This window comes from Lolium perenne, chromosome 2, assembly GCF_019359855.2.
Source record: "Lolium perenne isolate Kyuss_39 chromosome 2, Kyuss_2.0, whole genome shotgun sequence".
NCBI lineage: Eukaryota > Viridiplantae > Streptophyta > Magnoliopsida > Poales > Poaceae > Lolium > Lolium perenne.
Window position 1 is genome coordinate 39030568 of NC_067245.2, and position 72089 is coordinate 39102656.

The following is a 72089-nucleotide window of genomic DNA, read 5'->3' on the forward strand; positions in this document are numbered from 1 at the left end:
TAATGGGTGCAAAGTATATGATGCAAGAGCTTAAACATGAGCACAACAATTGCCAAGTATCACATTATCCAAGACATTATAGCAGTTACTACATGTATCATTTTCCAATTCCAACCATATAACAATTTAACGAAGAAGAAACTTCACCATGAATATTATGAGTAGAGCCTAAGGACATACTTGTCCATATGCTACAGCGGAGCGTGTCTCTCTCCCACACAAAGAATGCTAGGATCCATTTTATTCAAACAAGACAAAAACGAAAACAAACCGACGCTCCAAGAAAAGCACATAAGCTGTGATGGAATAAAAATATAGTTTCAGGGGAGGAACCTGATAATGTTGTCGATGAAGAAGGGGATGCCTTGGGCATACCCAAGCTTAGACACTTGAGTCTTCTTGATATATGCAGGGGTGAACCACCGGGGCATCCCCAAGCTTAGAGCTTTCACTCTCCTTGATCATGTTGTATCATCTCCCTCTCTTGATCCTTGAAAACTTCCTCCACACCAAACTTAGAACAACTCATTAGAGGGTTAGTGCACAATCAATATATACATGTTAAGAGGTGACATAATCATTCTTAACACTTCTGGACATTGCACAAAGCTACTGAAAGTCAATAGAATCGAAATATCCATCGAGCATAACAAAACAGGCAATGCGAAATAAAAGGCAGAATCTGTCAAAACAGAACAGTTCGTATTGACGAATTTTATTGAGGCACCAGACTTGCTCAAATGAAAATGCTCAAATTTAATGAAAGTTGCGTACATATCTGAGGATCACTCACGTAAATTGGCATAATTTTCTGAGTTACCTACAGAGAATTTTGCCCAGATTCGTGATAGCAAAGAAATCTGTTTCTGCGCAGTAATCCAAATCTAGTATGAACTTTACTATCAACGACTTTACTTGGCACAACAAAATACTAAACTAAGATAAGGAGAGGTTGCTACAGTAGTAAACAACTTCCAAGACACAAAATAAAAACAAAGTACTGTAGTAAAAAACAAGGGTTGTCTCCCATAAGCGCTTTTCTTTAACGCCTTTCAGCTAGGCGCAGAAAGTGTGTATCAAGTATTATCAAGAAATGATGCGTTGGCATTCTTACCAGGGGTGTTGCTCTTACCTTTCTTACTCTTATTCCTACTCTTTGGTCTAGGGAATACATGACCGCATCCGGGTGTAGAGGTAAAATTTAGAGTGCCTTTCCCAACATCTATGACTGCTCCCATGAGTTTCAGCAGGGATCTTCCAAGCGTGATTTGTCCTGTCCCTACACATTCAATAACGAGATAATCAGTGGATACCGTCCTTCCAAGAAAGGTTGTGAAAACACCTTCAGCTATACCCTTAGGAATTACAACAGAGTTATCCGTAAGAGTTATTTCTTCTCCCCCTTCAGTAAGTTCCCAAAGTGTCAAAGATTTATAAATATTTTCAGGCATAAGGCAAAACTCAGACATAATATCACAACGAGCAGGAAAAGTTTCACCACCAATAGTAGCTTTAATGGTAGGCACCCACATTGAAGGTTCGAAGCTTAATGGAACATAATCATAGTATTCGTGAATTCGGTTATACACTTCTTTTAAACAAGATATATTTGTTTCAATAGTGTTTAATCTATTATGCATGCTAGCATGAGATGGATCAAAATTATTATCGGAGCTAAATGATGTAATCAATTTCCTTATAGCATTAAAATCTTGATCCCCATCACAATGAAGGAAATCTCCTCCCACTACAGCATCTAAGGCATATCTATAGCGAAGAATAAGCCCAAAAAAGAAATTACTAAGAAGCAAACTTAAGGTCATTTTAGGTTCAGTTTTACTATAAGAATCAAAAATTCTAGACCATGCTTCTTTAAAATTCTCTTCACCTCCTTGTTTAAAAGTGAAGATTGATTCCTCGGGTGATAGAGTAACAACTACGGGACTAGACATGATAATAAAGTAAATGCGAGTAACTAATTTTTTTTGGTTTTTGATATAGCAAACAAGATAGCAAATAAAGTAAAACTAGCAACTAATTTTTTTGTATTTTGATTTAGTGCAGCAAACAAAGTAGTAAATAAAACTAAGCAAGACAAAAACAAAGTAAAGAGATTGGGATGTGGAGACTCCCCTTGCAGCGTGTCTTGATCTCCCCGGCAACGGCGCCAGAAAAAGAGCTTGATACGCGTACAGCACGCGTCCGTTGGGAACCCCAAGAGGAAGGTGTGATGCGTACAGCGGCAAGTTTTCCCTCAGTATGAAACCAAGGTTTATCGAACCAGTAGGAGCCAAGAAGCACGTTGAAGGTTGATGGCGGCGAAATGTAGTGCGGTGCAACACCAGGGATTCCGGCGCCAACGTGGAACCTGCACAACACAAACCAAGTACTTTGCCCCAACGAAACAGCGAGGTTGTCAATCTCACCGGCTTGCTGTAACAAAGGATTAGATGTATAGTGTGGATGATGATTGTTTGCAGAAAACAGTAGAACAGTATTGCAGTAGATTGTATTTCAGTAAAGAGAATTGGACCGGGGTCCACAGTTCACTAGAGGTGTCTCTCCCATAAGATAAACATCATGTTGGGTGAACAAATTACAGTTGGGCAATTGACAAATAAAGAGGGCATGACCATGCACATACATATTATGATGAGTATTGTGAGATTTAATTGGGCATTACGACAAAGTACATAGACCGCTATCCAGCATGCATCTATGCCTAAAAAGTCCACCTTCAGGTTATCATCCGAACCCCCTCCAGTATTAAGTTGCTAACAACAGACAATTGCATTAAGTATTGCGCGTAATGTAATCAGTAACTACATCCTCGAACATAGCACCAATGTTTTATCCCTAGTGGCAACAGCACATCCATAATCTTAGAGATTTCTGTCACTTCCCCAGATTCACGGAGACATGAACCCACTATCGAGCATAAATACTCCCTCTTGGAGTTACAAGCATCTACTTGGCCAGAGCATCTACTAGTAACGGAGAGCATGCAAGATCATAAACAACACATAGATATAAATTGATAATCAACATAACATGGTATTATCTATTCATCGGATCCCAACAAACACAACATATAGAATTACAGATAGATGATCTTGATCATGTTCGGCAGCTCACAAGACCCGACAATTAAGCACAATGGGGAGAAGACAACCATCTAGCTACTGCTATGGACCCATAGTCCAGGGGTAGACTACTCACACATCACTCCGGAGGCGACCATGGCGGTGTAGAGTCCTCCGGGAGATGATTCCCCTCTCCGGCAGGGTGCCGGAGGTGATCTCTGAATCCCCGAGATGGGATTGGCGGCAGCGCGTCTACGGAAGGTTTTCCGTATCGTGGCTCTCGGTACTGGGGGTTTCGCGACGAAGGCTATTTGTAGGCGGAAGGGCAGGTCAAGGGGCGTCACGAGGGGCCCACACCCTAGGTCGGCGCGGCCAGGGCTTGGGCCGCGCCACCCTATGGTGTCGCCACCTCGTGGCCCCACTTCGTCTCCTCTTCGGTCTTCTGGAAGCTTCGTGGCAAAATAGGACCCTGGGAGTTGATTTCGTCCAATTCCGAGAATATTTCCTTACTAGGATTTCTGAAACCAAAAACAGCAGAAAACAAAGAATCGGCACTTCGGCATCTTGTTAATAGGTTAGTTCCAGAAAATGCACGAATATGACATAAAGTGTGCATAAAACATGTAGATATCATCAATAATGTGGCATGGAACATAAGAAATTATCGATACATCGGAGACGTATCAATGTGCAGAGGTGGAGACGGCGGTGATGATGATGGAGATGATGATGATGGTGATGGAGATGATGTCCAGCTTGATGACGGTGACGATGGCGTCGATTTCCCCCTCCGGGAGGGAATTTCCCCGGCGGATCTCAGCCTGCCGGAGAGCTCTTTTCTCTCTGGTGTTCTCCGCCTCGCAGAGGCGGCTGTGACTCTTCACGACCTATCCCTTGGAGCTTAGGTTTTCGGGACAAAGACGTTCGCGAAGAAAAGGAGGCGAGAGGGGGCTGTGGGCCCCCTCCTCACTGGGCGGCACGGCCAGGCCTTGGGCCGCGCCAGCCTATGAGGTGGGCCCACCTCGGGTCCCCTCGGCTCCCCCTTCTGGCTCCCTTCGTCATCTGGAAAAATAGGATTTTTCATATAATTTCCGTCAACTGTTGATCTTCCGAAATATTGCATTCTGACGGCGCTTTTTCCAGCAGAATCCTGACTCCGGTGCGCGATCCTCCAATAATCATGAATCATGCAAAATAGATGAAATAACATAAGTATCATCTCCAAATATGAAATATATCAATGAATAACAGCAAATTATGATATAAAATAGTGATGCAAATTGGACGTATCACATACTAGGGACTCTTTGTTGTTTACATATCACACATGTATCAATGTTTCAGTTAATACAATTATAGCATGGTATATAAACATTTTTCATAAACATAAAGATATATAATAACCACTTTTATTATTGCCTCTTGGGCATATCTCCTTCAGTCTCCCACTTGCACTAGAGTCAATAATCTAGATTACATTGCAAGGTACCTAACACCCATGGCATTCTGGTGTTGGTCATGCTTTGCCCTAGGGAGAGCTTTAGTCAACGGATCTGCTACATTCAGATCAGTGTGTACTTTGCAAATCTTTACTTCTCCATCTTCGATGTACTCGCGAATCGAGTGGTAACGCAGCTTGATATGCTTCAGCCTCTTGTGTGACCTTGGTTCTTGTGCATTGGCGATGGCACCCATGTTGTCACAGTAGATGAGTAGTGGGTCCAATGCACTAGGAACCACACCAAGCTCTACAATGAACCTCTTCATCCATACCGCTTCTGATGAAGCCTCTGAAGCCGCTATGTACTCTGATTATGTTGAAGACTTCGCCACCGTGCACTGCTTCGAGCTTGCCCAGCTTACTGCAGCACCATTCAATATAAACACGTACCCAGACTGTGACTTAGAGTCATCAGGATCAGTGTTCCAACTTGCATCGGTGTAACCGCTTACAACGAGCTCTTGGTCACCTCCATAACAAAGAAACATATCCTTAGTTCTTTTCAAGTACTTCAGGATATTCTTGACCGCTGTCCAGTGTTCCATTCCTGGATCACTTTGATATCTGCTAGTCAAACTAACAGCATGTGCTATATCCGGTCTAGTACATAGCATGGCATACATGATAGATCCTACTGCCAAGGCATAGGGAATATTACTCATCCTTCCTCTTTCTTCTGCCGTAGCCGGTCCTTGAGTCTTACTCAAGACCTTGCCTGGTAACATAGGTAAGAACCCTTTCTTACTTTCGTCCATTCTAAACTTCTTTAGAATCTTATCCAGGTATGTACTCTGTGATAGCCCTATTAGGCTTCTTGATCTATCTCTATAAATCTTGATGCCTAATATATACAATGCTTCACCAAGGTCTTTCATTGAAAAACTATTATTCAAATAAACTTTTACACTGCTTAATAGTTCTATATCATTCTCGATCAATAATATGTCATCTACATATAATATCAGGAATGCTACAGAGCTCCCACTCACTTTCTTGTAAATACAGGCCTCTCCATGACACTGTATAAACCCGAAGTCTTTGATCACCTTATCAAAGCGTCGGTTCCAACTTCTTGATGCTCGCTTCAGTCCATAGATTGAACGCTGAAGTTTGCATACTTTGTCAGCATTTTTAGGAACGACAAAACCTTTGGGTTGTACCATATACAACTCTTCCTCAATGTCTCCATTAAGGAATGCCGTTTTGACATCCATCTGCCAAATCTCATAATCGAAAAATGCAGCTATTGCTAACAAAATCCTCACAGATTTTAGCTTCGCTACAGGTGAGAAAGTCTCATCGTAGTCAACTCCTTGAATTTGTCGGAAACCCTTTGCGACAAGTCGAGCTTTATAGACAGTAATATTACCATCAGCATCTGTTTTTCTCTTGAAGATCCATTTATTCTCGACATCCTTGCGGCTATCAGGTAAGTCTACCAAAGTCCATACTTTGTTATCATACATGGATCCCATTTCGGATTTCATGGCTTCTTGCCATTTGTTGGAATCTGGGCTCATCATCGCTTCTTCATACGTCGCAGGGTCCTCATCATTGTTGTCCACAATCATGACATTTAGACAAGGATCATACCAATCAGGAGTGGCACGTTCCCTTGTCGATCTGCGAGGTTCAGTAGTTTCCTCGTTCGAAGTTTCATGATCATTATCATTAGCTTCCTCTGTTGCCGGTGTAGGCGGTACAGGAACAGCTTCCGGTACTACGCTACTCTGATCAACAAGTAAAGATTCATCAATCTCATCGAGTTCTACTTTTCTTCCAGTCACTTCTTTAGTGAGAAATTCTTTCTCAAGAAAGGTTCCGTTCTTAGCAACAAAGATTTTGCCTTCGGATCTGTGATAGAAAGTATACCCAATAGTTTCCTTAGGGTATCCTATGAAGACGCATTTCTCCGCTTTGGATTCTAGCTTGTCCGGTTGTAACTTTTTTACATAGGCTTCGCAACCCCAAACTTTAAGGAACGACAGCTTAGGTTTCTTATTACACCATAATTCATACGGTGTCGTTTCTACCGATTTTGATGGTGCTTGATACGTCTTCGACGTATCGATAATTTCTTATGTTCCATGCCACATTATTGATGATACCTACATGTTTTATGCACACTTTATGTCATTATTATGCATTTTCTGGAACTAACCTATTGACGAGATGCCGAAGGGCCAGTTGCTGTTTTCTGCTGTTTTTGGTTTCAGAAATCCTAGTAAAGAAATATTCTCGGAATTGGACGAAATCAACGCCCAGCATCTTAGAATCCCCGGAAGCATCCAGAACACCCGAGAGTCGCCAGAGGGGGGCCACAGGGGCCCCAGATGATAGGCCGGCGCGGCCCAGGCCCTAGCCGCGCCGCCTTATGGTGTCATCGCCTCGTTGACCTTCTGACGCCGCCTCTTCGCCTATTTAAGCCCCCTCGACCTAAAACCTCGATACGAAAAAGCCACGGTACGAGAAACCTTCCAGAGCCGCCGCCATCGCGAAGCCAAGATCTGGGGGACAGGAGTCTCTGTTCCGGCACGCCGCCGGGACGGGGAAGTGCCCCCGGAAGGCTTCTCCATCGACACCACCGCCATCTTCATCACCGCTGCTGTCTCCCATGAGGAGGGAGTAGTTCTCCATCGAGGCTCGGGGCTATACCGGTAGCTATGTGGTTCATCTCTCTCCTATGTACTTCAATACAATAATCTCATGAGCTGCCTTACATGATTGAGATTCATATGATGATGCTTGTAATCTAGATGTCGTTATGCTAGTCAAGTGAATTTTACTTATGTGATCTCCGGGGACTCCTTGTCCCACGTGTGTAAAGGTGACAGTGTGTGCACCGTGTGGGTCTCTTAGGCTATATTTCACAGAATACTTATTCACTGTTATGAATGGCATAGTGAAGTGCTTATTTATATCTCTTTATGATTGCAATGTGTTTTGTATCACAATTTATCTATGTGCTACTCTAGTGATGTTATTAAAGTAGTTTTATTCCTCCTGCACGGTGTAATGGTGACAGTGTGTGCATCCGTGTTAGTACTTGGCGTAGGCTATGATTATGATCTCTTGTAGATTATGAAGTTAACTATTGCTATGATGGTATTGATGTGATCTATTCCTCCTACATAGTGTGAAGGTGACAGTGTGCATGCTATGTTAGTACTTGGTTTAGTCGTGTTGATCTTTCATGCACTCTAAGGTTATTTAAATATGAACATTGAATTGTGGAGCTTGTTAACTCCGGCATTGAGGGTTCGTGTAATCCTACGCAATGGTGTTCATCATCCAACAAAAGAGTGTAGAGTATGCATTTATCTATTCTGTTATGTGATCAATGTTGAGAGTGTCCACTAGTGAAAGTATGATCCCTAGGCCTTGTTCCTAAATACTGCTATCGCTGCTTGTTTACTATTTTACTGCGTTACTACTGCTTGTTTACTGTCCTGGGCAAAGCACTTTTCTGGTGCTGTTGCTACTGCTCATATATATTTATACCACCTGTATTTCACTATCTCTTCGCCAAACTAGTGCACCTATTAGGTGTGTTGGGGACACAAGAGACTTCTTGCTTTGTGGTTGCAGGGTTGCATGAGAGGGATATCTTTGACCTCTTCCTCCCTGAGTTCGATAAACCTTGGGTGATCCACTTAAGGGAAACTTGCTTTGCTGTTCTACAAACCTCTGCTCTTGGAGGCCCAACACTGTCTCTGAGAAAAGGAGGGGGCGTAGACATCAAGCTATTTTCTCGGCGCCGTTGCCGGGGAGGAAAGGTAAAAGGCACTCATACTCCGGTTCCAGGTAATGATACTTTTACGGCGCCATTGTGTTTGTGCTCGAAGCTATTTCCTTTAGATCCTGCAATTGCAACTTTTTGTTTCTTGTTTACACTAGTTAGGCATAATGGAAAACAACAAAAATATGAGAGATCTTTATGAACTTTATCTTGAATTAGGACATGATGTGTTTGAAGAGAGAATTAAAAAACCCATGGAACTTTATATGCATGTTAATGGGAATGTTATTAATATGAATGCTTTGAACACTATTGTTGCTAATGCTATGGAAAATTCTAAGCTTGGGGAAGCTGGCTTTGATGAGCATGATATTTTTAGTCCCCCAAGCATTGAGGAGAAAATTTACTTTGATGATACTTTGCCTCCTATTTATGATGATTATAATGTTAGTAGTCTTTTAGTACCGCCTGTTATGGAGGATAAATTTGATTATGATTACAATATGCCTCCTATATTTGATGATAGCAACTTTGTTGAATTTCCTCCCACTACAATTAATAAAATTGAGTATGCTTATGTGGAGAGTAATAATTTTATGCATGAGACTCATGATAAGAATGCTTTATGTGATAGTTATATTGTTGAGTTTGCTCATGATGCTACTGAAAGTTATTATGAGAGAGGAAAATATGGTCGTAGAAATTTTCATGTTACTAAAATGCCTCTCTATGTGCTGAAATTTTTGAAGCTACACTTGTTTTATCTTCCTGATCTTGTCACTTTGCTCTTCATGAATTTATTTGTGTACAAGATTCCTTTTCATAGGAAGCATGTTAGACTTAAATGTGTTTTGAATTTGCCTGTTGATGCTCTCTTTTTGCTTCAAATACTATTTCTTGCGAGTGCATCATTAAAACTGCTGAGCCCATCTTAATGGCTATAAAGAAAGAACTTCTTGGGAGATAACCCATGTGTTTATTTTGCTACAGTACCTTTATTTTATTTTGTGTCTTGGAAGTTGTTTACTACTGTAGCAACCTCTCCTTTTCTTAGTTTTGTGTTTTGTTGTGCCAAGTAAAGTCGTTGATAGTAAGGTTCATACTAGATTTGGATTACTGCGCAGAAACAGATTTCTTTGCTGTCACGAATCTGGGCAAAATTCTCTGTAGGTAACTCAGAAAATTATGCCAATTTACGTGAGTGATCCTCAGATATGTACGCAACCTTCATTCAATTTGAGAATTTTCATTTGAGCAAGTATGGTGCCTCAATAAAATTCGTCTTTACGGACTGTTCTGTTTTGACAGATTCTGCCTTTTATTTCGTATTGCTTCTTTTGCTATGTGGGATGGATTTCTTTGTTCCATTGACTTCCAGTAGCTTTAGGCAATGTCCAGAAGTGTTAAGAATGATTGTGTCACCTCTGAACATGTGAGTTTTTGATTATGCACTAACCCTCTAATGAGTTTGTTTCGAGTTTGGTGTGGAGGAAGTTTTCAAGGGTCAAGAGAGGAGGATGATATACTATGATCAAGAAGAGTGAAAAGTCTAAGCTTGGGGATGCCCCGGTGGTTCATCCCTGCATATTTCAAGAAGACTCAAGCATCTAAGCTTGGGGATGCCCAAGGCATCCCCTTCTTCATCGACAAATTATCAGGTTCCTTCTCTTGAAACTATATTTTTATTCGGTCACATCTTATGTACTTTACTTGGAGCGTCTGTTTGTTTTTGTTTTTGTTTGAATAAATGCTTGTATGTGAGAGAGACACGCTCCGCTGGTTCGTATGAACACATGTGTTCTTAGCTTTTAATGTTCATGGCGAAGGTTGAAACTGCTTCGTTAATTGTTATATGGTTGGAAACGGAAAATGCTACATGTAGTAATTGGTATGATGTCTTGGATAATGTGATACTTGGCAATTGTTGTGCTCATGTTTAAGCTCTTGCATCATATACTTTGCACCCATTAGTGAAGAAATACATAGAGCTTGTTAAAATTTGGTTTGCATGAGTGGTTTCTCTAGAGTCTAGATATTTTCTAGTGAGGTGTTTGAACAACAAGGAAGACGATGTATAGTCTTATAATGCTTGTAATATGTCTTTTATGTAAGTTTTGATGTACTAGTTCGTGCTTGTGTTTGCTTCAAACAACCTTGCTAGCCTAAAACCTTGTATCGAGAGGGAATACTTCTCATGCATCCAAATCCTTGAGCCAAACAACACTATGCCATTTGTGTCCACCATACCTACCTACTACATGGTATTTCCTGCCATTCCAAAGTAAATTGCTTGAGTGCTACCTTTAAACAATTCAAAATTTATCACCTCTGATTTGTGTCAATGTTTTATAGCTCATGAGGAAGTATGTGGTGTTTATCTTTCAATCTTGTTGGGCAACTTTCACCAATGAACTAGTGGCTTCATCCGCTTATCCAATAATCTTGCAAAAAGAGCTGGCAATGGGATTCCCAGTCCCAAATTAATTAACAAAAATAGACACTCCTCCATGGTATGTGATTGTTGGACGGCACCCGAAGGATTCGGTTAGCCATGGCTTGTGTAAGCAAAGGTTGGGAGGAGTGTCATCATAATAAAACTAAAATAAAAAGGCACTCCTTCATGGTATGAGATTGTTGGCAGGCACCCGAGGATTCGGTTAGCCATGGTTTGTGAAAGAAAGTGTTATCACCAGAATTTGACCGAGTTAGAGGTGGGCCGCGATCAAGATGGGCTTGAAGAATATACATGGAAGAATATACGTGAATCGGCCTTATATGCAAAGTTTGGGCTAGTTTGCCCGTGTATCTGTAATATAGTAGGATACGCGTCGGTTAGTTAGAGTTTGGCTCGTGCACGGTTGGGATTATTCCCACGTTAGAAAGTCTACGGACTATAAATATGTATCTAGGGTTTATGAAATAAACAACAATCACGTTCACCACAAACCAATCTAGGCGCATCGCCAACTCCCTTGTCTCGAGGGTTTCTTCCGGGTAAGCATCATGCTGCCTAGATCGCATCTTGCGATCTAGGCAGTACAAGTTTATTCGCTATTCATGCGTTGCTCGTACTGAAGCCTTTTTGATGGCGAGCAACGTAGTTATCTTAGATGTGTTAGGGTTAGCATTGTTCATCGTATTATATGCTGTCGTCGTGCAACCCTGAGACATCTAGCCGCCCTTACACCTATCTTAGGTGTAGGGGCGGCACCCCGCTTGATCATTATTTAGTAGATCCGATCCGTTATGATTGCTCCTTGTTCTTCAAGGATTAGTTTAATATCTGCATAGTTAGGCCTCACAAACGGATTGAAGGATCCAGTGGCGCGTAGGGTGTAGTTTGCTAGCCCTAGACAGGATGTTCCAGGGATCAACCTCGTGTTGGTTTTTAGGCCTTGTCTAGGGACGGTTTACGATCACCGTGCGTGGCCGCCAGGCTCAATCACGAGTAGGACGTTCCGATTATGTGGTGAAAACCCTAAATCGTAGTAGATCGTTTTAGCTTTATATTGATCAAGCAGGACCACCATATATTCGTGCACCTCGTGCGAATCATGGGTGGATCGGCTCTTTGAGCCGATTCACAGGACAACCTGAGAGCCGATCGAGGCTCGTATTTAATGTTTACGTGTATGCCATGCAGGAAACTAAGCGAGGCATCTCCATCACCTTCCTGACCAGGTATAGGTCAGGTGGCACGCCCTTGCACCAGCATCGGACGTGCGTGCCGAGTCTTTGCGGGCCGTCGCTCGGAGGGACCAGGGCCAGCCGCAGTCCTGGGAGCCTCCCGGCTCTACTGTGTTGCCCGTCGCTGCTCGCCGGTGGGTTTCTGACCGCAACACATTCTGGCACGCCCGGTGGGACAGTCTTCGACATCAACCGCATCGCCATCTACATCTGAGATGGCGGACGGTACCCCAGTCACGTACGAGGATCTGACCGAGGAGCTCAAGAAGAAGTATGATGAGGTCAAAGCGATCCTCGAAGCCGACCTCATCGGCTCTTTTCACAGAACCCGCTCACACGGCATCCGGTGGAAAGGGTTCTCACCTGAAGGCGCGCTCGATGGGGTGGACCTGTCCGCCCCGTCAGAAGAATGCACCAGGTCCCTGCGTCAGGAGGTTAACTTCATGGTAGCTCATTCGCTACACCGCCATTCTGAGAGCCTGGTGAACACTTTGGAGCGTGTCGCTCTGCGGGTGATCCAGGAAATCATGAGGCATCAGTACTCTCCGTCAGGACCAGCTCTCGGGACTTACCAAGGAGAGATGCCACTCCAGTCCCGTCCACCGCTGCCATTCGTGTTGGCAGCACCAGAAGTGCCGAATTCATCGGCATACACCGTTGACATGGTGGAATGCACATACCCTGGGAGGTGCCAGCCAAGATTCTCGTTCAACATCAACGTGGTAGGACTTGGGCGCCACCCTGGTAAGGACAGAGACGAGGGCAGCTGCTCTCATAGCGAGGACAAGGAGGAAGCCGTTCCACGCGATCGGCCCCGACAATTCCAAAAAGTCCCGATTACAATCAAGATGAAGGCCGATTCCAGCAATCGGCCCGTATTATCCTTACCACACGTTCTCCCTATATTTAGTGTCGATCTAACAGGTGACGGAAAGCTAGGGTATGGGTTTACATCGGCTTGTGAGCTCGGGGAAACCGGCATTGGTCATGTCTGCAGAGCCGATGTTCAGGTATAGTTCTGTGGATAACTGCAGAGCCGATATCTGCAGTAACCTGACAGATTCGGCTCGGGGGGCACATGAGCAGATAGACAGATGCTATGAACATGTGCGATACATGGGCAATAAAATATTAGGGGCCGATAGGAAAATCGGCCAGTAAAAAAAAATGTAACAAGCACAGCCGATGATGGGGATATGCCCATAGGGGGTGGGTCGCCAGTCCCACTCGCCACGAGGACGAAGGCCCAGGAAGGACCGCCAGTCGCCCAACCGACTGGGCCCGAAGGCGACTGGGCCGAAGTCTTAAGGAGATGATCTGCTCGGTTCGAGATAGAGATTACTTGAGGAAGGGTGCGGTATCCCGGATTTGTAGTAACTGATATGATTCGGAGTTATCCCTTTGTAACCCTAGGCCGGGGGTGGAAATATAAACCCCCGGGCTAAACCCTAGAAGGACACCATCTAAGATCCAATCTCCTCATTGTAAGCTCTCGGCTTCTCGCCGGCTGAGCCCCCCCATTGTAATTCTCCACTGAGCAATAAAGATCTAGCAGGACGTAGGCCTTTTACTCTCCGGAGGGGCTGAACCTGGGTAAAACCCTTGCGTCTCTTGCACCTCGACCCGTAGATGGCGATGTTCCCTTACCCTCGCATCAATGAAGTGCTACCCCCTGTAGCATCTACCGTGGTCACATCCACGACAGTGGCACCCACCGTGGGGCATGGGACATCAAGCCTCCGAGCTACGGCGAGGCCCTACTCGCCAGTGCAGCGGCCGGTCGCTTCCGGCAGGATGATCGCCACCGGCAGTTTCTTCCACATCCAGCCAAGCACCTACCGGCCCGCCTCGTCACCTCTCAAGCACGCCTGGATGGTGCCGATCGGCTCCATCAACCTCTTCGTTGGGCTCGCCGGTGTCAGCGACCCCGCCGAGCCTCGCCCCGGTCGGTCGCACGACCCCTTCGCGCCGGGACAGCTCCTCACCGCTACTCGCCCGGTCACCGGCGAGGTATACGCAGAGGCCGAGCCGACCCTGGAAGATGATGCCGATTCGGCGGCCGTGGCGCCGACCGCTAACTCCATCGTTACCTCGTCAACCGCCGACTCCATCGACACCGTCCCAGCCATCGACTCCGTTATCGCCACGATCGATGCCGACTTCACCGACATCATCGCTATAACATCGGTCGCCGGGTCCACCGCTGCGTCCCCGACTGCCCACTCTGTCGCCACGGCGTCGGCCAAGGACTCTATCTCCTTGGTCTCTCACCCAAGCGACTTCGAAGATGGCTTCGAGGACGACTCCATCCTCTCCCTCTTCGGCAGCGACTCCGACCCGGACTCCGTCGAGGCCCCACGCTACCGCTACCCGACCGCAGTCTTCATGGCAGGGGGCGAGGAAGAGCTTCCAATCGACTCCTTCACCACCCCCTCCCCGCAAGCGCCACCGCGACCGAGATCGAGGTGCACCGGGCGGCCCTCGAAGAGCAGAGGAAAAAGGAGCTCGCCGAAAGGCAGAAATTTCGTCTCGAGCAAGATGAAGTGAGAGCCGTATCTCATTATCGTCAGCAGCGAAACCGTCGGCGCATGGAGCGCGCCCGCGCAAATGACTTCCCCAGCGCGCGCCTTAACTTCGACGACCCAGATGGAGAAATCCGGGTCGCCCGAATCCAGAACCCCGACATCCCGGAAGGAAGTCGGGCTGCTGCCGACAGAGCGGCGCACGGAGCACCTTCGCCACCACCACCGCCACCACCCGAAGTTCCTCGGGCAGAAGTTGACGCCAATGGCCTACGTTGCACTCATCTCCAGCCGACAACGTTGCGGCTGCACAAGCCGTCCTCGCAAGAATCCCCGAAACGGGAGACGGCGCGATCCTTGTCCAGCACGCCAAGGCCTTGGTTGCCAAGGCATTGGAGCAACAGCACGCCGCAGCCGACTCGCAAGGGCGACTCTATTCGCGCACATCCGCCAGTCGCGCGGCGTCATCGGACGCGGCAAACCGCGCAGTTGTCAACGCCAACAACGGCCCGCCGCCAGCACCGCGCGCGGCCCACTCGTCTAACAACCGAATCGAGCCGCGCCCCACGCGGGTGATGGTCGCCGCCAACGGACAGCCAGTCGACGCACGAACCCACATCGTCAATGACCAAGAATGGCGGGCGCGAAACCGGCTGAACGACCGCCACGCCGATGAAGCCCCGCGCCAGAGCGCGTTCACTCGAATCGGCCCCGCTTGCTTCGGACCAATGATCAGAGGCGAGCCGTACCCCGTTAGGTTCAAAGGACCCCGTGACATCGAGAAGTACGACACGCATATCGACCCTACAGTCTGGATCGATTCATACGCCATGGCAATGGGGATCCAAGGCCACTCCGAGTTACTCGCAGCACGTTACCTGCCTCTCATGATGGACGGCGTCAATCGCCACTGGTTCAACACCCTCACCGTCAACAGCATTGAATCCTGGGAAGAAGCCCGCGCCGCATTTATCCAGCACTTCGCTAGCGCATACACTCGTGCTACAACCATAGAAGACCTGGATCGCTGCGTCCAAGGCCCGCGCGAGTCGACCCGCCGGTGGGTGCAGCGCTGGCAGGACATGTGGACGACCTCCAGCGGCATCAACACGGACACGGCAATCTATTGCTTCCGACGGTGCTGCCGGTACGAACCGCTAAGCGCCAAGCTCCGTCGCGTCAGCAGGGATAACATCTCAATCTCCGAGCTCTTTGACATCGCCACCGGCTACGCCGACGAAGACCCTACAGTCGACTCGGACAACGAATACGGCCAGCGACGCAATCGCCGCCCCGCGCACACGGAGCCCCGGCGTGGCGACTACCGATTCGCCGGCCGGTCTAACAACGGCAAGCGCCGCGGAGAGGGAGGACACAACGAGCTGGTCGCCACCACCGACTACGAGCAGCGCGAGCCAAAATCGTTCCGGCGCGACACTCACGCACCACGGGAGGATCAGCCTCAGCCCAAGCGCTTCGACGCCCGAAGCCTCCTAGATGCACCATGCATCTATCACAGCAAGGAGGGCAAACCCGCCAATCACACGACGGGAAATTGCTACTCCCTGAAGCAGATAGAAAAGGCCCGCCGCGCCAAGGAAAACGACGGCGGTAATCAGCACAAAGACCGCGCCAAAGACCAAGACCAGCACAAGGGAGAAGGCTTCGGTCGCAGCGCCGGCTCGCTCCACACCTTCACTGGGGTCGGCGACCGGCGGGACAGGAAGGTCCTCGCAAGGGCAGTGGCGGTACACGCAGTCATCCTTTCTGACGTGCCCCGGTGGCTTAACTGGTCCGAGCAAAGCATTACCTGGAGCCGCGAAGATCACGCTCCCCGCATCGAGTACCCCGGCCGAGTGGCACTAGTCGTCAGGCCCAAGGTCGCCGACTACTGGCTACCAAAAACCCTGATGGACGGGGGAAGCTCCATCAACATTATGTACTACGAAACCTTCCAGCGACTCGGTTTACCAGACTCACGCCTCGAGAACACCAAGGTTACGTTCCATGGCATCGTCCCTGGGCGGAAGGCCTTCCCGATCGGCAAGGTCACATTGCCAGTCACCTTCGGTACGCCCGTGAACTACCGTACCGAGCGGATAACGTTCGAGGTGGTGAACTTCCGCAGCTCCTACCACTGTGTGCTCGGCCGATAGGCGTTCGCCCGCTTCATGGCGACACCCCACTATGCATACAACATGATGAAGATGCCAGGGCCTCGAGGCGTCATCACCGTCCACGGTGATCCGGAGATGGCACTGGAATGCGAGGACGTCAGCGCCAAGCTCGCCGACGCCGTCATCGCCGACGAACAAGACAACTCCGCCGAGCTCGCCAAATACCCAGTAGATCGCAACGACCCCGCCATCCTGGAGAAGCCAACCGAGCTCGACTCGTCCGCAGCAACCTTCAAGCCTGCAACAGGCACTCGCCAAGTAGATCTTGTAGAAAACGATCCAAGTAGGCAAGTTACCATTGGGACGGGCCTGTCCGCCCAATAGGAAAGCGCGCTCATCAAGTTCCTCCGTGAGAATCGAGATATCTTTGCATGGAAACCGTCTGACATGCTAGGTGTCCCGAGAGAACTTGCTGAGCACAAATTACACGTCGATCCCTCCGCGCGACCCGTTAGGCAGGCAATGCGCCCTGTAGGAGAAGAGCGGCGACGCGCAATCGCCGAAGAAGTAAACTGGCTACTCGCCACCGGCTTCATCATCGAAATCAAACACCCCAAATGGCTGGCAAACCCAGTCCTGGTGCTAAAGAAGAACAAGACGTGGCGAATGTGTATCGATTACACAAGCCACAACAGCGCATGCCCCAAGGACCCATTCGTCCTGCCGCGAATCGACCAGATTATCGATGCGGTCGCCGGGTCCGAGTCGCTATGCTTCCTTGATGCGTACTCCGGGTACAATCAAATAAAGATGGCCAAGGAAGACCAAGAGAAGACAGCATTCATCACGCCCCTGGGTGCCTACTGCTACACGTCCATGACCTTCGGCCTCAAGAACACCGGAGCAACATACCAACGGTGCATGAACAGCTGCCTGGAAAGCCAAATCGGCCGCAACGTGCACGTCTACATCGACGACGTGGTAGTCAAGTCGACTCACCAGGCCGACCTCATCAATGACCTCGCCGAAACATTCGCCAACTTACGGCGATACAAGATCAAGCTCAATCCTCTAAAGTGCACCTTCGGGGTCCCTTCTGGACAGCTGCTAGGCTACGTCGTCTCCAAACGAGGCATCGAGCCCAACCCGGAGAAGACACTGGCGGTCATGCGCACCAAGCAGCCGACCTGCCTAGTCGACGCGCAGAAACTCGCCGGCCGAGTCGCCGCCCTCAGTCACTTCATACCCCGGCTCGGCGACAAGGCCATGCCACTCTACCGCTTGCTCAAGAAGTCGGAGTCGTTCAGGTGGATAGATGAGGCGCAGCGGGCCCTGGAAGAACTCCAACACGCCCTTTCGAATGCCCCTATCCTCGCGGCCCCGCTGCCAAAAGAGACTATGCTCCTATACGTCGCCGCGTCGAACCGCGCTATAAGCGCGGTCATGGTCGTCGAACGGAAGGAAGAGGGAAGGGAGCAACTGGTACAGCGCCCGGTCTACTACATCACCGAAGCTCTAATCGAATCCAAGCAGCGGTACCCGCATTACCAAAAGCTGGTGTACGCAGTCCTCAGGGCCCAGAGGCGACTGGCCCCTTACTTCCACGAGCACCCCATCAAGGTAGTCGCCTCAACACCACTCGCCGACATCATCCGTAACCGCGACACAACTGGCCGGATCGCCAAGTGGGCAGTCGAACTCGGCGTCCACAACATCACCTACGAGTCGCGCCACGCCATTAAATCCCAGGCACTCGCCGACTTCCTCGCCGACTGGGAAGAGGCCCAGCAGCCAAGCTCCCCCGCGGACCTCAAACACTGGACACTGCACTTCGACGGTTCTAAGAACCTCGAGGGGGCAGGCGCGGGAGTCGTCCTCACATCACCAAAGGGCGACACCGTGAAGTACGTCCTGCAACTCAGATTCGAGCCCTGCACCAACAACATGGCCGAGTACGAGGCGCTTCTACACGGTATGCGAGTAGCAAAAGAGATGGGCGCAACACAGCTGCGCTGCCTCGGCGATTCCGACCTGGTCGCCAGCCAGACTTCCGGCACCTGTGACGCCACCGACGCCAACATGATTGCATACAAGCGCGCCGTCGACCAAGCCGGCGCTAGCTTCACCGGCCACGTCGTCGAATGGGTCGACAGGCGCAAGAATGAGGAAGCCGATGCACTAGCCAGAATCGGGTCCAAGCGACTCCAACCCCCTCCGGGCGTCGTCTTGGATATCCTCAGCCACCCCTCGGTGCGCGCACCCCGCGAGCTGGACATTGCTGAGCCTCCTGCTCCCGACTCCACCCTAGTCGCACTCGCCGCCGACAGCATCGATTGGACCGAGCCGTACATAAGCTACCTCGAGCGCCAGATACTGCCAATGGATGAAGCCAAAGCACGGGCCATCGTACGCAGGTGCAAGTCTTTCACCATCATCAACAACGAACTATACAAGCGCAGTGTCTCGGGAGTGTTCCAACGATGCGTCGACACAACGGAAGGGCGCAACATCCTGCGCGACATCCACGCAGGGGACTGCGGCCACCACGCGGGCGCGCGTTCAATCGTTGCCAAAGCCTTCCGTCACGGCTTCTATTGGCCAACAGCCCACGAAGACGCAGTCGCGCTCGTCCGTTCGTGCGCCGGGTGCCAAAAGTACGCAAGCCAGTCGCACATGCCGGGGTCAGTGATACGTCTCCAACGTATCGATAATTTCTTATGTTCCATGCCACATTATTGATGTTATCTACATGTTTTATGCACACTTTATGTCATATTCGTGCATTTTCTGGAACTAACCTATTAACAAGATGCCGAAGTGCCGATTCTTTGTTTCTGCTGTTTTTGGTTTCAGAAATCCTAGTAACGAAATATTCTCGGAATTGGACGAAATCAACGCCCAGGGGCATATTTTGCCACGAAGCTTCCAGAAGTCCGAAGAGGAGACGAAGAGGGGCCACGAGGGGGCCACACCCTAGGGCGGCGTGGCCCCCCCCCTTGGCCGCGCGGCCCTGTGGTGTGGGGCCCCCGTGCCGCCTCTTGACATGCCCTTTCGCCTACAAATAGCCTCCGTTGCGAAAACCCCAGTACCGAGAGCCACGATACGGAAAACCTTCCAGAGACGCCGCCGCCCCCGATCCCATCTCGGGGGATCCAGGAGATCGCCTCCGGCACCCTGCCGGAGAGGGGAATCATCTCCCGGAGGACTCTACGCCGCCATGGTCGCCTCCGGAGTGATGTGTGAGTAGTCTACCCCTGGACTATGGGTCCATAGCAGTAGCTAGATGGTTGTCTTCTCCCCATTGTGCTATCATTGTCGGATCTTGTGAGCTGCCTAACATGATCAAGATCATCTATCTGTAATTCTATATGTTGCGTTTGTTGGGATCCGATGAATAGAGAATACTTGTTATTTTGATTATCAAAGTTATATCTATGTGTTGTTTATGATCTTGCATGCTCTCCGTTACTAGTAGATGCTCTGGCCAAGTAGATGCTTGTAACTCCAAGAGGGAGTATTTATGCTCGATAGTGGGTTCATGCCTGCATTGACACCTGGGACAGTGACAGAAAGTTCTAAGGTTGTGTTGTGTTGTTGCCACTAGGGATAAAACATTGATGCTATGTCTAAGGATGTAGTTGTTGATTACATTACGCACCATACTTAATGCAATTGTCTGTTGCTTTGCAACTTAATACTGGAGGGGGTTCGGATGATAACCTGAAGGTGGACTTTTTAGGCATAGATGCAGTTGGATGGCGGTCTATGTACTTTGTCGTAATGCCCAATTAAATCTCACTATACTCATCATGATATGTATGTGCATGGTCATGCCCTCTTTATTTGTCAATTTCCCAACTGTAATTTGTTCACCCAACATGCTGTTTATCTTATGGGAGAGACACCTCTAGTGAACTGTGGACCCCGGTCCAATTCTCTTTACTGAAATACAATCTACTGCAATACTTGTTCTACTGTTTTTTGCAAACAATCATCTTCCACACAATACGGTTAATCCTTTGTTACAGCAAGCCGGTGAGATTGACAACCTCACTGTTTCGTTGGGGCAAAGTACTTTGGTTGTGTTGTGCAGGTTCCACGTTGGTGCCGGAATCTCTGGTGTTGCGCCGCACTACATCCCGCCGCCATCAACCTTCAACGTGCTTCTTGGCTCCTACTGGTTCGATAACCTTGGTTTCATACTGAGGGAAACTTGCCGATGTACGCATCACACCTTCCTCTTGGGGTTCCCAACGAACGCGTGTTGAACGCGTATCAAGCAGCTTTTTCTGGCGCCGTTGCCGGGGAGATCAAGACACGCTGCAAGGGGAGTCTCCACTTCTCAATCTCTTTACTTTGTTTTTGTCTTGCTTAGTTTTATTTACTACTTTGTTTGCTGCACTAAATCAAAATACAAAAAAATTAGTTGCTAGTTTTACTTTACTTGCTATCTTGTTTGCTATATCAAAAACACAAAAAAATTAGTTTACTTGCATTTACTTTATCTAGTTTGCTTTATTTACTGTTGCTAAAATGGCTACCGCTGAAAATACTAAGTTGTGTGACTTCACAACCACAAATAATAATGATTTCTTATGCACACCTATTGCTCCACCTGCTACTACAGCAGAATTCTTTGAAATTAAACCTGCTTTACTGAATCTTGTTATGCGAGAGCAATTTTCTGGTGTTAGTTCTGATGATGCTGCTGCCCATCTCAATAATTTTGTTGAACTATGTGAAATGCAAAAGTATAAAGATGTAGATGGTGATATTATAAAATTAAAATTGTTCCCTTTCTCATTAAGAGGAAGAGCTAAAGATTGGTTGCTATCTCTGCCTAAGAATAGTATTGATTCATGGACTAAATGCAAGGATGCTTTTATTGGTAGATATTATCCCCCTGCTAAAATTATATCTTTGAGGAGTAGCATAATGAATTTTAAACAATTAGATACTGAACATGTTGCTCAAGCTTGGGAAAGAATGAAATCTCTGGTTAAAAATTGCCCAACCCATGGACTGACTACTTGGATGATCATCCAAACCTTCTATGCAGGACTAAATTTTTCTTCACGGAATTTATTGGATTCAGCTACTGGAGGTACCTTTATGTCTATCACTCTTGGTGAAGCAACAAAGCTTCTTGATAATATGATGATCAACTACTCTGAATGGCACACGGAAAGAGCTCCACAAGAACTTTTCTTCGAACTGTTGGTGCTATTATTGATATGAAGGAAGGTAATATAAAATATCAATTTCCTCTCAAGAAAGGTATGGAACACTTCCCTAGAAAGAGAATGAAGGTACCTTTTGACTCTATTATGAGAACAAATTATGATGTTGACACTTCGTCTCTTGATAATACTTGATACACACTTTCTGCGCCTAGCTGAAAGGCGTTAAAGAAAAGCGCTTATGGGAGACAACCCATGTTTTTACCTACAGTACTTTGTTTTTATTTTGTGTCTTGGAAGTTGTTTACTACTGTAGCAACCTCTCCTTATCTTAGTTTTGTGTTTTGTTGTGCCAAGTTAAGCCGTTGATAGAAAAGTAAGTACTAGATTTGGATTACTGCACAGTTCCAGATTTCTTTGCTGTCACGAATCTGGGTCCACCTCCCTGTAGGTAACTCAGAAAATTAAGCCAATTTACGTGCATGATCCTCAGATATGTACGCAACTTTCATTCAATTTGAGCATTTTCATTTGAGCAAGTCTGGTGCCATTTGATCCTAATAATGTTCCGTTAGCTTCATTGGTTGCACAAGAAGAACATGTTGATGTAAACTTCATTAAAAATAATAATTTCAACAACAATGCTTACCGGAACAATTCTAGTAACAACTATAGGCCATATCCTTATAATAATGGCAACGGCTATGCTAATTCTTATGGGAATTCTTACAACAATAATAGGAATTCACCCCCTGGACTTGAAGCCATGGTTAAAGAATTTATTAGTACACAAACTGCTTTTAACAAATCTGTTGAAGAAAAGCTTGGGAAATTGATATACTTGCTTCTAAAGTCGATAGTCTTGCTGCTGATGTGGATCTTTTGAAATCGAAAGTTATGCCTAATGAAAATCATCATAACAAAATTGTTACTACAGCAAATGCCATCCAAGTTAGAATTAATGAGAATATAAGATTAATGGCTGAACTGCGTGCTAGGTGGGATAGAGAAGAAAATGAAAAACTAGCTAAAGAGAAGAATATAGCTAAAGTTTAGACTATTACCACCACTAGTAATGCTAATGCTACACATGTTGCTGCACCTCCTACTATTAATAATAAAAGAATTGGTGTTAGCAATGTTTCCACTTCTAATACAAAGCGCGAGAAACTGCCTGAAAGCTAAAAGCTACTGAAACACTGTGATAAAGCTGCTGAAATTTTTTCCAACATTGGGGATGATGATCCCATTGCCTTAGATTATAATGGTTTGAATTTTTATGATTGCCACATCTCTGAAGTTATAAAGTTCTTGCAAAAACTTGCTAAAAGTCCTAATGCTAGTGCTATAAATTTGGCTTTCACACATCATATTACAAATGCTCTCATAAAAGCTAGAGAAGAGAAACTAGAGCGCGAAGCCTCTATTCCTAGAAAGCTAGAGGATGGTTGGGAGCCCATCATTAAGATGAAGGTTAAAGATTTTGATTGTAATGCTTTATGTGATCTTGGTGCAAGTATTTCTGTTATGCCTAAGAAAATTTATAATATGCTTGACTTGCCACCGCTGAAAAATTGTTATTTGGATGTTAATCTTGCTGATCATTCTACAAAGAAACCTTTGGGGAAAGTTGATAATGTTCGCATTACCGTTAACAATAACCTTGTCCCCGTTGATTTGTTGTCTTGGATATTGAATGCAATGCATCTTGTCCCATTATATTGGGAAGACCTTTTCTTCGAACTGTTGGTGCTACCATTGATATGAAGGAAGGTAATATAAAATATCAATTTCCTCTCAAGAAAGGTATGGAACACTTCCCTAGAAAGAGAATGAAGTTACCTTTTGATTCTATTATGAGAACAAATTATGATGTTGACACTTCGTCTCTCGATAATACTTGATACACACTTTCTGCGCCTAGCTGAAAGGCGTTAAAGAAAAGCGCTTATGGGAGACAACCCATGTTTTTACCTGCAGTACTTTGTTTTTATTTTGTGTCTTGGAAGTTGTTTACTACTGTAGCAACCTCTCCTTATCTTAGTTTTGTGTTTTGTTGTGCCAAGTAAAGCCGTTGATAGAAAAGTTCATACTAGATTTGGATTACTGCACAGAAACAGATTTCTTTGCTGTCACGAATCTGGGCTGTTTTCCCCTGTAGGTAACTCAGAAAATTATGCCAATTTACGTGAGTGATCCGCAGATATGTACGCAACTTTCATTCAATTTGGGCATTTTCATTTGAGCAAGTCTGGTGCCATTTTAAAATTCATCAATACGAACTGTTCTGTTTTGACAGATTCTGCCTTTTATTTCGCATTGCCTCTTTTGCTATGTTGGATGAATTTCTTTGATCCATTAATGTCCAGTAGCTTTATGCAATGTCCATAAGTGTTAAGAATGATTGTGTCACCTCTGAATATGTTAATTTTTATTGTGCACTAACCCTCTAATGAGTTGTTTCGAGTTTGGTGTGGAGGAAGTTTTCAAGGATCAAGAGAGGAGTATGATGCAACATGATCAAGGAGAGTGAAAGCTCTAAGCTTGGGGATGCCCCGGTGGTTCACCCCTGCATATATCAAGAAGACTCAAGCGTCTAAGCTTGGGGATGCCCAAGGCATCCCCTTCTTCATCGACAACATTATCAGGTTCCTCCCCTGAAACTATATTTTTATTCCATCACATCTTATGTGCTTTTCTTGTAGCGTCGGTTTGTTTTTGTTTTTTGTTTTGTTTGAATAAAATGGATCCTAGCATTCACTTTATGGGAGAGAGACACGCTCCGCTGTAGCATATGGACAAGTATGTCCTTAGTTTCTACTCATAGTATTCATGGCGAAGTTTCTCCTTCGTTAAATTGTTATATGGTTGGAATTGGAAAATGATACATGTAGTAATTGCTATAATGTCTTGGGTAATGTGATACTTGGCAATTGTTGTGCTCATGTTTAAGCTCTTGCATCATATGCTTTGCACCCATTAATGAAGAAATACATAGAGCATGCTAAAATTTGGTTTGCATATTTGATTTCTCTAAGGTCTAGATAATTTCTAGTATTGAGTTTGAACAACAAGGAAGACGGTGTAGAGTCTTATAATGTTTACAATATGTCTTTTATGTGAGTTTTGCTACACCAGTTCATCCTTGTGTTTGTTTCAAATAAGCCTTGCTAGCCTAAACCTTGTATCGAGAGGGAATACTTCTCATGCATCCAAAATACTTGAGCCAACCACTATGCCATTTGTGTCCACCATACCTACCTACTACATGGTATTTTCCGCCATTCCAAAGTAAATTGCTTGAGTGCTACCTTTAAAATTCCATCATTCACCTTTGCAATATATAGCTCATGGGACAAATAGCTTAAAAACTATTGTGGTATTGAATATGTAATTATGCACTTTATCTCTTATTAAGTTGCTTGTTGTGCGATAACCATGTTCACTGGGGACGCCATCAACTATTCGTTGTTGAATTTCATGTGAGTTGCTATGCATGTCCGTCTTGTCTGAAGTAAGAGAGATCTACCACCTTATGGTTAAGCATGCATATTGTTAGAGAAGAACATTGGGCCGCTAACTAAAGCCATGATCCATGGTGGAAGTTTCAGTTTTGGACATATATCCTCAATCTCAAATGAGAAAATTATTAATTGTTGTTACATGCTTATGCATAAAAGAGGAGTCCATTATCTGTTGTCTATGTTGTCCCGGTATGGATGTCTAAGTTGAAGAATAATCAATAGCGAGAAATCCAATGCGAGCTTTCTCCTTAGACCTTTGTACAGGCGGCATAGAGGTACCCCTTTGTGACACTTGGTTAAAACATGTGCATTGTGATGATCCGGTAGTCCAAGCTAATTAGGACAAGGTGCGGGCACTATTAGTATACTATGCATGAGGCTTGCAACTTATAAGATATAATTTACAAGATACATATGCTTTATTACTACCGTTGACAAAATTGTTTCATGTTTTCAAAATCAAAGCTCTAGCACAAATATAGCAATCGATGCTTTTCCTCTATGGAGGACCATTCTTTTACTTTCATTGTTGAGTCAGTTCACCTATTTCTCTCCACCTCAAGAAGCAAACACTTGTGTGAACTGTGCATTGATTCCTACATACTTGCTTATTGCACTTATTATATTACTCTATGTTGACAATATCCATGAGATATACATGTTATGAGTTGAAAGCAACCGCTGAAACTTAATCTTCTTTTGTGTTGCTTCAATGCCTTTGCTTTGAATTATTGCTTTATGAGTTAACTTTTATGCAAGACTTATTGATGCTTGTCTTGAAGTGCTATTCATGAAAAGTCTTTGCTTTATGATTCACTTGTTTACTCATGTCATATACATTGTTTTGATCGCTGCATTCACTACATATGCTTTACAAGTAGTATGATCAAGGTTATGATGGCATGTCACTCCAGAAATTATCTGTGTTATCGTTTTACCTGCTCGGGACGAGCAGAACTAAGCTTGGGGATGCTGATACGTCTCCAACGTATCGATAATTTCTTATGTTCCATGCCACATTATTGATGTTATCTACATGTTTTATGCACACTTTATGTCATATTCGTGCATTTTGGGAACTAACCTATTAACAAGATGCCGAAGTGCCGATTCTTGCTGTTTTCTGCTGTTTTTGGTTTCAGAAATCCTAGTAACGAAATATTCTCGGAATTGGACGAAATCAACGCCCAGGGGCCTATTTTGCCACGAAGCTTCCAGAAGTCCGAAGAGGAGACGAAGAGGGGCCACGAGGGGGCCACACCCTAGGGCGGCGCGGCCCCCCTTGGCCGCGCGGCCCTGTGGTGTGGGGCCCCCGTGCCGCCTCTTGACCTGCCCTTCCGCCTACAAATAGCCTCCGTTGCGAAAACCCCAGTACCGAGAGCCACGATACGGAAAACCTTCCAGAGACGCCGCCGCCACCGATCCCATCTCGAGGGATCCAGGAGATCGCCTCCGGCACCCTGCCGGAGAGGGGAATCATCTCCCGGAGGACTCTACGCCGCATGGTCGCCTCCGGAGTGATGTGTGAGTAGTCTACCCCTGGACTATGGGTCCATAGCAGTAGCTAGATGGTTGTCTTCTCCCCATTGTGCTATCATTGTCGGATCTTGTGAGCTGCCTAACATGATCAAGATCATCTATCTGTAATTCTATATGTTGCATTTGTTGGGATCCGATGAATAGAGAATAATTGTTATGTTGATTATCAAAGTTATATCTATGTGTTGTTTATGATCTTGCATGCTCTCCGTTACTAGTAGATGCTCTGGCCAAGTAGATGCTTGTAACTCCAAGAGGGAGTATTTATGCTTGATAGTGGGTTCATGCCTGCATTGACACACAGGACGATGTGAGAAAGTTCTAAGGTTGTGTTGTGCTGTTGCCACTAGGGATAAAACATTGATGCTATGTCTAAGGATGTAGTTGTTGATTACATTACGCACCATACTTAATGCAATTGTCTGTTGCTTTGCAACTTAATACTGGAGGGGGTTCGGATGATAACCTGAAGGTGGACTTTTTAGGCATAGATGCAGTTGGATGGCGGTCTATGTACTTTGTCGTAATGCCCAATTAAATCTCACTATACTCATCATGATATGTATGTGCATGGTCATGCCCTCTTTATTTGTCAATTGCCCAACTGTAATTTGTTCACCCAACATGCTATTTATCTTATGGGAGAGACACCTCTAGTGAACTGTGGACCCCGGTCCAATTCTCTTTACTGAAATACAATCTACTGCAATACTTGTTCTACTGTTTTCTGCAAACAATCATCTTCCACACAATACGGTTAATCCTTTGTTACAGCAAGCCGGTGAGATTGAAAACCTCACTGTTTCGTTGGGGCAAAGTACTTTCGTTGTGTTGTGCAGGTTCCACGTTGGCGCCGAAATCTCTGGTGTTGCGCCGCACTACATCCCGCCGCCATCAACCTTCAACGTGCTTCTTGGCTCCTACTGGTTCGATAACCTTGGTTTCATACTGAGGGAAACTTGCCGCTGTACGCATCACACCTTCCTCTTGGGGTTCCCAACGGACGCGTGTTGAACGCGTATCAGTCAGCATTGAAGACCATTCCCCTTACCTGGCCCTTCGCCGTCTGGGGCATGGACATGGTAGGGAAATTCAAAACGGCCCCCGGCGGATATACTCACCTCCTGGTTGCGGTGGACAAGTTCACCAAATGGGTAGAGGCAAAGCCCATAAAGAAGTGCGACAGGAAGACAGCCACAAAGTTCCTACGCGAGCTTATCTACCGATACGGATACCCTCACAGCATCATAACCGACAATGGCACCAACTTCGCCAAAGGGGAGATGGCCGACTTCTGCGAAGAGAAGGGCATCCGACTCGACCTCGCGTCAGTCGCACACCCCGAGTCGAACGGCCAAGCAGAAAGAGCAAACCAGAGCATCCTTCACGGACTCAAGCCGCGCCTGGTTGTGCCCCTGGAACGCGCAGCCGGTTGCTGGGCAGAAGAGCTCCCTTCAGTATTGTGGGGCATCCGCACAACACCAAACAGGTCAACTGGCTTCACGCCTTTCTTCCTGGTGTATGGCGCCGATGCCGTTATGCCCACAGACATCGCCTACGACTCACCTCGGGTCGCCAACTACGCCGAAGAAGACAACGAGCGAGCTCGCCAAGAAGACATCGACCTCCTTGATGAGGCCAGAGACCTCGCACTCTCCAGGACCGCCATCTACCAGCAGGATCTCCATCGCTACCACAGTCGTCGCGTTCGGAGTCGCTCCTTCCAAGTCGGAGACCTCGTGCTCCGGCTAATCCAAGACAAGAAAGGCATGCACAAGCTATCCCCGCCCTGGGAAGGACCGTTCGCCGTCAGCCGCGTACTCGGCAACGACTCCTACTACCTCACAGACGTCCGCAAGGACGACAAAGGCGAACCGCTCACCAGAGAGGTGGAGCGCCCCTGGAACGTGAACCTCCTCCGACGGTTTTACACCTAAGGACAAAATGTAGCCCGCAAATTCAGAGGTTAATAAAAATCGCCGACCGCATTGATCTCCAACTCCGATTGCCTCTCCTTCACCCGCTAACTATCTCCATCTCTCATCCCGGTACATACTGGCCTAGTCGCCGCGACAAGCGACTCGGAACTGAGAGACCTTCGGTCACCGCTGCTGGAAGAGTGAAGTCCACGATCGGCCAAGTAGCCGGGCTAACAAGGGCATGGCGGTGTGACTGGACGCAACACCAGGTCCGGTCGCCCACCACCCCTTACGCCGTCGGGCGAAAACGGCGACTGGAACCCACAGCAGGGCCGCATGCTCGGCCAGCCCCACGGGCCACGGCGACCGTCTCGTGCTACGCCATACAGCACACCACTGCCCTCCTCTACCTTAGGCTGGCGAATTGCGTGGCCAAGTACTTCGACCAGGGACCCCGCAAAACGGACCCGCGGCTCGCCAAGGAAAAACGCCCGCAAAGACCCCCTTTGGAGTCGCCTAGCGACTGGCTCACCGAGCCACGACGAGTGGCGCGCTACATACAAACAGCGCAACTACAAACTCACCGCTACTCCACCCATGAGGCTGCTATTCACACTATAACGACTACGTACTGCGATTGGGGACGCCCAGCTCGACAAGGAAAACAGTCAAGTCGATAGCCTTCATCGGGGTCGCAAGGCGACTGGCCTGAAGGCCATGGAGAGTCGGACCCAACTACAAAGCATCGCCACCACAATAACATAAATTCAAAAGCAACCATCGAATTATAGTTAAGCAAAAGCTGACACTGTATTTACAACTGACACCCGCTCGCGGGAATTCAAGTTACTTCTTACACAGGGACTCAGTAACCCACTAGGACGGCCCCGGAGCCCCTTCTACAACAGGCTCGGCGCCACCATCGCCATGACGAAATTTTGGGGTGTAAAGGACGACCGGGTACGTGGACAAGGAGCCGGTGGCCGCGGCGTGGAAAAGGCGCTCCGCGGGGTAGTCCACCGGGCCTGGCTCCTTCTCCGTGTCCCCAGGCGCCGCTTGGCTGGAGATGTGAGTCTCCAAGTCAGCAGTCGCCAGCACCCGGTCGGCAAAGGGGCGCACCGCATCCATCAAGCGCAGCACTTCGGCAACGTCGAACTCACCAGTCTCCGAGGGGAAGCCAGCGGTGACCTCCTCCACATCGAACCCCTCGGAGTAGTGCGCCAGCACCATGCTCAGAGCCATGGTAATGCCAACACGGCAGGAGGAGCGGCGAAGCCAGTCAACGACGGCCGGGATGTTGGACACGGCCCTGAAGACGGACGGCGTGTCCCGCGGAATCACCTCCCGCGGACTCAGGTACTGGAGCGCAGCCAGTATCTCCCCCGCGCAGGCAATGATGCGCGCGGTCGCAGTCGACAGGCATTCCCGCGGAGTCGCCGTCTCCGTGAAGTCGCTCGTACCTACAGCCAACAACACAAGGAAGAGAAATAAGAACTCGCCCTCGACGTCGCCTCGCCATGCTCGGGGACTCGCCCCTGAAGTCGACTCGCCAGGCTTGGGGACTGGCCCCTAATGCCGACTCGCCATACTCGGGGACTGACCCCCGAAGCCGCCTCGCCATGCTCGGGGACTGGCCCCCGAAGTCGACTCGCCAGGCTTGGGGACTAGCCCCTAACGCCGACTCGCCACGCCCGGGGACTCGAAGCCTCGGCAATCAAATAGCAAGGGAGAGGCAAGAACTTACCGAGAAGCTGCCGCGACATCTCACGGACGAAAGCCTCGAAGTTGGCCTTCTTGGCCTGCACCGCCAGGACGATGCCTTCGGACGCCTCCTTTTCCGCAGCCAACTCATTGGCGTGCTGCTGCTTCAAGGCCGCGACCTCTTCCCGCAGAGCCGCGGCGGCCCCACGCGTGGCATCCCGCGCATCAGTTGCGGCCTCCAGCTTCACCTTGTACTCGGCGATGACATCTTCCAGTTCCCGGCCCTTCTGCTCCAAGACCTTCGTCAATTCCGCCACCTCCGCTTTCGCCCTTTTCCGGGCCTCTTCGGCCTGCTGCGCCCGGAACTCGGCTTCGCGGTAGAAGGATTCCTTGACAAACCCTTCCCGCGCCTCGGCAAGAGCCTTCGCCTGCGCCTCTACTACAAAAAAAGAGGGCGGTAAGAACAGACGTACAATCAAGGCCAGCGCGACTGAGAGAGGAAGGCGAGCGGGCATGACTTACTGCCCAGAGCAATAAGCTTCCAGTTCTTCTGCGCCGCCTCCTCCACGAGCGCGGTCAATCGCTTAACCTCCGCCTGCACAAAATCAAAAACAATGCCAAGGTCGATAAAAGCAGTCCAGATAGGCAAAAGGAGACTCGACTCGCCCTTTCAGGCCAAGTCGACCCTCGGGGACTGGGGGAGACTGGACTGCGAGTACAGAAATACTCACCACGTGTGCTTCACCAAGCGCCATGTGGAGCTCAGTGAAGGTCAAGGTAGAAGGCGGTGGATGGCGCGACTCGGCCGCCTCCCCCGCCTGCATCACCGCTTCAGTCGACGGCGCCCCGCCTGTCCGCATATCGGCGTCGCTAGGTGGGGCTCGGTCCCTAGCAGCCTTGGACCATCGCTCCTTCAGCGGCTCCGAGAGGCCGCCCTCCTCGACGATGTTTTCTTCGGCCTCAGGCGCCTTCAGGCCCTCGGTCGACCCGACGCCCGCCGACTCCTCCTCCACCACGGGTGGAACGGCGCCCGGTCCCATCGCTGCGCTTGCCGTGCCCCCGCGAACCATGCTGGGCAGGGGGAAGACTTCGGCGGTGGGCTCGGCATGGCTAGCGCCCACCTTCTCAGCCTGGCTCGCGGTGACAGGCTCCTCCGGAGCCGACCCCGCGCCCCCGAGGTCGTAGGGTGCCGCTTTCTTCTCTGCGGCCTTCTTCTTCGCCTCGGCCGCCCTCGTGGCCGCCGCCCCAATTGTGGCCGGCTTCGCCAAGATCTTCTTCTTGGACCTACAGGGGAGCAAGGTGACTCGACATCCAATCCCGCCATAAAGAGAACAGGTTTGACGGGGAGCACTTACTTCACCATGGGGATTGCTTTTACGCCCGGACCGGCCCGAGCTCCCGCGTCGATCGCGTCCTTCAGGGGGCGCTGAAGCCTTATGGAACCTTCCAGGATAGTTGGGCGCAGTCGCTTCGACGGCGGCTCGGCCCCTTCCTTGGAAGGCTCCGCCTCGCCCTTCGGGCGAGAGGTCGCCTCCTCATCAACCGCGCCCTGAGACGAGGACCCGGCGCCCCTCTTTGACCCGCGCGGGAGTCGGATGAAGTCCCGCGCCTCGGAGTCCGACTCGGTGCGCTCCTCCTTGTCGTCGACCTCTTCTTCTTCGCCTTCGGTCATTTCCGGAGGCTCCTTCCCGGCGAGGGGGGGGAGGTGGTCAGCAATTTTCTGCCAGCGCTACATTCGAATCAAGGAAACAATTCAGAAAAGAGCGACGTTGCCAAGGCATTCGGAGTCACTGCACAAGGCGTTACCTGAGGCGCCGGGGTATCTTCGGAGTAGGGCTGTAGGCCGTCCTCGAAGGAGGTAAAGGTGGCCGTGGTGATCTTGGCGAGTGCCTTCCGATACTCGCTCTCGTCCCACTCGGTCGCCGTCGACCGGGTGCAGTCGTTTTGCCCCCGGTACTCCCACATGGGGTGAGCTCGGCACCGCAGGGGGATCAGCCGCCGGCCAAGCCAGCAGTTGTACATATTGGCCGCCGTCAGGCCGTTATCCTTCAGCGCCTGGATCGCCTGGCGCATCTCCTTCACCACTTCCTCCTGCTCGCGCGGCAGCGACCGGACATTGAGACGTCGCGGGACGCTGGGCTCGGGGCTGAACTGGGGAATGCAGACCTCGCCGGGGGGAGTGTACTCCTTGGCGTAGATCCAGAACGGGCGCCACTGCGATTTCGCCTTCTTGGGGAGCGCCATGTCGATGAAGCTTTCCCTGGACTTCACCTGGAAGGTGATTCCGCCGTTCGGGATGAGGGCCTCGCTGCTCTTGTTGGCCCGAGTCGCCCGCCCGTGGAAGATTGATACCCACAGCGGGAAGTACGGCGGGCAACCCAGGTAGCACTCGCACAATGCTACGAACAGAGAGATCTGCTGTACACTGTGCGGCCCCAGGTCGCATATCTTGATGCCATAGAAGGCCAACAACTGGCGGATGAAGTCGGAGGAGGGGAGCACAAATCCGTGATCCAGGAAGCTGAGGAAGAGCACGAATTCGCCCGGCCTCGGGAGCGGCTCCACCTCGTTCGCCGGCGGAACTCGCCAGCGCTCCTGTTTGAACTCGGGGATGACCCCGGAGGCGACGTACGGAAGGAGGGACTCGCGCGTGACCTTGGACTTGCCCCAGGCTCTTGCCGCCATGGTTGCGCTCGGGAGTTCTCGGCGAAAAGAGAAGGGAATGGAGGAAGAATGTGGCGGAGTGATAAGCCCTAACCCCCGGGTTCGGCCTTTTATATCGCTACACTCGCCCCGGATAAGCACCAAATCCACCCGTTGATTCGCCGCGAGATCGCCGCCCCGAGATTAACGGTCAGGATCGGCGGCAGGATCAGCGGGACGGGCGTTAAGACTAGCCGTTAACAGTCACATCAGGCCCAACGGTCAACTCCATGCAAACGGTCTGCACCTCGGTCAACGTGAAATCTAGCCGTTGCCTCCTCCACGCGTCCGCGCACGGGACCTACGCCGACTGACCTGCGGCGACTGGCATGCGCCGACTGCCCAACGACGACTGGCATAACGCCGACTGTCATGCGTCGAATGGCTCATCAAGTTCAGGCGAGTGAAGACTAGCGATCCGCTGGAGTTTACTTCGGGAGCCCGGCGGCGATTCACCTTAATCCGCCTTAGTGTCTCTCCGCGACCCGCACCGGATCTAAGCTTCGTCACCACCGCGCTCAGGGACTACTGATGGGGATATGCCCATAGGGGGTGGGTCGCCAGTCCCACTCACCACGAGGACGAAGGCCCAGGAAGGACCGCCAGTCGCCCAACCGACTGGGCCCGAAGGCGACTGGGCCGAAGTCTTAAGGAGATGATCTGCTCGGTTCGAGATAGAGATTACTTGAGGAAGGGTGCGGTATCCCGGATTTGTAGTAACTGATACGATTCGGAGTTATCCCTTTGTAACCCTAGGCCGGGGGTGGAAATATAAACCCCCGGGCTAAACCCTAGAAGGACACCATCTAAGATCCAATCTCCTCATTGTAAGCTCTCGGCTTCTCGCCGGCTGAGCCCCCCCATTGTAATTCTCCACTGAGCAATAAAGATCTAGCAGGACGTAGGCCTTTTACTCTCCGGAGGGGCTGAACCTGGGTAAAACCCTTGCATCTCTTGCACCTCGACCCGTAGATGGCGATGTTCCCTTACCCTCGCATCAATGAAGTGCTACCCCCTGTAGCATCTGCCGTGGTCACATCCACGACAGCCGACGCAGAGACATCGGCTTCAGAAGGTAAGGAGCCGATGCACAGTCATCGATTCTAGAGGTACAAGTTCAGCAAAACATTTGTGATTTTATACGTAAAGGCTCTATCGAAGAAACGCGGCGAGGGCGCGAAGGGCGTCGGCACGGATACGATCCACCTCGGCGATCTCAGCCTCGTCGTCCTCGTCTTTGCCCGTCACCAACTGGCGCTCGAGTGCAATTTCCAGCCAGATCGGTCTTCAGATCGGCTGTGAGGCCCTTTGCTTCCTCTTGAGAGTGGGCAATAAGGGCTTCCTTGTCTTGGATAAGCTGCTTGGTCACCCTGACCCTCTCTTCAAGGTTCTCCAGTTCCTTACGCAAGGTCTCGAGTTCGGCACTATTGGCAGAAGTGTCAGTTTTGGCGTCTAAAGCAGCCTTCTTCTCGTTGAGCCGTTGACACTTGTCTGCAATATCGGCTCTCAATGGAAGCTGGGTGTGGCGAAGATTAATCCTTTGGCGAGCCGACTGCACCCTTGACTTGAAGACCGACAGAGTCACAGCTGGCCAAAGCTTCACTTGCAGTGTCATAGGGAGATGGGGCTGGATACCTTCGAGGATGCCTTTGACTTCCTCGGAATTTTCAACCAGGGACTCAATTGAGGAAGAGAGCAAATCCTTGAGACGCTGGAGTGGACCATGGACCGTGCTAGGATTGGGCTCTTCACTTGCCTTGGAAGTAGTTGGTTCGATGGATTCAGGATCGAATGTCAGCAAGCTTGAGAGATCACAACCCTGACAAGGCAAACAAAAGTGGTGTTAGTATACAGCGAAGAAAGTGATAGAGCCAAGGAAGTGGGGTGTACCTCTCCCAAGGTAGGAGGAGCAGCCGATGTCGTGATAATCGGCTTTTCCGTGGACTTGGCTAGGTGAGCCACTTGGTCAGCCACGTTCTTCGAGGTGGCTAGGTCTAGCGTGACGGACGGCATCAGTATCTCCTCGACGTCTCCGCTAGAGGTATCATTGGTCTGCAAAAGGAAGTAATTAGCCGATCTAAGTGGCAATGGGTTAGCATGAAATATAAACCAGGGAGATAATTACATTTGAGACCTCCAGGCTTGATGGAGAAGCTCGTGGGTCTTTGCGAGCCCTTTTGACGCATCGACGCTTCACGCGTGACCCTGATTTGATCGGGGCTTGGGGAGCAGGAGGCTCGGGAATCGACCTTTTCTTAGAAGCCGGTGCTGGCGAGGCCGTCTGGCTCTGTGTGGTGGACCTCTCGGAGTTGCCCGAGCTCGAGTCCCTCTGGCTGGACCCTGCGTCCCCACTGGAGTTCTCTTCGGTGGAAGTCTGTAGAAAGGAGTACAAGCATGTTGCAAAAGACTGGGAAGCAGATAAAAGTGGACAGGACACAAGTCAACGTACGTGCAAGCTTTCTTGGGCAGGAGCTTTGCGCTTCAGGGTCTTTCTGGCAGCCACCTTCCTCACTGCCGTCCTCGCCTGAGTTGAGGCTCGGGGGGCATCCGGCCCCGAAGATGCTTTACTCTTGGGAGCCGATTTCGGTGAAATCGGCTGACTCTGCATTATGACTTTCTTCAGGGGTGGCGAGCTCTGGCAGAAGAGAACCACTGGGGCCGGAGGAAGGAATTCGAAAGGGGAGCCATCGGCTTGCGTGGGAACTGGGCCATCTTGTTGCTGCCAGGAGATGGAGTCAGGTTATAGACAATCACCATAAGCCATTGCAAGAAATTTATAAGTAATGGTACCTGGTCGGCAGGAACGTCATACTCGGCATCAAGTTGTCTCAGCAGTGGTCCTAGAGCTCTTCTGAAGGCATGGGTCTTCCACATGGACCACCAAGTCTCGAAACCATCGGTAGTGAAGGTGAAATGGAGGTTGTGGGGAATTGGAACGGCCAGAGCATCAAAGAAGGTATAGCACCTTTGGCCAGTGAGGATGTCAGGCAGTTCAGCTCTGCTTGCTGTCAGGTGGTGTAGGAAGAAGTGTGGAGGCACCTGCCCGAGACCAAGTTGTCGGGCTACTATTACCGGTTGGTAAGACTCATAACCGGGTTTGATGATCCGGTTTGAGGTACTCATGCCAACTGGGAGAAAGCAAGGACGAATCATGATAGAGTACAGATGCCGGGTACTAGCGTCATCGGCAAAGTTATCCAATCGGAAGGAGACTGGGTTCTCAAAGTTCTCCGATTCAGTATAAGGAAAGAACAGGGGGTTGTCCAAACCTTGGAAGAAAATCTTGAACCACCCTGCTGCTTCCTTAGGGATCAGCCTGCTGCCTGGGAGACCATACAAAGCTTGGCCATAGCTGGTGCAACGGATCTCCTTTCCATTAGCATCCGGGAAGGTGCAGGTGGCCAAAGGTGGGAAGTCTGGGATCTGGTTCTGAAAGTACAGCTGAGCCCATAACTGAATAAACCACCAGGGGCCGCCAGTTTTAACTGTCTTTTGAGAGAACAGTTTGACAGACATTAGTTGAAGAGATCGATAGACCTCTCCAAGAAACAATTTGCCGAGGCCAAGTTGGGTGCCTTTGGCAAGTTCATAGGCCAGGGAAAGGTAATTCTTGGTAGGGGCGAGTGATGGGCCATAGAATATGAAGTGCTCCAACCAGAAGTTCAGGAAAGTTGTGTGTTCTCTCTCTGTCACAGGGCCTTTGGTTTTCATATAACGATTGAGGTAGGCACCCCAGCTGGTACACTCTTTTTTAGAGGAAAGAGTGAAAGGAACTTTTGGCAGTTTAAATGCAGAAGGGCTGGGGGATGCAATGTCTAGGCCTGTGATCATGGCCACATCCAGCAGAGTTGGTGTCATAGGGCCATGGCCAAACATGAAGCAGTTCAGTGCATCAGACCAGAAGTAGCCGATGGTTTTCAGAATATTTTCATTCTTTTCAAGGGGAGACAATGATAATGACAAGGCATCGGCTATCCCTATGGCTTCCCAGGTGGCATAGTGGGTTTTGGATACTCTATTGTACCATGCCACCCAACCCTCAGAAGGATTAGGCCAGGCTCGCAGGCAGTCGGCCCAGGAAGACAGATCTAAGTTCTGGTTCACGAAGGGGATTCTGTTAGCCTCGCATGAAATTAAGAGGGCGGAACTTTCGGAAGAACGGGGACCGAGGCACATAGAATTTGCGAGAGAAGGATGTGGCAGTAGGATGTCTAAAACCTAAAATTAATAACAGAACAGAACATTAATTCAGGTGTTGCTATTAATCCTAACGTCGATTCGAATGGCGAGAGGAGGTTAAGGATTACCTTCAGACCGGAGACCATGGCATTGGTATTGGATGATTCCGCCATTGGATGCGCTGTAGAGTTGGGGCGGCGCGGTCGAGATCTGGGATGCGGGTGGCCGTGAGTTGGAACTGCTCAGGCGGCGATTTGGGGATCTGAGTTTGCTTTCTCAGACGGAGGTCGCAGGTTACCGTTTGGAGGGGCAGCTGGGTCGGCCTTACTCATGTTTTTATGGTAGAGACCGATGCGATGCCATCGGCTTTTTTGGGAGATCGTTTGACTTTGACTATCGGCAAAAAGTTGATTGGAAATACTTCTTCATTAATAAAAGGAGGGTTTTTTACAATGAAGAGCCGATTGCTCAAGAAAGAGGGAACAAAAGAAGAGCCGATTGCTCGAGTACTACTGTTCCTACTCTACTAATCCTCGCTGCCCTCGTCGTCGGCATCGTAGCTGCCGCCGGCGCTGCTTCCGGAGAACTCCTCGTCGCTGCTGCCCCAGCCCTCGGCCGGAGCTTCTTCCTCTTCGTCATCATCATCATCTTCACTGTCCGCCCAAGCGCGGAAGCGCTTCGCCGGCGGGTACCCAGCGGAGGAGGAGGAGTCATCTTCCTCCTCTTCTTCCTGTTCCTCCTCTTCTTCCTCGTCTTCCTCTTCCTCCTCCTTATCGGAGGAAGTGGGGTTCCTCCAGGAGTGGAGGTCATCCTCGCTCTCGCTCTCCAGTTCCCCTTCGATGAGGAACTGGAGGTCGACCTCCCCATCAGTCAGGGGCAGGTCGCCATCTGATCCGACAAGGGCTTCTGGTGGGCCATCTGACACGAAGTCGAAGTCCCACTCTGGCTCTGACATCGGCTCGCTCGAGGAAGAGGATTGGAAAGAGAGGCCGGAGGAGACGGAGGAAGAAGAAGACATTGCTACAGGGAAAGAGGGTTTTTCGGTGCCGATAGCTAGAACAGAGGAGGGGGATGAAGAGGCGAATCGGTCGGCACAGTTAAATAAGGGGGAGCCTAGTGGAGATTTAATACCATTACAGTTTCCAAGGAAGTGATGCTAAAGCTATCAAATCTTGCAGAGAAGTTGAGAAGGCAAGGCATCATGATAAAGAACACTGCAACGGTTCTGCCACGACATGACCCGACGAAGGAAAGCAGAGTGATTTTGGAATTATCAATTCCAAAACCAGGGGGGCATGTGTTATCACCAGAATTTGACCGAGTTAGAGGTGGGCCGCGATCAACATGGGCTTGAAGAATATACATGGAAGAATATACGTGAATCGGCCTTATATGCAAAGTTTGGGCTAGTTTGCCCGTGTATCTGTAATATAGTAGGATACGCGTGATACGTCTCCGACGTATCGATAATTTCTTATGTTCCATGCCACATTATTGAAGTTATCTACATGTTTTATGCACACTTTATGTCATATTCGTGCATTTTCTGGAACTAACCTATTAACAAGATGCCGAAGTGCCAGTTCATGTTTTCTGCTGTTTTTGGTTTCAGAAATCCTAGTAACGAAATATTCTCGGAATCGGACGAAATCAACGCCCAAGTTCCTATTTTCACCGGAAGCATCCAGAACACACGAGAACCGCCAGAGAAGGGGGACAGGGCCACCAAACCACACCCCGGCGCGGCCAGGGGGGGCGCGCCCCCCTATGGTTTGGGCAGCCCGTGGCCCCTCCGACTCCGACTCTTCGCCTATTTAAGCCGTCGTGACCTAAAACTTCGACACCAATTGACGAAACTCCAAAAAGACTCCAGGGGCACCGCCGCCATCGCGAAACTCCAATTCGGGGGACAGAACTCTGTTTCGGCACCCTGCCGGGACGGGGAATTGCCCCCGGAGCCATCTCCACCGCCGTCTTCACCGCCATCTTCACCGCCATCGCTGCCCCCATGATGAGGAGGGAGTAATCCACCCCCGAGGCTGGGGGCTCCGCTGTAGCTATGTGGTTCATCTCTCTCCCATGTACCTCAATACAATAATCTCATGAGCTGCTTTACATGATTGAGATTCATATGAGTTTGTATCACAATTTATCTATGTGCTACTCTAGCAAAGTTATTAAAGTAGTTCTATTCCTCCTGCACGATGTAATGGTGACAGTGTGTGCATCCGTGTTAGTACTTGGTTTATGCTATGATCATGATCTCTTGTAGATTGCGAAGTTAACTATTGCTATGATAATATTGATGTGATCTATTCCTCCTACATATGCATGAAGGTGACAGTGTGCATGCTATGTTAGTACTTGGTTTAGTTGTATTGATCTATCTTACACTATAAGGTTACTTAAATATGAACAAATTGTGGAGCTTGTTAACTCCGGCATTGAGGGTTCGTGTAATCCTACGCAATGCGTTCATCATCCAACAAAAGTGTAGAGTATGCATTTATCTATTCTGTTATGTGATCAATGTTGAGAGTGTCCACTAGTGAAAGTGTAATCCCTAGGCCTTGTTCCTAAATACTGCGTTACTCTTTGCTTGTTTACTTGTTTTATGCGTTAAGCATTACTGCTGCAATACTACCACCATCAACTACACGCCAAAGCAAGCTATTTTACGGCACCGTTGCTACTGCTCATATATATTTATACCACCTGTATTTCACTATCTCTTCGCCGAACTAGTGCACCTATTAGGTGTGTTGGGGACACAAGAGACTTCTTGCTTTGTGGTTGCAGGGTTGCATGAGAGGGATATCTTTGACCTCTTCCTCCCTGAGTTCGATAAACCTTGGGTGATCCACTTAAGGGAAAACTTGCTGCTGTTCTACAAACCTCTGCTCTTGGAGGCCCAACACTGTCTACAGGAAAAGGAGGGGGAAGTAGACATCAAGCTATTTTCTGGCGCCGTTGCCGGGGAGGAAAGGTAAAAGGTACTCACACTCCAGACCTCGGCTACTAAGCTATTTCCCGGCGCCGTAAGTACTCAAAGCTATTTCCTTTAGATCCTGCAATTGCATCTTTTTGTTTCTTGTTTACACTAGTTTGGCATAATGGACAAGAATGAGCTTCTTATTCTATTTCCTGATTTAAAACATGGATTGTTTGATGCGAAAATTAAAAAACCTATGGAATCTTATTTGCATGCTGGTAGTAATATTAGTATGAACGCTTTGAACACCATTGTTGATAATAATATAGAAAGTTCTAAGCTTGGGGAAGCTGGTTTTCATGATCTTTTTAGTCCCCCAAGCATTGAGGAGAAAATTTTCTTTGATGATACTTTGCCTCCTATTTATGATGATTATAATGATAGTGGTCTTTTGGTACCACCTACTATGGAGAGTAAATTTTGTTGTGATTATACTATGCCTCCTATACTTGATGAGAATAATAATGATAGCTACTTTGTTGAATTTGCTCCCACTACAACTAATAAAATTGATTATGCTTATGTGGAGAGTAATAATTTTATGCATGAGACTCATGATAAGAATGCTTTATGTGATAGTTATATTGTTGAGTTTGCTCATGTTGCTACTGAAAGTTATTATGAGAGAGGAAAATATGGTTGTAGAAATTTTCATGTAACTAAAACACCTCTCTATGTGCTGAAATTTTTGAAGCTATACTTGTTTTATCTTCCTATGTTTGTTACTTTGCTCTTCATGAACTTGTTTATTTACAAGATTCCTATGCATAGGAAGCATGTTAGACTTAAATGTGTTTTGAATTTGCCTCTTGATGCTCTCTTTTGCTTCAAATACTATTTCTTGCGAGTGCATCATTAAAACTGCTGAGCCCATCTTAATGGCTATAAAGAAAAGAACTTCTTGGGAGATAACCCATGTGTTATTTTGCTACAGTATTTTGTTTTATATTTGTGTCTTGGAAGTTGTTTACTACTGTAGCAACCTCTCCTTATCTTAGTTTTGTGTTTTGTTGTGCCAAGTGAAGCCTCTAATCGAAGGTTGATACTAGATTTGGATTTCTGCGCAGAAACAGATTTCTATCTGTCACGAATCTGGGCTGTTTTCTCTGTAGAAAAATCAGAAAAATATGCCAATTTACGTGCGTGTTCCTCAGATACGTACGCAACTTTCATTAGTTTTGAGTTTTCTGATTTGAGCAACGGAAGTATTTATTAGAAATTCGTCTTTACGGACTGTTCTGTTTTGACAGATTCTGCCTTTTATTTCGCATTGCTTCTTTCGCTGTGTTGGGTGGATTTCTTTGTTCCATTACCTTCCAGTAGCTTTAGGCAATGTCCAGAAGTGTTAAGAATGATTGTGTCACCTCTGAACATGTGAGTTTTTGATTATGTACTAACCCCTCTAATGAAGTTTATGAGAAGTTTGGTGTGAAGGAAGTTTTCAAGGGTCAAGAGAGGAGGATGATATACTATGATCAAAAAGAGTGAAAGCTCTAAGCTTGGGGATGCCCCGGTGGTTCACCCCTGCATATATCAAGAAGACTCAAGCGTCTGAGCTTGGGGATGCCCAAGGCATCCCCTTCTTCATCGACAACATTATCAGGTTCCTCCCCTGAAACTATATTTTTATTCCATCACATCTTATGTGCTTTACTTGGAGCGTCTGTATGCTTTTATTTTTGTTTTTTTTGTTTGAATAAATTGGATTACATCATGCTTGTGTGGGAGAGAGACACGTTCCGCTGTTGCATATGAACACATGTGTTCTTAGCTTTTAATTTTCATGGCGAAGTTTCTTCTTCGTTAAATTGTTATATGGTTGGAATTGGAAAATGATACATGTAGTAATTGCTATTAATGTCTTGGGTAATGTGATACTTGGCAATTGTTGTGCTCATGTTTAAGCTCTTGCATCATATACTTTGCACCCATTAATGAAGAAATACATAGAGCATGCTAAAATTTGGTTTGCATATTTGGTTTCTCTAAGGTCTAGATAATTTCTAGTATTGAGTTTGAACAACAAGGAAGACGGTGTAGAGTCTTATAATGTTTTCAATATGTCTTTTATGTGAGTTTTGCTGCACCGGTTCATCCTTGTGTTTGCCTCAAACATCCTTGCTAGCCTAAGCCTTGTATCGAGAGGGAATACTTCTCATGCATCCAAAATACTTGAGCCAACCACTATGCCATTTGTGTCCACCATACCTACCTACTACATGGTATTTCCTGCCATTCCAAAGTAAATTGCTTGAGTGCTACCTTTAAACAATTCAAAATTTATCACCTCTGATTTGTGTCAATGTTTTATAGCTCATGAGGAAGTATGTGGTGTTTATCTTTCAATCTTGTTGGGCAACTTTCACCAATGGACTAGTGGCTTCATCCGCTTATCCAATAATTTTGCAAAAAGAGCTGGCAATGGGATTCCCAGTCCCAAATTAATTAACAAAAATAGACACTTCTCCATGGTATGTGATTGTTGGACGGCACCCGAAGGATTCGGTTAGCCATGGCTTGTGTAAGCAAAGGTTGGGAGGAGTGTCATCATAATAAAACTAAAATAAAAAGGCACTCCTTCATGGTATGAGATTGTTGGCGGGCACCCGAGGATTCGGTTAGCCATGGTTTGTGAAAGAAAGGTTGGAAGGAGTGCCACCCAAAATAAAATAAAATGGGAGCCGCTCTTTGAAGGTTTGTCTGGCAAGGGGGTTAGAGTACCCACTACCATTCGTTGACAACAACATACACCTCTCAAAACTTTATTTTTATGCTCTCTTTATGTTTTCAAAATAGAAGCTCTAGCACAAATATAGCAATCGATGCTTTCCTCTTTGAAGGACCATTCTTTTACTTTTATTGTTGAGTCAGTTCACCTATTTCTCTCCATCCCAAGAAGCAAACACTTGTGTGAACTGTGCATTGATTCCTACATACTTGCTTATTGCACTTGTTATATTACTCTATGTTGACAATATCCATGAGATATACATGTTACAAGTTGAAAGCAACCGCTGAAACTTAATCTTCTTTTGTGTTGCTTCAATGCTTTTACTATGAATTATTGCTTTATGAGTTAACTCTTATGCAAGACTTATTGATGCTTGTCTTGAAAGTACTATTCATTAAAAGTCTTTGCTATATGATTCAATTGTTTACTCATTTCATATACATTGTTTTGATCGCTGCATTCACTGCATATGCTTTACAAATAGTATGATCAAGGTTATGATGGCATGTCACTCCAGAAATTATCTTTGTTATCGTTTTACCTGCTCGGGACGAGCAGAACTAAGCTTGGGGATGCTGATACGTCTCCGACGTATCGATAATTTCTTATGTTCCATGCCACATTATTGAAGTTATCTACATGTTTTATGCACACTTTATGTCATATTCGTGCATTTTCTGGAACTAACCTATTAACAAGATGCCGAAGTGCCAGTTCCTGTTTTCTGCTGTTTTTGGTTTCAGAAATCCTAGTAACGAAATATTCTCGGAATCGGACGAAATCAACGCCCAAGTTCCTATTTTCACCGGAAGCATCCAGAACACACGAGAACCGCCAGAGAAGGGGGACAGGGCCACCAAACCACACCCCGGCGCGGCCAGGGGGCGCGCCCCCCTATGGTTTGGGCAGCCCGTGGCCCCTCCTACTCCGACTCTTCGCCTATTTAAGCCGTCGTGACCTAAAACTTCGACACCAATTGACGAAACTCCAAAAAGACTCCAGGGGCGCCGCCGCCATCGCGAAACTCCAATTCGGGGGATAGAACTCTGTTTCGGCACCCTGCCGGGACGGGGAATTGCCCCCGGAGCCATCTCCACCGCCGTCTTCACCGCCATCTTCACCGCCATTGCTGCCCCCATGATGAGGAGGGAGTAATCCACCCCCGAGGCTGAGGGCTCCGCTGTAGCTATGTGGTTCATCTCTCTCCCATGTACCTCAATACAATAATCTCATGAGCTGCTTTACATGATTGAGATTCATATGAGTTTGTATCACAATTTATCTATGTGCTACTCTAGCAAAGTTATTAAAGTAGTTCTATTCCTCCTGCACGATGTAATGGTGACAGTGTGTGCATCCGTGTTAGTACTTGGTTTATGCTATGATCATGATCTCTTGTAGATTGCGAAGTTAACTATTGCTATGATAATATTGATGTGATCTATTCCTCCTACATATGCATGAAGGTGACAGTGTGCATGCTATGTTAGTACTTGGTTTAGTTGTATTGATCTATCTTACACTATAAGGTTACTTAAATATGAACAAATTGTGGAGCTTGTTAACTCCGGCATTGAGGGTTCGTGTAATCCTACGCAATGCGTTCATCATCCAACAAAAGTGTAGAGTATGCATTTATCTATTCTGTTATGTGATCAATGTTGAGAGTGTCCACTAGTGAAAGTGTAATCCCTAGGCCTTGTTCCTAAATACTGCGTTACTACTGCTTGTTCATCGTTTTCTTTGCGTTATCTACTGTTTGCAATACTACCACCATCAACTACACGCCAGCAAGCTATTTTCTGGCACCGTTGCTACTGCTCATATATATTTATACCACCTGTATTTCACTATCTCTTCGCCGAACTAGTGCACCTATTAGGTGTGTTGGGGACACAAGAGACTTCTTGCTTTGTGGTTGCAGGGTTGCATGAGAGGGATATCTTTGACCTCTTCCTCCCTGAGTTCGATAAACCTTGGGTGATCCACTTAAGGGAAAACTTGCTGCTGTTCTACAAACCTATGCTCTTGGAGGCCCAACACTGTCTACAGGAAAAGGAGGGGGAAGTAGACATCAAGGCGTCGGTTAGTTAGAGTTTGGCTCGTGCACGGTTGGGATTATTCCCACGTTAGAAAGTCTACGGACTATAAATATGTATCTAGGGTTTATGAAATAAACAACAATCACGTTCACCACAAACCAATCTAGGCGCATCGCCAACTCCCTTGTCTCGAGGGTTTCTTCCGGGTAAGCATCATGCTGCCTAGATCGCATCTTGCGATCTAGGCAGTACAAGTTTATTCGTTGTTCATGCGTTGCTCGTACTGAAGCCTTTTTGATGGCGAGCAACGTAGTTATCTTAGATGTGTTAGGGTTAGCATTGTTCATCGTATTATATGCTGTCGTCGTGCAACCCTGAGACATCTAGCCGCCCTTACACCTATCTTAGGTGTAGGGGCGGCACCCCGCTTGATCATTATTTAGTAGATCCGATCCGTTATGATTGCTCCTTGTTCTTCAAGGATTAGTTTAATATCTGCATAGTTAGGCCTTACAAACGGATTGAAGGATCCAGTGGCGCGTAGGGTGTAGTTTGCTAGCCCTAGACAGGATGTTCCGGGGATCAACCTCGTGTTGGTTTTTAGGCCTTGTCTAGGGACGGTTTACGATCACCGTGTGTGGCCGCCAGGCTCAATCACGAGTAGGACGTTCCGATTATGTGGTGAAAACCCTAAATCGTAGTAGATCGTTTTAGCTTTATATTGATCAAGCAGGACCACCATATATTCGTGCACCTCGTGCGAATCATGGGTGGATCGGCTCTTTGAGCCGATTCACAGGACAACCTGAGAGCCGATCGAGGCTCGTATTTAATGTTTACGTGTATGCCATGCAGGAAACTAAGCGAGGCATCTCCATCACCTTCCTGACCAGGTATAGGTCAGGTGGCACGCCCTTGCACCAGCATCGGACGTGCGTGCCGAGTCTTTGCGGGCCGTCGCTCGGAGGGACCAGGGCCAGCCGCAGTCCTGGAAGCCTCCCGGCTCTACTGTGTTGCCCGTCGCTGCTCGCCGGTGGGTTTCTGACCGCAACAGAAAGGTTGGAAGGAGTGCCACCCAAAAATAAAATAAAATGGGAGCCGCTCTTTGAAGGTTTGCCTGGCAAGGGGGTTAGAGTACCCGCTACCATTCGTTGACAACAACATACACCTCTCAAAACTTTATTTTTATGCTCTCTTTATGTTTTCAAAATAGAAGCTCTAGCACAAATATAGCAATCGATGCTTTCCTCTTTGAAGGACCATTCTTTTACTTTTATTGTTGAGTCAGTTCACCTATTTCTCTCCATCTCAAGAAGCAAACACTTGTGTGAACTGTGCATTGATTCCTACATATTTGCATATTGCATTTGTTATATTGCTTTGCATTGACAACTATCCATGAGATATACATGTTACAAGTTGAAAGCAACCGCTGAAACTTAATCTTCCATTGTGTTGCTTCAATACCTTTACTAAGAATTTATTGCTTTATGAGTAACTCTTATGCAAGACTTATTGATGCTTGTCTTGAAGTACTATTCATGAAAAGTCTTTGCTATATGATTCATTTGTTTACTCATGTCATTTACATTGTTTTGATCGCTGCATTCATTACATATGCTTACAATAGTATGATCAAGTTTATGATGGCATGTCACTCCAGAAATTATCTTTGTTATCGTTTACCTGCTCGGGACGAGCAGAAACTAAGCTTGGGGATGCTGATACGTCTCCGACGTATCGATAATTTCTTATGTTCCATGCCACATTATTGATGATATCTACATGTTTTATGCACACTTTATGTCATTATTATGCATTTTCTGGAACTAACCTATTGACGAGATGCCGAAGGGCCAGTTGCCGTTTTCTGCTGTTTTTGGTTTCAGAAATCCTAGTAAAGAAATATTCTCGGAATCGGACGAAATCAACGCCCAGCATCTTAGAATCCCCGGAATCATCCAGAACACCCGAGAGTCGCCAGAGGGGGGCCACATGGGCCCCAGATGATAGGCCGGCGCGGCCCTGGCCCTGGCCGCGCCGCCTTATGGTGTCGTCGCCTCGTTGACCTTCTGACGCCGCCTCTTCGCCTATTTAAGCCCCCTCGACCTAAAACCTCGATACGAAAAAGCCACGGTATGAGAAACCTTCCAGAGCCGCCGCCATCGCGAAGCCAAGATCTGGGGGACAGGAGTCTCTGTTCCGGCACGCCGCCGGGACGGGGAAGTGCCCCCGGAAGGCTCCTCCATCGACACCACCGCCATCTTCATCACCGCTGCTGTCTCCCATGAGGAGGGAGTAGTTCTCCATCGAGGCTCGGGGCTATACCGGTAGCTATGTGGTTCATCTCTCTCCTATGTACTTCAATACAATAATCTCATGAGCTGCCTTACATGATTGAGATTCATATGATGATGCTTGTAATCTAGATGTCGTTATGCTAGTCAAGTGAATTTTACTTATGTGATCTCCGGAGACTCCTTGTCCCACGTGTGTAAAGGTGACAGTGTGTGCACCGTGTGGGTCTCTTAGGCTATATTTCACATAATACTTATTCACTGTTATGAATGGCATAGTGAAGTGCTTATTTATATCTCTTTATGATTGCAATGTGTTTTGTATCACAATTTATCTATGTGCTACTCTAGTGATGTTATTAAAGTAGTTTTATTCCTCCTGCACGGTGTAATGGTGACAGTGTGTGCATCCGTGTTAGTACTTGGCGTAGGCTATGATTATGATCTCTTGTAGATTATGAAGTTAACTATTGCTATGATGGTATTGATGTGATCTATTCCTCCTACATAGTGTGAAGGTGATAAAGCAGTGCATGCTATGTTAGTACTTGGTTTAGTCGTGTTGATCTTTCATGCACTCTAAGGTTATTTAAATATGAACATTGAATTGTGGAGCTTGTTAACTCCGGCATTGAGGGTTCGTGTAATCCTACGCAATGGTGTTCATCATCCAACAAAAGAGTGTAGAGTATGCATTTATCTATTCTGTTATGTGATCAATGTTGAGAGTGTCCACTAGTGAAAGTATGATCCCTAGGCCTTGTTCCTAAATACTGCTATCGCTGCTTGTTTACTATTTTACTGCGTTACTACTGCTTGTTTACTGTCCTGGGCAAAGCACTTTTCTGGTGCTGTTGCTACTGCTCATATATATTTATACCACCTGTATTTCACTATCTCTTCGCCGAACTAGTGCACCTATTAGGTGTGTTGGGGACACAAGAGACTTCTTGCTTTGTGGTTGCAGGGTTGCATGAGAGGGATATCTTTGACCTCTTCCTCCCTGAGTTCGATAAACCTTGGGTGATCCACTTAAGGGAAACTTGCTGCTGTTCTACAAACCTCTGCTCTTGGAGGCCCAACACTGTCTACAGGAAAAGGAGGGGGCGTAGACATCAGTGCTCTATTTAAAGTGAATGCAGCTGTCTCTAATGCATAACTCCAAAATGATAACGGCAAATCAGTAAGAGACATCATAGAACGAACCATATCTAAGAGAGTTCGATTACGACGTTCGGATACACCGTTTCGTTGTGGTGTTCCCGGCGGTGTCAATTGTGAAAGTATTCCGCATTTCTTTAAATGCATGCCAAACTCATAACTCAGATATTCACCTCCACGATCAGATCGTAGAAATTTAATCTTCTTGTTACGTTGATTTTCTACTTCACTTTGGAATTCCTTAAACTTCTCAAAAGTTTCGGATTTATGTTTCATGAAATAGATATACCCATATCTACTCAAATCATCTGTGAAGGTTAGAACATAACGATAACCACCGCGCGATGCTACACTCATTGGTCCGCACACATCGGTATGTATGATTTCCAATAAGTCAGTAGCTCGCTCCATCATACCAGAAAATGGAGTCTTAGTCATTTTTCCCATTAGACATGCTTCGCATCTATCAAGTGACTCAAAGTCAAGTGATTCAAGTAATCCATCGGTATGGAGTTTCTTCATGCGTTTCACTCCAATATGACCAAGACGACAGTGCCACATATAAGTAGAATTATCATTCAATTTAATTCGCTTAGCATCAATGTTATGTATATGCGTATCACTACTATCGAGATCTAACAGAAATAAGCCATTCTTTTCAGGTGCTCGACCATAAAAGATAGTATTCATAAAAATAGAACAGCCATTATTCTCAGACTTGAATGAATAACCGTCTTGCATTAAACAAGATCCAGATATAATGTTCATGCTCAACGCGGGTACAAAATAACAATTATTTAGGCTTAAAACTAATCCCGAAGGTAGATGTAGAGGAAGTGTGCCGACAGCGATCACATCGACTTTGGATCCGTTTCCAACGCGCATCGTCACTTCATCTTTCAGTAGTCTTCGTTTATTCTTTATTTCCTGTTTTGAGTTACAAATATGAGCAACCGAACCAGTATCAAATACCTAGGTACTAGAACGAGAACCAGTGAGATAAACATCTATAACATGTATATCAGATATACCTTCTTTCTTCTTCTTGACAAGGCCGCTCTTCAGATCAGCCAGATACTTGGAGCAATTACGCTTCCAGTGTCCCTTCTCCTTGCAGTAATAGCACTCAGCATCAGGCTTAGGGCCGTTCTTAGGTTTCATAGGAGGCGTGGCAGCTTTCTTGCCACCCTTCTTGAATTTTCCCTTAGACTTGTGATACGTCTCCGACGTATCGATAATTTCTTATGTTCCATGCCACATTATTGATGATATCTACATGTTTTATGCATACTTTATGTCATATTTATGCATTTTTCGGCACTAACCTATTAACGAGATGCCGAAGAGCCAGTTGTTGTTTTCTGCTGTTTTTGGTTTCAGAAATCCTAGTAAGGAAATATTCTCAGAATGGGATGAAATCAACGCCCAGGGGCCTATTTTGCCACGAAGCTTCCAGAAGACCGAAGGGAAGACGAAGTGGGGCCATGGGGCACCGCCACACTAGGGCGGCGCGGCCCAGGGGGGCCCACGCGGCCCTAGCATGTGGGCCCCCGTGTGGCCCCCTGACCTGCCCTTCCGCCTACATATAGTCTTCGTCGCGAAACCCCCAGTACCGAGAGCCATGATACGGAAAACCTTCCAGAGACGCCGCCGCCAATCCCATCTCGGGGGATTCAGGAGATCGCCTCCGGCACCCTGCCGGAGAGGGGAATCATCTCCCGGAGGACTCTTCACCGCCATGGTCGCCTCCGGAGTGATGAGTGAGTAGTTCACCCCTGGACTATGGGTCCATAGCAGTAGCTAGATGGTTGTCTTCTCCTTATGTGCTTCATTGTCGGGTCTTGTGAGCTGCCTAACATGATCAAGATCATCTATCTGTAATGCTATATGTTGTGTTTGTTGGGATCCGATGGATAGAGAATACTATGCTATGTTGATTATCAATCTATTACCTATGTGTTGTTTATGATCTTGCATGCTCTCCGTTATTAGTAGAGGCGCTGGCCAAGTTTTTACTCTTAACTCCAAGAGGGAGTATTTATGCTCGATAGTGGGTTCATGCCTCCATTAAATGGGGACGGTGACAGAAAAGTTCTAAGGTTGTGGATGTGCTGTTGCCACTAGGGATAAAACATCGATGCTATGTCCGAGGATGTAGTTATTGATTACATTACGCACCATACTTAATGCAATTGTCTGTTGTTTGCAACTTAATACTGGAAGGGGTTCGGATGATAACCTGAAGGTGGACTTTTTAGGCATAGATGCATGCTGGATAGCGGTCTATGTACTTTGTCGTAATGCCCAATTAAATCTCACAATACTCATCATATCATGTATGTGCATTGTCATGCCCTCTCTATTTGTCAATTGCCCAACTGTAATTTGTTCACCCAACATGCTATTTATCTTATGGGACAGATGTATGATAACGTTGCATAGAAAACAAAAATTTTCCTACCGCGAACACGCAATCCAAGCCAAGATGCAATCTAGAAGACGGTAGCAACGAGGGATTAACGAGTCTCACCCTTGAAGAGATTCCAAAGCCTACAAGATGAGGCTCTTGTTGCTGCGGTAGACGTTCACTTGCCGCTTGCAAAAGCGCGTAGAAGATCTTGATCACGGCGCCACGAACGGGCAGCACCTCCGTACTCGGTCACACGTTCGATTGTTGATGAAGACGACGTCCACCTCCCCATTCCAGCGGGCAGCGGAAGTAGTAGCTCCTCTTGAATCCGACATCACGACGGCGTGGTGTCGGTGGTGGTGGAGAAATCCGGCGGAGCTTCGCTAAGCGTGCGGGAAGTGGAGGAGCGGGGCGGCTAGGGTTTGGGGAGAGGGGGCGCCGGCCACTAAGGGGTGTGGCCACCTTGGTGGTTGTTGGGGTGGCCGGCCCCCTCCCCTTGCCCCTCATTATATAGGTGGAAGCCCCAAGTGTTGGACTACAAGTCTCCGAATAAGACCCGAACCCAAAACCTTCCATGTGATAGGGAAACCTACCCAAGGTGGGAATCCCACTTGGGGTGGGATTCCCCCCTTCCATGTGGGGGGTGGCCGGCCCCCATAGGGGGAGTCCACTTGGGACTCCTCCCCCTCTAGGGTTGGCCGGCCATGGAGGTGGAGTCCCTTTGGGACTCCGCCTTCCATAGTGGTTTCTTCCGGACTTTTCTAGAACCTTCTAGAACCTTCCATAGAACCTTCCGGATCATTTTAAATCTCATAAAATGACTTCCTATATATGAATCTTATTCTCCGGACCATTCCGGAACTCCTCGTGATGTCCGGGATCTCATCCGGGACTCCGAACAAATATTCGAACTCCATTCCATATTCAAGTTCTACCATTTCAACATCAAACCTTAAGTGTGTCACCCTACGGTTCGCGAATTATGCGGACATGGTTGAGTACTCACTCCGACCAATAACCAATAGCGGGATCTGGAGATCCATAATGGCTCCCACATATTCAACGATGACTTTAGTGATCGAATGAACCATTCACATACGATACCAATTCCCTTTGTCACGCGATATTTTACTTGTCCGAGGTTTGATCATCGGTATCACTCTATACCTTGTTCAACCTCGTCTCCTGACAAGTACTCTTTACTCGTACCGTGGTATGTGGTCTCTTATGAACTTATTCATATGCTTGCAAGACATTACACGACATTCCACCGAGAGGGCCTAGAGTATATCTATCCGTCATTGGGATGGACAAATCCCACTGTTGATCCATATGCCTCAACTCATACTTTCCGGATACTTAATCCCACCTTTATAACCACCCATTTACGCAGTGGCGTTTGGTGTAATCAAAGTACCTTTCCGGTATAAGTGATTTACATGATCTCATGGTCATAAGGACTAGGTAACTATGTATCGAAAGCTTATAGCAAATAACTTAATGACGTGATCTTATGCTACGCTTAATTGGGTGTGTCCATTACATCATTCATACAATGATATAACCTTGTTATTAATAACATCCAATGTTCATGATTATGAAACTAATCATCCATTAATCAACAAGCTAGTTAAGAGGCATACTAGGGACTCTTACATATCACACATGTACTAATGTTTCGGTTAATACAATTATAGCATGACATATAAAAATTTATCATAAACATAAAGATATATAATAACCACTTTTATTATTGCCTCTTGGGCATATCTCCTTCAGTCTCCCACTTGCACTAGAGTCAATAATCTAGATTACATTGTAATATACCTAACACCCATGGCATTCTGGTGTTGGTCATGCTTTGCCCTAGGGAGAGCTTTAGTCAACGGATCTGCTACATTCAGATCAGTGTGTACTTTGTAAATCTTTACTTCTCCATCTTCGATGTACTCGCGAATCGAGTGGTAACGCAGCTTGATATGCTTCAGCCTCTTGTGTGACCTTGGCTCTTGTGCATTGGCGATGGCACCCATGTTATCACAGTAAATGATTAATGGGTCCAATGCACTAGGAACCACACCGAGCTCTACAATGAACCTCTTCATCCATACCGCTTCTGATGAAGCCTCTGAAGCCGCTATGTACTCTGATTCTGTTGAAGACTTCGCCACCGTGCACTGCTTCGAGCTTGCCCAGCTTACTGCAGCACCATTCAATATAAACACGTACCCAGACTGTGACTTAGAGTCATCAGGATCAGTGTTCCAACTTGCATCTGTGTAACCATTTACAACGAGCTCTTGGTCACCTCCATAACAAAGAAACATATCCTTAGTTCTTTTCAAGCACTTCAGGATATTCTTGACCGCTGTCCAGTGTTCCATTCCTGGATCACTTTGATATCTGCTAGTCAAACTAACAGCATGCGCTATATCCGGTCTAGTACATAGCATCGCATACATGATAGATCCTACTGCCGAGGCATAGGGGATATTACTCATCCTTTCTCTTTCTTCTGCCGTAGCCGGTCCTTGAGTCTTACTCAAGACCTTGCCTGGTAACATAGGTAAGAACCCTTTCTTACTTTCGTCCATTCTAAACTTCTTTAGAATCTTGTCCAGGTATGTACTCTGTGGTAGCCCTATTAGGCGTCTTGATCTATCTCTATAAATCTTGATGCCTAATATATACGATGCTTCACCAAGGTCTTTCATTGAAAAACTATTATTCAAATAACCTTTTACACTGCTTAATAGTTCTATATCATTCCCAATCAATAATATGTCATCTACATGTAATATCAGGAATGCTACAAAGCTCCCACTCACTTTCTTGTAAATACAGGCCTCTCCATGAAACTGTATAAACCCGAAGTCTTTGATCACCTTATAAAAGCGTCGGTTCCAACTTCTTGATGCTTGCTCCAGTCCATAGATTGAACGCTGAAGTTTGCATACTTTGTCAGCATTCTTAGGATCGACAAAACCTTTGGGTTGTACCATATACAACTCTTCCTCAATGTCTCCATTAAGGAACGCCGTTTTGACATCCATCTGCCAAATCTCATAATTGAAAAATGCAGCTATTGCTAACAAAATCCTCACAGATTTTAGCTTCGCTACAGGTGAGAAAGTCTCATCGTAGTCAACTCCTTGAATTTGTCGGAAACCCTTTGCGACAAGTCGAGCTTTATAGACAGTAATATTACCATCAGCATCTGTTTTTCTCTTGAAGATCCATTTATTCTCGACAGCCTTTCGGCTATCAGGTAAGTCTACCAAAGTCCATACTTTGTTATCATACATGGATCCCATTTCGGATTTCATGGCTTCTTGCCATTTGTTGGAATCTGGGCTCATCATCGCTTCTTCATACGTCGCAGGGTCCTCATCATTGTTATCCACAATCATGACATTTAGACAAGGATCATACCAATCAGGAGTGGCACGTTCCCTTGTCGATCTGCGAGGTTCAGTAGTTTCCTCGTTCGAAGTTTCATGATCATTATCATTAGCTTCCTCTGTTGCTGGTGTAGGCGGTACAGGTACAACTTCCGATCGCGCTACTCGATCTACGAGTATAGATTCATCAATCTCATCGAGTTCTACTTTTCTTCCAGTCACTTCTTTAGTGAGAAATTCTTTCTCAAGAAAGGTTCCGTTCTTAGCAACAAAGATTTTGCCTTCGGATCTGTGATAGAAAGTGTACCCTATAGTTTCCTTAGGGTATCCTATGAAGACGCATTTCTCCGCTTTGGGTTCTAGCTTGTCCGGTTGTAACTTCTTTACATAGGCTTCACAACCCCAAACTTTAAGGAACGACAGCTTAGGTTTCTTATTAAACCATAATTCATACGGTGTCGTTTCTACGGATTTTGATGGTGCTCTATTTAAAGTGAATGCGGCTGTCTCTAATGCATAACTCCAAAATGATAACGGCAAATCAGTAAGAGACATCATAGAACGAACCATATCTAAGAGAGTTCGATTACGACGTTCGGACACACCGTTTCGTTGTGGTGTTCCCGGCGGTGTCAATTGTGAAAGTATTCCGCATTTCTTTAAATGCATGCCAAACTCATAACTCAGATATTCACCTCCACGATCAGATCGTAGAAATTTAATTTTCTTGTTACGTTTATTTTCTACTTCACTTTGGAATTCCTTAAACTTCTCAAAAGTTTCGGATTTATGTTTCATGAAATAGATATACCCATATCTACTCAGATCATCTGTGAAGGTTAGAACATAACGATAACCACCGCGCGATGCTACGCTCATTGGTCCGCACACATCGGTATGTATGATTTCCAATAAGTCAGTAGCTCGCTCCATCATACCAGAAAATGGAGTCTTAGTAATTTTTCCCATTAGACATGCTTCGCATCTATCAAGTGACTCAAAGTCAAGTGATTCAAGTAATCCATCAGTATGGAGTTTCTTCATGCGTTTCACTCCAATATGACCAAGACAGCGATTGCCACATATAAGTAGAATTATCATTCAATTTAATTCGCTTAGCATCAATGTTATGTATATGCGTATCACTACTATCGAGATCTAACAGAAATAAGCCATTCTTTTCAGGTGCTCGACCATAAAAGATATTATTCATAAAAATAGAACAACCATTATTCTCAGACTTGAATGAATAACCGTCTTGCATTAAACAAGATCCAGATATAATGTTCATGCTCAACGCGGGTACAAAATAACAATTATTTAGGCTTAAAACAAACCCCGAAGGTAGATGTAGAGGAAGTGTGCCGACAGCGATCACATCGACTTTGGATCTGTTTCCAACGTGCATCGTCACTTCATCTTTCAGTAGTCTTCGTTTATTCTTTAGTTCCTGTTTCGAGTTACAAATATGAGCAACCGAACCAGTATCAAATACCTAGGTACTAGAACGAGAACCAGTGAGATAAACATCTATAACATGTATATCAGATATACCTTCTTTCTTCTTCTTGACAAGGCCGCTCTTCAGATCAGCCAGATACTTGGAGCAATTACGCTTCCAGTGTCCCTTCTCCTTGCAGTAATAGCACTCAGCATCAGGCTTAGGGCCGTTCTTAGGTTTCACAGGAGGCGTGGCAGCTTTCTTGCCACCCTTCTTGAATTTTCCCTTAGACTTGCCCTGTTTCTTGAAACTGGTGGTCTTGTTGACCATCAACACTTGGTGCTCTTTCTTGATCTCAATCTCAGCAGCTTTTAGCATGCCAAAGAGTTCAGGTAACTCCTTGTTCATGTTCTGCATATTGTAGTTCATCACAAAGTTCTTGTAACTTGGTGGCAGTGATTGAAGGACACGATTAATCCCCAGTCTGTTAGGAATCACTATTCCCAAGTCACTGAGTTTCTTCGCATGCCCGGTCATGGCGAGCATGTTCTCACTAACGGAGCTGCCTTCTTCCATCATGCAGCTGAAGAAGTGTTTCGATGCTTCATAGCATTCCACGGCCGCATGAGTCTCAAATATAGCTTTCAGCTCATTGACCAACTCATGAGGATCGTGGTGCTCAAAACGTTTTTGAAGATCGGCTTCCAGACTGCACAGGAGGGCACACTGAACTTGAGAGTACCGAGTTTTCCGAGTCGCGTAAACAGCTTTTACTTCATCGGTTTCAGTTTCTGCAGGAGGGTCACCTAGCGGTGCATCAAGCACATATTGCAGATTTCCGCCAGAGAGGAAGATCCTCACATGACGGAACCAGTCGGTGAAGTTGCTACCGTTGCTCTTAAGTTTTTCTTTCTCTAGGAACTGGTTAAAATTGATTGGGGACGCCATCTCTACAACATATATTTGCAAAAGTTTAGACTAAGTTTATGACAAATTGAGTTCAAATTTTAATTCAACATAATTAAAAATCTAGATGAACTCCCACTCAAAACAATATCCCTCGTATTGTCTTAGTGATCACACGAACCAAATCCACCGCACCTAAGTCCGATCATCACGAGACAAGGTGTGATTTCAATGGCGAACACTCAAAGTGTTCATCATATGAACCATATGATTCATGCTCTACCTTTCGGTATCACGTGTTCCGAGACCATGTCTGTACATGCTAGGCTCGTCAAGGCCACCTTAGTATCCGCATGTGCAAAACTGGCTTGCACCCGTTGTATGCACTTGTTGATTCTATCACACCCGATCATCACGAGATGCTTCGAAACGACAAGTCTTGGCAACGGTGCTACTAAGGATGAACACTTTATTATCTTGAGATTTTAGTGAGGGATCATCTTATAATGCTACCGTCGTGATCTAAGCAAAATAAGATGCATAAAAGGATTAACATCACATGCAGTTCATATGTGATATGATATGGCCCTTTTGTCTTTGCGCCTTTGATCTTCATCTCCAAAGCACGGACATGATCTCCATCATCTTCGGGCATGATCTCCATCATCGTCGGCGTAGCGTCAAGGTCAATGGCGCCGTCTTCATGATTGTCCTCCATGTAGCAACTATTACAACTACTTTGAAAATACTACTCAACATGAAATTTAAAGACAACCATAAGGCTCCTGCCGGTTGCCACAATACAATAATGATCATCTCATACATATTCATCATCACATTATGGCCATATCACATCACCAAACCCTGCAAAAACAAGTTAGACGTCTCTAATTTGGTTTGCATATTTTACGTGGTTTAGGGTTTTCGAGAGAGATCTAATCTACCTACGAACATGAACCACAACGTTGATACTAATGTTGTCAATAGAAGAGTAAATTGAATCTTCACTATAGTAGGAGAGACAGACACCCGCAAAGCCTCTTATGCAATACAAGTTGCATGTCGAACGAGGAACAAGTCTCATGAACGCGGTCATGTAAAGTTAGTCCGAGGCGCTTCATCCCACTATGCCACAAAGATGCAAAGTACTCAAACTAAAGATAACAAGAGCATCAACGCCCACAAAACCATTGTGTTCTACTCGTGCAACTATCTATGCATAGACACGGCTCTGATACCACTGTATGATAACGTTGCATAGAAAACAAAAAATTTCCTACCGCGAACACGCAATCCAAGCCAAGATGCAATCTAGAAGACGGTAGCAACGAGGGGATTAACGAGTCTCACCCTTGAAGAGATTCCAAAGCCTACAAGATGAGGCTCTTGTTGCTGCGGTAGACGTTCACTTGCCGCTTGCAAAAGCGCGTAGAAGATCTTGATCACGGCGCCACGAACGGGCAGCACCTCCGTACTCGGTCACACGTTCGATTGTTGATGAAGACGACGTCCACCTCCCCGTTCCAGCGGGCAGCGGAAGTAGTAGCTCCTCTTGAATCCGACAGCACGACGGCGTGGTGTCGGTGGTGGTGGAGAAATCCGGCGGAGCTTCGCTAAGCGTGCGGGAAGTGGAGGAGCGGGGCGGCTAGGGTTTGGGGAAAGGGGGGCGCCGGCCACTAAGGGGTGCGGCCACCTTGGTGGTTGTTGGTGTGGCCGGCCCCCTCCCCTTGCCCCTCATTATATAGGTGGAAGCCCCAAGTGTTGGACTACAAGTCTCTGAATAAGACCCGAACCCAAAACCTTCCATGTGATAGGGAAACCTACCCAAGGTGGGAATCCCACTTGGGGTGGGATTCCCCCTTCCATGTGGGGGGGTGGCCGGCCCCCATAGGGGGAGTCCACTTGGGACTCCTCCCCCTCTAGGGTTGGCCGGCCATGGAGGTGGAGTCCCTTTGGGACTCCGCCTTCCATAGTGGTTTCTTCCGGACTTTTCTAGAACCTTCTAGAACCTTCCATAGAACCTTCCGGATCATTTTAAATCTCATAAAATGACTTCCTATATATGAATCTTATTCTCCGGACCATTCCGGAACTCCTCGTGATGTCCGGGATCTCATCCGGGACTCCGAACAAATATTCGAAATCCATTCCATATTCAAGTTCTACCATTTCAACATCCAACTTTAAGTGTGTCACCCTACGGTTCGCGAATAATGCGGACATGGTTGAGTACTCACTCCGACCAATAACCAATAGCGGGATCTGGAGATCCATAATGGCTCCCACATATTCAACGATGACTTTAGTGATCGAATGAACCATTCACATACGATACCAATTCCCTTTGTCACGCGATATTTTACTTGTCCGAGGTTTGATCATCGGTATCACACTATACCTTGTTCAACCTCGTCTCCTGACAAGTATTCTTTACTCGTACCGTGGTATGTGGTCTCTTATGAACTTATTCATATGCTTGCAAGACATTAGACGACATTCCACCGAGAGGGCCCAGAGTATATCTATCTGTCATTGGGATGGACAAATCCCACTGTTGATCCATATGCCTCAACTCATACTTTCCGGATACTTAATCCCACCTTTATAACCACCCATTTACGCAGTGGCGTTTGGTGTAATCAAAGTACCTTTCCGGTATAAGTGATTTACATGATCTCATGGTCATAAGGACTAGGTAACTATGTATCGAAAGCTTATAGCAAATAACTTAATGACGTGATCTTATGCTACGCTTAATTGGGTGTGTCCATTACATCATTCATACAATGATATAACCTTGTTATTAATAACATCCAATGTTCATGATTATGAAACTAATCATCCATTAATCAACAAGCTAGTTAAGAGGCATACTAGGGACTCTTTGTTGTTTACATATCACACATGTACTAATGTTTCGGTTAATACAATTATATCATGACATATAAACATTTATCATAAACATAAAGATATATAATAACCACTTTTATTATTGCCTCTTGGGCATATCTCCTTCAAGAGACACCACTAGTGAACTGTGGACCCCGGTCCATTCTTTTACATCGAATACAATCTACTGCAATACTTGTTCTACTGTTTTCTGCAAACAATCATCATCCACACTATACATCTAATCCTTTGTTACAACAAGCCGGTGAGATTGACAACCTCACTGTTTCGTTGGGGCAAAGTACTTTGGTTGTGTTGTGCAGGTTCCACGTTGGCGCCGGAATCCCTGGTGTTGCGCCGCACTACATCTCGCCGCCTTCAACCTTCAACGTGCTTCTTGGCTCCTATTGGTTCGATAAACCTTGGTTTCTTACTAAGGGAAAACTTACTGCTGTACGCATCACGCCTTCCTCTTGGGGTTCCCAATGGACGCGTGTTGAACGGAAAAGACATACGTCAACCACGCGCAACAAGAAGATTTTCTGGTGCCGTTGCCGGGGAGATCAAGACACGATGCAAGGGGAGTCTCCACTTCCAATCTCTTTACTTTGTTTTTGTCTTGCTTTATTTTATTTACTTTCTTTGTTTGCTGCACTAAAACAAAACACAAAAAAATTAGTTGCTAGTTTTACTTTACTTGCTATCTTGTTTGCTATATTAAAAACACAAAAAAATTAGTTACTTGCATTTACTTTATCTAGTTTGCTTTATTTACTGTTGCTAAAATGGGTACTCCTGAAAATAATAATGATTTCTTATGCACACCTATTGCTCCACCTGCTGCTACAGCAGAATTCTTTGAAATTAAACCTGCTTTACTGAATCTTGTTATGCGAGAGCAATTTTCTGGTGTTAGTTCTGATGATGCTGCTGCCCATCTTAATAATTTTGTTGAATTATGTGAAATGCAAAAATATAAGGATGTAGATGGTGACATTATAAAACTAAAATTGTTTCCTTTCTCATTAAGAGGAAGAGCTAAAGATTGGTTGCTATCTCTGCCTAAGAATAGTATTGATTCATGGACTAAATGCAAGGATGCTTTCATTGGTAGATATTATCCTCCTGCTAAAATTATATCTTTGAGGAGTAGCATAATGAATTTTAAACAATTGGATAATGAGCATGTTGCACAAGCATGGGAAAGAATGAAATCTTTGGTTAAAAACTGCCCAACCCATGGACTGACTACTTGGATGATCATCCAAACCTTTTATGCAGGACTGAATTTTTCTTCGCGGAACCTATTGGATTCAGCTGCTGGAGGTACCTTTATGTCCATCACTCTTGGTGAAGCAACAAATCTTCTTGATAATATGATGATTAATTACTCTGAATGGCACACGGAAAGAGCTCCACAAGGTAAGAAGGTAAATTCTGTCGAAGAAACCTCTTCCTTGAGTGATAAGATTGATGCTATTATATATGTCTATGCTTGTGAATGGTAGGACAAATGTTGATCCTAATAATGTTCCGTTAGCTTCATTGGTTGCTCAAGAAGAACATGTTGATGTAAACTTCATTAAAAATAATAATTTCAACAACAATGCTTACCAGAACAATTCTAGTAACAACTATAGGCCATATCCTTATAATAATGGCAACGGCTATGGTAATTCTTATGGGAATTCTTACAACAATAATAGGAATACACCCCCTGGACTTGAAGCCATGCTTAAAGAATTTATTAGTACACAAACTGCTTTTAACAAATCTGTTGAAGAAAAGCTTGGGAAAATTGATATACTTGCTTCTAAAGTCGATAGTCTTGCTGCTGATGTTGATCTTTTGAAATCGAAAGTTATGCCTAATGAGAATCATAATAATAAGATTGTTACTACAGCAAATGCCATCCAAGTTAGAATTAATGAGAATATAAGATTGATGGCCGAATTGCGTGCTAGATGGGAGAAAGAAGAAAATGAAAAAGAAGATAATATAGCTAAAGTTTGGACTATTACCACCACAAGCAATGCTAATGCTACACATGTTGCTGCACCTCCTACTATTAATGATAAAAGAATTGGTGTTGGCAATGTTTCCACTTCTAATGCAAAGCGCGAAAAACTGCACGAAGCGCTAAAAGCTGAAATCGCTCGTGATAAAACTGTTGAAATTTTTTCCAACATTGGGGATAATGATCCCATTGCTTTAGATCATAATGGTTTGGATTTTGATGATTGCCATATCTCTGAAGTTATAAAGTTCTTACAAAAACTTGCTAAGAGTCCTAATGCTAGTGCTATAAATTTGGCTTTCACGAAACATATTACAAATGCTCTCATAAAAGCTAGAGAAGAGAAATTAAATCGCGAAACTTCTATTCCTAGGAAGTTAGAGGATGGTTGGGAGCCCATCATTAAGATGAAGGTCAATGACTTTGATTGTAATGCTTTATGTGATCTTGGTGCAAGTATTTCCGTTATGCCTAAGAAAATCTATAATATGCTTGACTTGCCACCATTGAAAATTGCTATTTGGATGTTAATCTTGCTGATAACTCCACAAAGAAACCTTTGGGGAGAGTTGATAATGTTCGCATTACCGTTAACAATAACCTTGTCCCCGTTGATTTTGTTGTCTTGGACATTGAATGCAATGCATCTTGTCCCATTATATTGGGAAGACCTTTTCTTCGAACTGTTGGTGCTATCATTGATATGAAGGAAGGTAATATTAAATATCAATTTCCTCTCAAGAAAGGTATGGAACACTTCCCTAGAAATAGAATGAAGTTACCTTTTGATTCTATCATTAGAAAAAATTATGATATTGACACTTCGTCTCTTGATAACACTTGATATACACTTTCTGCGCCTAGCTGAAAGGCGTTAAAGAAAAGCGCTTATGGGAGACAACCCATGTTTTTACTACAGTACTTTTATTTTATATTTGAGTCTTGGAAGTTGTTACTACTGTAGCAACCTCTCCTTATCTTAGTTTTGTGCATTGTTGTGCCAAGTAAAGTCGTTGATAGTAAGGTTCATACTAGATTTGGATTACTGCGCAGAAACAGATTTCTTTGCTATCACGAATCTGGGCAAAATTCTCTGTAGGTAACTCAGAAAATTATGCCAATTTACGTGAGTGATCCTCAGATATGTACGCAACTTTCATTCAATTTGAGCATTTTCATTTGAGCAAGTCTGGTGCCTCAATAAAATTCGTATTGCCTGTTTTGCTATGCTTGATGGATTTTTCGATTCCATTAACTTTCAGTAGCTTTGTGCAATGTCCAGAAGTGTTAAGAATGATTGTGTCACCTCTGAACATGTAAATTTTGCTTGTGCACTAACCCTCTAATGAGTTGTTTTAAGTTTGGTATGGAGGAAGTTTTCAAGGATCAAGAGAGGGAGATGATACAATATGATCAAGGAGAGTGAAAGCTCTAAGCTTGGGGATGCCCCGGTGGTTCACCCCTGCATATATCAAGAAGACTCAAGCGTCTAAGCTTGGGGATGCCCAAGGCATCCCCTTCTTCATCGACAACATTATCAGGTTCCTCTAGTGAAACTATATTTTTATTCCATCACATCTTATGTACTTTGCTTGGAGCGTCTGTTTGTTTTGTTTTTGTTTTTGTTTGAATAAAATGGATCCTAGCATTCTTTGTGTGGGAGAGAGACACGCTCCGCTGTTGCATATGGACAAATATGTCCTTAGGCTTTACTCATAGTATTCATGGCGAAGGTTGAATCTTCTTCGTTAAATTGTTATACGGTTGGAAACGGAAAATGATACATGTAGTAATTGCTATAATGTCTTGGATAATGTGATACTTGGCAATTGTTGTGCTCATGTTTAAGCTCTTGCATCACATACTTTTCACCTATTAATGAAGAAATACATAGAGCTTGCTAAAATTTGGTTTGCATAATTGGTCTCTCTAAGGTCTAGATAATTTCTAGTATTGAGTTTGAACAACAAGGAAGACGGTGTAGAGTCTTATAATGTTTACAATATGTCTTTTATGTGAGTTTTGCTGCACCGCTTCATCCTTGTGTTTGTTTCAAATAACATTGCTAGCCTAAACCTTGTATCGAGAGGGAATACTTCTCATGCATCCAAAACCCTTGAGCCAACCACTATGCTATTTGTGTCCACCATACCTACCTACTACATGGTATTTCTCCGCCATTCCAAGTAAATTGCTTGAGTGCTACCTTTAAAATTTCTATCCTCTACCTTTGCAATATATAGCTCATGGGACAAATAGCCTAAAAACTATTGTGGTATTGAATATGTACTTATGCACTTTATCTCTTATTAAGTTGCTTGTTGTGCGATAACCATGTTCCTGGGGACGCCATCAACTACTCTTTGTTGAATATCATGTGAGTTGCTATGCATGTCCATCTTGTCTGAAGTAAGGGAGATTTACCACTCATTTAATGGTTAGAGCATGCATAATGTTAGAGAAGAACATTGGGCCGCTAACTAAAGCCATGATCCATGGTGGAAGTTTCAGTTTTGGACAAATAACATCAATCTCATATGAGAAAATTAATTGTTGTTGAATGCTTATGCATAAAAGAGGAGTCCATTATCTGTTGTCTATGTTGTCCCGGTATGGATGTCTAAGTTGAGAATAATCAATAGCGAGAAATCCGATGCGAGCTTTCTCCTTAGACCTTTGTATAGGCGGCATAGAGGTACCCCTCTGTGACACTTGGTTAAAACATATGCATTGCAATGATAATCCCGGTAATCTGAGCTAATTAGGACAAGGTGCGGGTGACAAGGTATCAACTTGTCAATGCCTATGGATTGTAGGCTAGGGTTTAGTTAGAAGTAGAGGGTAAGTAGATCTCGAAGGTTTCAGCCGAAAAGTACTCGACGATTATGAAAACTAGGGTTTGCAGACAATGATTCGATTGATTCTTCGTCCCTCGACTCCCCCTTTATATAGGAGGTGGAGCCGAGGGATTCGTGTTATACAAGTTTACAGAGTCCGAGACGGTTTCTAACTCATCCCGCCAGATCACAAACAACACTTCCTATTACAACTCATCTTTTTCTTAAATACATCTTGGGCTCTCGAATCTTCTTATTCTTCGGGTAGTGGGCCTTCAGTAAACCCCGGGTACTATATTCGGCAGGCCCATTTGGGGTGCCTATGTCAGTAGCCCCCGAGATTTTGCTTGAATCGTAGAGTCAGGGAAAATCTCCACTGTTTATTTTTACTCGCAAGCTTTAACTTTTTATATTTCTTCACATAAAATTCTATATTGTACAGGGATACTGGTAGTTGGGGCTAGTTCATCTGACGGATCAGGTACTAGTTAACTGCTCTAGTGGCAATCCGCAAAAACCTACTTCAAAATCACGTCCCTGGACATGATCTCGGGATACTGGTGTAAACGTCGACAGGTGCCGCTTAAGGTCTTACCATTCTGTCGAGTCCCAGTCAAATTTATCGGATACCTAACGCGTCCGTTAGGATTTTTCTTCGTATCTGTTGATACGGATAAAAGTAGCAGGGCGCAGTCTTTGGCGATGCCACGCCCAGCAGAACGGATCTGGGGTCTTACCTGCGCAAATGTGCGGCAGTCAGAAATTGAACGCAACTTCGGCGTTCGGAGAATATATTGTCGAGTGCTTTTCCGGCTGTTGGAATGGCACATTTTATCGAGTCAAGTATGACTTATATTGCTCTCCCGATGGGAGTATATGTAGAGTTAATTATAACTCGAAATATACTCTCTTACTTTTCTACTTTTTATTTGATAATTTCATCGGGCACGCGAACAGCGTTCCCGATGGGAGTAGCCCCCGAGGCTACAACCAAGAACTTGTGCTTGGTTGTAGGCTCAACATTTTAGTCCACCTTGTCACTATATTGCCATTACTTCCCAATATGATCTCTTTCTTCTTCTCTCTTTTTTTATCTCTCGGGTGCGCGAACAGCGCTCCCGATGGGAGTAGCCCCCGAGGCTACAGCCAAGAACTTGTGCTTGGTTGTAGGCTCCCGCAATTTCTATATTGCCATAGTCGAAATCTTACTTTTTGTCGAAGTAGCCCCCTAGCATTTGGGCAAAAACTTGTTTTTGATCAAAGGCTCCCGAAGTATTGAATAATTCTTCCTGTCGCCAATCTTCTTTTATTTTTCTTATCGACATGCTTCCGTTAATCAAATTTACTTCATCCTTCTTGAATAGTCGTGATTTTCCTGCCTTGCATGGGTCCATTGCTTCCACCACGTTGACACGTCGTGCAAGTGGGGGACACACGTCCTCCGCTTTTTCTGGCGCACGTACGGTAACGCCTATCTCAGTAAAAATACTTTTTTGCCCTTGTATCTAGAAGATCTATTCTCACCACACGATTTCTTCATCGAACGGCACACTACTTCACCCAATTCTTATATAAACCTTTCTTCAACCTCCGTTCATCCCCTCGCTTGCGCCGCTCCTCTGTTCCTCTTCGCAAAACTTCCCCAGCGCCCCACTCTCTGATCTTCCGCACGCTCATACATTGCTTTGCCCATTGCCATTGATGCCACCGCGCGTGCGTCTGACTCGCCACAGCACTCCGGAATCCAAGATGGCCGCCGAGGATCTTGAGTGGGAGAGATCCAAAATCTCCAACCAAGACACCAACATCTTTGAAGAGGCTCGGCCTCATGAAGAAGGAGGATGCCATCCGCTTTCCCAGCGAAGAAAGCTACCCCAAGCCTCCAATGGAGTACCGGGTTAGTTTTGTTGATCATCTAATCCGCGGCCTTTCGACCCCAATCCACGATTTCCTCCGCGGCCTTCTTTTCGTTTATGGGATTCAAGCTGCACCGGTTGACCCCAATTCCATCCTTCACATTTCTATTTTCATCACGCTTTGCGAATGCTTCCTCGGAATCCCTCCCAATTGGGCTCTGTGGAAGCGCATTTTCTGCCTCCGCCGCAATGGCTCCCACAACGTCACTTATAACATAGGTGGCGTTGTTATCTGTGTTCGTACTGATGTCGACTATTTCGACGTCAAGTTTCCTGATTCTGTCCAAGGATGGCGCAAAAAGTGGCTCTATATCCACGAAGAAAGCGCCAACTCCGTTGAGCACAACATAGTCCCTTTCGACGGAAGTGCCAGAATTCAGCGCCGCCGCTCTGGGATGCCGAAGCTTGAGGAAGAGAAAAAAACGACAGAGGCAACGATGTCTCGTATCTGCCGACTTCAAAACACTCGAGGCAAAGAGGCATGCGGTGTTCAAATCACTGCCTACTTCCTTAGGATTAGAGTGCAGCCTCTGTGAGCTCGCAAAAATCCCCTTTGGACGTATTACGGTAAAAATGACGCCAACGAGAATCTCCGGTGATCTTTCCACCAAGGATTTGGAGAAGTTGGTTCGAAGACTCTCTCGCATTGGCAAGGACCAGTTCCTTCCTCTTGTCGCGTGGAACCATACGGCTCCACCAATCCACTCCCGAGGTATTTTGTCTTCTCGAGTTTTATCTTATTCCGCACTTTCTCTGCATCTCATTGTATTGTCATCTCTTTAATTTTCCTTTGGTCACTATTTTTCAGAACCATCCTACTATGACTTCCCTTCCTCCTCTTCCGGAGGGTGGAGAAGTCGAAGAAACGAGCCATCGTTGCCGAAGATACTCAAGGTTCTTCTGTTCCTGAAAGTGAAGTCGCGGGTTCTCACAAATCTGCGGCTTCTCATGAAAAAGAAGTTGAGTGCGAAGCCGGTGAGTCGACGCAATCCCTTCCTCCTGCTTTGTTTCTCCAAAGAACAAAAGGAAAAGGACTGATGCCGAGGATTCTGGCACTTCTAAGGCTGAAGAAGTTGTTCCCTCTCATCCGAAGGCAGCTTACGATCCTTATGTTGAATCCCTCGTCAGCTCGTAAGTCACCTTTATTTCTCCCTATTTTTGTACTCGAAATTTTTATCCTGTCTTGCTTTTTATGCTGCCGATTTTTTGACCAACAGTGATGACGAGGAAGAAGTACCAATTACTGACGTGGCTCCTCGGACAAGCACGTCACGTACTGTACTTGCCTCAGACACGCTAGTTGAAGGGGAAGAAACGTCGCCTCCTCAACAAAACGTCGTCACCACTACTCCACCATCAAGCCCCCTTGCTCCTTCACCAAAAAGGACAAGGGTTGAAAAGATTGTTGAAGCTGCCCCTCAGTTGGGCAGTTCGTCGACTCTGCTCCTAGATGATGTAAGCTTGTAGACATCTATATTTTCCTTATTTTGTTTTTTCACACCTTTTCTCTTTTTCATGCCGATGTTTCTCTTGCTATGTTCACGTTGAACAGCCTATGATCAAGGATCTTCTCCGCATCGGTTCCCAATTTATTAGATGCCGTGAATATGCTAATAGAGTCGAAGGTAACGACTTTTATACTTGCTGTTTTTCCTTGATTTTTTGCTCCTGTTACTTGTCGCGATTTTTGATCTTTTCTTCCCTTTCTTTTCCATATCCCGATAGAGAAACTTGCAGAGGCCAACGAACGCGCCGACGCACTTGCTCTAAAACTTGAGCAAAGTGAGGCGGCTCGCAAGAAAGCCGAACTCACTGCTAGCAACGCCAAGGCCGAAGCTGACGAAGCCAAGGCAAAAGCTGCTGGTGTCGAAGAACTGCAGAAAAAGCTTGAGGATGCTACAGCTGCCTTAGATGGGCACAAGGCTGCGCAAGCTTCTCGTGAAGAAGGAATCCTCAAGCGCTTTGAAAGCCTTGAGTCGCCGCACTTTCGATAAGTTTGCTGATCTCTTCTATTTTTATGAGAATCGTTGTTTCTTGTCTTTTCACTAATGCTTTGTTTCCTTAACAGCCCAAACAAACCAAGATTTTGATCTGACAAATCCTGTCAATGACCCTGTCCTTGACGCACTTTCCTATCTGGAACTTCATGGGTCCGAGATTCGTGAAGGTGTGTCGAATGCTAACGCGGTATTGTCGGCATTGTTCCCCTACTTCTTCCCGAAGAAAGAGGAGCCTGCGACTTTCCTCAACCTTTCCAAGATGTTCAATACATCGGAAGACCTTGGACTGAAGATGCGCCAAGAAAATATGAAGGTTGCCGTTGAGAAACCTTTATCGCGTTGGTTCTTGTGCAGTCGACGGACTATCATTGGATGAAAGTTGGCGACACCGAGCGATAGAGCAATCACGGTGGAAGTCGCTGATTAAGGCAGCCAAGCCCAACACAAAGAAGATCTTGGCCTATCTTGGGATTAAGCCATCGTCGACTCCTAGCTCGTCAAGGCCGGAGGTCTAGTTGCATGCCTCTGTTTTTTCTTTCTGTTTCTTTTGCTCTTGTCGCCAAAGTAGTCATTTGGCGACACGTATTTCCTTAGTTCCACTGTAATGCTCTTGTAATTATTCCACGAGATTAATGAAAAACTCTATCTTTGATTGTCGTTTGATGTTGTCCTGTTTAAATTTCAGTTGATATTTGATAACTATACTCCAACTTCCGCTCCTTCCAATGTTTCGCCTTCTTCTTCTCGCGCGAGGAGAACTTTTGTCGATATCGCACTGTCGACGATACCTTGTCGCAAGAACTGGATGAACTTCGGCAGCAACTTCGGTATGCGAAGAAGCAAACACTTGTAATGATGGAGCAATCTCGTAAGTCATCTGAAGCCGAAAAAGTTGCTCTTGACAAGCTCGCGAGGCCGTGGCTGCTAAGGAAATTGCTGCTTCCGAGGCTGAAAAGGCGACTACTCGAGAAAATTTCATGCTCGAATTAATGAATGAAGCCAGTGCAGATATGTCGGGTATGCCTGTTTCATCCTCTGATATCTTTCATCTTCGTGCCATTGTCTCTTAAAGGTTTCCACTTCTTTGTTGTGATAGGTGCCTTTATTGATGCTGCTGCCGAGGAAGAGAGGGTAAATGCTAGGACAAACCTCCTTGTTAATCTTTCCCTGGACCATGGTTCGTTGTTTTGGGCTACCCCAGAGGACCCGCCAAATTGTCAGATTTCAAGATCGCACCTCTCAAACTCGCGACTTCCTTGAATTACGTACCAAGACCTTGTCCATGGTTTACAACTCCATGTTTCCTCGGAACGTCCAACCAAAAACTCTTCTGAATTGATGGAAAGATTCAAGGATGCTCGCGGTATCCATGATTTTGTCAAAGCTCAACTGGTATTTGGCGCGATTTGCTCTTATCATGCTCCAGATCTGCCACTCAAAACTTGACCTTACCGAAGTTGTCGCGAAAGTGCATCAAAAGGTAAAACGTCGAAGAGTTGGTGTTGACAGGATTAACACGAAGGTTACGCCTATAGCCGAAGAAATGATTGAGGACCTTCTTCGGATGGACGCCGACTTTTTGCCGATGGCCATTATGCCGATTTTCTTGGCGCTGCTCTGAAGAAAACGAGTTACTCTTGATGATATATTGAATCAAGACTAGTTATTTTCCCCTTGTAGATATTTCTTCTTTGTAACCCATGACTATGATTATATTGTAAAGCAATCATTATATTTCTCTGTTTGTCTAGCCCCCGAGTGTTTCGGTGACTCTTTACTGTATTTGTATATTTGCGAGATTTTGAAGCAAAGCATTTATATATTTATAGGGAATATGAGCCCCCGAGCTTTTTATTGAATACTATTTTGTATTTTTGCTGACTCACGAGGTATTTGAATACCAAGGCAAGGCTTTTCTTTTGTCGACGAACTATATTGAAATTTGTCGGAGCAAAGTCTTTGATCATGTCGATAAAGAAGAAAAGTTATAGTATCACTATCTTTATTATATTGCAGCACCGCGAGCCCGCCTCATCAAAAACCTTCTCCGGCCCCACTCGGTGCCCCGAAAAAGGAAAAGAGTGCGTACGAAAACTCGCGGGCGTTTCGGTACATTGAAGTTTTACAAGGACTATATTTCGACTCTAGGCGTAGAACCGCCTAAGTTGCGCCACGTTCCGGGGGTTTGGCTCCTCCACCCTGTCTTCTTATCCTTTATCTGTATGCTCCTCCTCCGATTACTTCCGTGACAATGTAAGGGCCAAGCCATGGTGACTCGAGTTTTTCATGACTTTTTTGCGTGAGCCGAAGAACCAGGTCTCCCACTGAAAAGATCTTGGGCGCAATCGTATTGTGGTAATTTTTCAAGTCCTGCTGATATTTAGTTACAGAGATAATACTTCATCTCGAGCTTCATCAAGTGCGTCGACGTCATTTTCTAGCGCTCGTCTCGACGTTTCTTCATCATATTCAGCGACACGTGGAGAGTTGTGCTCTATCTCGATTGGTAGTACTGCCTCTGCTCCATGAACCAGGAAAAACGGAGTTTCTGTGTTCTTGTGTTTGGTGTTGTTCGGATGCTCCACAACACGCTTGGTAGTTCTTCTGGCCAGGTATGTCGAGCTTTTTCCAGTGGTCCTAATAAGCGCTTCTTGATGCCATTGCAGATGATGCCATTGGCTTTCTCGACTTGCCCATTGGTTTGAGGATGTGCGACTGACGCAAAGTTTAGCTTGATACCCACCTCTTCGCAATAATCTTTGAATTCATGGGATGTGAAATTACTGCCGTTATGCTGTGACGATCTTGTGGGGCACTCCAAATCTGAAGACGAGGCCTTTTACGAATTTTCTGCGGATGCTCCGTCTGGTGAATTTATCGGCTTCGCTTCTATCCACTTTGTAAATTTGTCGTGAGCTACTAACATGTATTCCTTTCCTCCTGGCCAGGATTTGTGTAACTTGCCCACCATATCAAGTCCCCATTGAGCAAAGGGCCATGACAATGGTATTGGTGCTAGCTCTGCTTCTTTGGAGAGTGAGGTTTTGCGGCAAACCTTTGACACGCGTCGCAAGTTCTTACTATGTCCTTGGCGTCCTCGATTCTTGTCAACCGGTAGAATCCTGCTCGAAAAACCTTGGCTGCGATAGCTCGACTACTTGCGTGGTGGCCACATATTCCTTCGTGTACATCCTTGAAATTATTCTTCCTTCTTCGGGTGTGACGCACCTTTGCAAGGCGCCTGAAATACTTCGCTTATACAATTCTCCCTTGACCACCGTGAAAGCTTTGGAGCGTCGAATTACTCGTCTTGCCTCAACTGGATCGTCGGGTATTTCTTTCACGAGGATGTATGATATGTACGGCTGCATCCACGGTGTCTGTATCACCATGACCAGGTCCTGGTCTTCTTCTTCGTCTTCTTGCTTTTCCTTGGTAGCCCCGAGGGTTTCTTCTCCTTCTTTTTGATTTTGTCGACTTAGTGGATCTCTCTGTTATCTCTTCCCAGAATACACTGGCGGCCTTTGCAAGGCATTGCGATCCGATGTTTGCAAGAACGTCGGCTTCGTCGTTGCTCAATCTACTAATATGATTTACTTCGCATCCATCGAACAACTTCTCGAGCTCGTTGTACACCTCCTTATATGCCATCATG